We start from the raw sequence: 72,089 nt of genomic DNA, 5'->3' as shown, positions 1-72,089 counted from the left end.
CACCCACAGCTGAACCTCATTAACCTCTACCACTGAGAAAACAGGTTAGACCAAATACCACAGGTCAGACAAAGAAACAGGAATAAAAATCATTCTTCTACTTAACAAACTCATTCACCCAATGGCAGGTTTGAAAAGTCATGCTCTTCACACAGTCCGACTCATGAGGTTATTTTAAAGGAAATAAACAATTGTACACAAAAGAAACACCCCTTCCTTTGGTTTCACCCAATTGACTCGATCAGCGACATCATACCCTGTATAAACAGGAAGTGCCAGGGCGGCCCCTCCCACATACCTGCTTCACAGATAGGACCTGCACAAAGAACACACAATTGTAAGTATAACTAAACTACATTAACAAATGAAAGATTCAAATCTAATGATTAACCCTTTAAAACCAGTCAGAGCGGGCACTATTTTTAAATCCCGGTATCACTGCAACCACATAAGCTAGCGCAATAATTTTTTTTGCATATGAAACTGGAGGAGTTGTACTTACATCTTATGCCATCAGATTGTCCTAGGTCACAGTTTCCTTCCACATATAGCTTTGCAAAAACTGCATAAAAAGCACTTGCAGCAACAAAAACATAATATTCCAGAAACACGCTTTGCCGATCTGATCAGCTGTTCATAACACTTCCTACGTCCTTCAGCACGAATTATCGCATGTCCGCCATGACCTGCCCAAAACCGGAAGTGACGTCATTTTCGCGGAAATGTAGGTTTTTTTTTACCATCAAGGCCTCATAAGCTTATGCTGGTGTTTTTAAAAGTTATGTTTGACTTTATGACTTTCTGTGTCATTTCTGGGATGCTTAGGACTCATATTGCACTGCTGGAAATAGTTTATTTTGATGCATATGCTGCTTTTTGCAAATTTGCATTATAATATTTATTTTCGTTTTTCCTGCAGTGTATAGAAATTGGTGTATTTCAAAAATAAAACTATGAACACACTCAAAATTAATTTCCTGTGGTGGGAAACTATTTTGTGCAACTTTTTTGTATTTACAGTTTTGAGGGATAACCCTCTTAAATTTCTCTAACTAGAAATATATGTTAAAAAACAAAAACGATTTTCAATTCTTTTATAGTTTATTTCTCTTTTTTTGCAATTTATGTAATTACTATGCACTTAATGCATGCATATTATTAAAATTTAGGCTGTAGTGGTTGTATTGATGTATAGCAACTTGAAATGCTCCCAAAAATGGCTCTACAACATTTAACCTTCCTCTCGTGTTAGCTTTCTGTTATCATCTCTTATGTTAGCGGGTCGGTTTTGACCCGTGAATTAAATCAGCTATAAAATATACTAAAAACAATAAGTTATCATCCAATTTGTTTCTCATCTCTTGGTTACCTTGTTAGGCTTCCTTATCCATGAAAATGTTGGTTTTAATACCTTTGGCGTGGGCCTCTGGGTCTTTTTTTGTCACTATACCCCTCGATTTCAATTAAAAAAAACTGTAAAATTAACCTCAAGAGAATCATATTAATAAATAAAAGTTTTCTGTGTTACCTGAGTATTACTGAGGGGTATAGGACACATCTCTTAAATAAATCTGTTTTATTGATTTTTTTCATTTTAAGATTAATAACTAAAATGACATCTATGGTGTTACGGGTCAATTCCGACCCATAGACATTTACATCAAGAAAAGACAAAAAAAGTTTGTTTTTTTAGCAGTAGACCTTTAATATAAACTGAAAAAAAGAAAAAGTCCACTCCTCCTTTGTTTTGGTTATAGCCGTGGGTAATTGTGGGCTTTTTATCACTTCCCAATGATACAGCTTCACCTCAGTTTCCTTTGTGAAGTTCTTGTCCGAGGTCATATCTGGTAAAAAATAAAATAAAATATCACAGCTGATATTGTGATCCTGCAGTCCAGTGGTCATATGGAGGACCACACATTTTCATTGTTTCTTCTCAGGGGTGCCACTCGCAGCTTTGACTGTGAAAATCTGTACATTCCAGGCATAGTTGGTTTTTGCATCACAGGCTTCCCAGATTTTTCTGCCGTTTTTCCCTTGCTTACTGGGTATATATTGCCGGAAGGGGCATTTTCCTCAAAAAGTGGACAAGACATTCATCCACTGTCACTGGCCCCGGGATGAACATCAGTGGTAGAAGCTGCACCCATCTCTCCCAGACATCCCTGATGGGAGCAAGCTTGTCAGACCTCGGTCTGGTCTCTCTGTTGTCAAATCTGAGGACTCTTGAATCAAAATGATATCAAATGTGTGAAGTGACATCGTTGCCCAGAAAATGTTTCTGCCTGTCGATGCATCCCATAGACAATCAGTGGCCTCATTGCAGCATCTGTACACTCCAGCAAGAAGAACACCAACGAAAGCATCCAGGTATTCCTCATCATGTCGCCATGGACTTTTTTTTCCTTCAAGGTTTATCATAGTAATGATGATTCTTTCTAGTGACAATGGCATAAATATCTCAAAACATCTCTTGATGTCACTGACTTTGGTCAGAGCAAACCTTGTGATTCCAGGGGTCATTTTGATGACATTTGCAGCAGCTGCCCTGCCATGTACATCATGAGGTACTGAGCTCCAAAAGATCTTACCATTTTTGGACTTGAATCTTTCAGCAGGGGTAGCTTCAGCACCAGCGACCTCCACCTCTGATCAGATGTGTCTGTGTCTTCTGGATGATAGTCCACATTGCCTTCTTCCGTAGAAACCTGCCCATCTGAATCGCTATGCTGCTCTGTGTCCTCTCCTTCATTTTCACCAAAAATATGATCCTGAACTTAGCTCACTGTGAATCTTCTTCTCATTTTTTGTATGCTGCAAATTGTAAATGTGCACTCTGGAAGTCAAATGGCCACTCAAATAGTGAATTCACCTCACATGCCCGTGTTTATTTTGTTTTGTTTTTGTGCGGGTATACTGCAAAAAACATGCAAAATAAGAATCCCCTAAAGCTCATATGATTAGGAGAGGTGCTTGCTGTAAGCGTTTTAGCTGACAGTGCACTTATGATTTCAGTTTTGGCTTTAATTATTGCTTTATACTCATAATATTATACCTGGGTCGAAACCGACCCTAACAACACAAAGGTCATAATTTCAACTAGGGCATTTTATAATTTAGTGAAAATATTTTTTTTTGTTTTATTTTGTAGAAATAGAGGTTCCTGACAAAGTCAAAAAGCCTTGATACAATAAACAAATGTATGTGATTTTTTTATGCATTTGAAATTTAAAATGGGTCGGTGCCGACCCTAACACGAGAGGAGGGTTAAAAATATTATATAAGCTCTGGCGGACTTGGTTCTATGGTAGGTCTTAAAGGGTTAAGTGACATTTGGCTTTAAGAACACTTGCATAAATGTAATGAACGTAACCAATGCTAACTCAAACAGACCCGGGATAGTATGTAGAGCCAAGGTTACATCTGCAGCGTCTACATTAAAGCATTATGATTGATTATAAGATAACACAAGAAAAAATAACAATATATGGAAGTAACAAATGGTAAATGAATTCAGTCCTAGCCACTTTGTCACAATCTCCCAGAGCTAAAGTGCAGCGCTGTTGTTACACTTGACACATCATAGATTAGCTCAGGTCAGCTGAACTAAAGCAAACAAACTTTACATTACCGGTGCTTGAGCACACATTATCAGGGTCATGAGACAGTTTGAGCTCCCGTTCTCGTTCCCCTACCCTAACATCTCATAAAGGATAAACACATGATAGGGTAGTGCTTGTTAGTAGTGGTCCAGTGCATAGCTCCATTAAGAGTGGAAGACTTGTATAGAAGTCCAAGGCAGGAAGTGATGTTAAATATAGCAGAGGCTTAAACCTATTGTCTTGCTCCCTTTGGAGCTACAGGGGTTAAGAGCAAGTAGACCATGTCCAGTCCACGCTTTGATGGACTGCAGCAGCAGAATTTCAATTGTGGCCATTTTCCATTCCTGTCCCTCCGGCTCTGTCATTCTCAAAGTATTTCCACTCACTTCTGTTTCTCACACTCATTTTTTTCCTCTTTTTACCTCTGTACCCTTCTGTCCCATCTTTCTCTCCCTCCTCAGGCGCTTTGTGTCAATTTCAGAATATTCCAGAGAGTAGGACTGAGCTGGCATGAAATGGGATTAGCAAAAGAGACAATTTTCACTACAAAATCTCCCTCTTTGCTCCTCTGTTCTCTCAAAGCCAACATTTCCCTCAGAAAAAAGGTTAGTTGATGTTATGTTCAATTCTTTTTTCCCTCCTTTTGATTCTGCATTTTTCAGACAGCTATTTTGTAGCTACCCACAGGTTTTCCTTTACAGGTTTCAGCCTCAGAATTGCGTACAGTGCTCAGATCCGGTTCTTCTGATTCTACTCTAAACGTTTCTTCCTTCTAACAGCGCTATACAAATACAGGCCATGTAGCATTTACCATCATCTCATCAAGCGAATCAAATAGCAGATGTTACCTCTAGTAGATTCCTACCGCTGAGGTCGCTCATTGTTCGCTGCCTCAGTATACGTGGAGAACTCAGGATTAGCAGAAGTAGAAAGCAAAGTCTCGAGGGAAGCCTCAGGTGAAGCAACAGCCTTTTGGAGCCAGCAGAGAAACCATCAAGGGTTTAGAGCAACAGTCCCCAACTCCAGGCCTCGAGGGCCGGTGTCCTGCAGGTTTTAGATCTCTCCCTGGGTCTACACACCTGAATCAAATGATTAGTTCATTACCAGGCCTCTGGAGAACTTCAAGACATGTTGACGAGGTCATTTAGCCATTTGAATCAGCTGTGTTGGATCAAGGATGCATCTAAAACCTGCAGGACATCGGCCCTCGAGGCCTGGAGTTGGGGACCCCTGGTTTAGAGAAAACAGTCTCTGGGCTCGTCCCGCACACAGCCTGGGATTCAGATTCAGAGAGACTTGTTTTTTTTAACTTGAAAGTCTATAAATGAATCAGTGGGTCAAAAACCTAGAACCACTGGCTCTAACAACCAACACTGTTAGTACAGGGCAGCTAAATCGCATAAGTCTTACATTGAGTGGTGGGCTAATAACTTGGTTAAACATTGTACATACATGTTTACACTGGCCTGCTGCCTAATCTACAAAAAACAACTGGGACAGGCCAATGTCAGCAGCTGAACGTGAGTATAACGACTGTACAGTGTAAATACACAGATCTTTATTGTCACTGTTACCAGAACAATGAAACACAGTTTGGCATCTCTCCGTTTGCAGTTTGTAGGTCTTTAAATTCAACAGTCTTCGGATAAGCGAATGAGATGAATGAAGATAAACTAAGTTTACGAGGTGAGGCAGGTTATATCCAGAAACTAAATATTTAAATATATCTACAGGTACAGTGTAAGGAGTATGATCAGGGCAGTATATGGTCCGACTGTCACAGTCTTGCTTTCTAAATTAGTTGAAACACTTGTTAACGGTAAAATAACAAATGGACTTGCTAAAAGTACTTGATTATAAATTACACTGTAAAAAAAAAGATAAAATGTGCTGTATAGTTACATTGTTGCACAATTTAATGATGTAAACCATATGACACTGAAAGTAAAAACCTTATGTTGTATAATTCTCATTGCAAAATGCAAATTGCAGTGTTACTGAGTCCTGAGATCTTGCAGGCAGAACTTGTTGCTGTGAAATATAACACCCTAAAGGTGTTCTCAGCACATTTAATTAGATTTTAGAAGCACTAAAATTTGCTAAAACATTCCTTTACCAAGACGCGCTGGTTTTACAATTCTACTTTGTCTCTGAGAGTCTACATGCTGTTCAGCGTGTTGATGTATGACACAGCAGGGAGTTCTGCTGGAGTTCATTACTATGACTTATACTGTGAAAAGATCCGTTCTCTGCTCTAATGGACATTCCACTTGAATTACACCGGCATGTTGCACTGCAGTAAATACTCCCTAATACCTGAGCTGCTGAGTGTGTGTTTGTTTGTGTCTGTGTTTGTTTGTTTGAGCCTGAAAGAAATTTCTGTAGTATCTGTACTAAATTTAGTTTGACGTCCCTGTGTTTGGCTGCATGAAATATAAGCTGCCATAATGACAAATAGGTTCTTGCATGCTTGTGTGTGAATTGGTGTACCTATGCGTGTCAGTACGTGGGTGACTTTTTGTTGGTACTTTTGTGAGGCGGCAATAAATTCTGCTCCATATACAATCGAGCCTTGTTCATATGGCATGTGTGAATGTGTTACACAATTTGCATGTGTCACTCCTGTCACACATGAGGTGTGAAGGTTTCATTTTAATTACCAACAGTGCAAAACCATTTGCATTTTCTGCTACAAAGCTGAAATATTCAAGACATATGGGACACAAACAATCCTGATGATATAAAAAATGCCAACAACAACAAACTCTAACAGTAATATCAGTGTATTCTGATAATCGCTTCTGTTGGTCACTAAGGTTAAACTGTATTTCTCACGCACTGGGTGTAACGTATTGTGCCATCAATTCAATTACTTTTAAAGGGCACACTGTAAATGTCAACTGCTTCGGTCTATTAAAAGTTTACAGTAAATGATTTAGAAGAGTAAAAAAACACCTAGCATCATTCTGCAAATTCAACTTAATCTGGTAGAAGAAAATAATGATACACTGTTTTGATTGCAGCTTGTAAAAGTGATCAAATATGTTGTTCTGCCTGCAAAATTCCACGTTGCTTTCTCCTGCAACATGCTATGTGGGAGTGAAAAGTGTAAAGGTTGTACTCCAAGATCATATAAACCAGTGAAGCTCTGTAGAATGAAGCTAAATATTTGTCTAATATTTCTTTAATAGATATAATGGATATTTCCAAGATTATTTTAACTATTACTGGTTAAATGTGAAAAATAATGTATTTCTAAATATAAATTCAAGAATTAAAAGTGTTTGTGATAACATTAAAAAATGGGAAGTTAATACTGTAATATTTGCTGGTTATTATAAATACATTATGTTGTGTGTTCGTTCTCTCTCACCAGGTTCTGAGACAGATGCCTCTATGACAGCTGAATGTAGCTGTTTCTTCTTTATTGGGCACATCAGGGAGTAAAGAACTCAATTATTATTTCCGCATGTATACAGCCCATTAAAAGCAGGCTGATTGGAGTGGATACATATTTAAAAGCACATCACCAAGGAGTACAAGAAGACAAAAACGGGTTCAAGGCCTGTATTTCAACTGACACCTTTCTTCTAGTTTAACAGCTAAACAAGCCAGTTACACCAGTTACTGAGATGCCATCACTCTGGGGAAGGACCTCGCAGACCACTGAAACACTTTCAGTATCTCAGGGTTTAGACTCTTCATGATCACAGTTCTGCATAGCATGACATTGCTTGTGAAGACTTTAAATATTAGACATATACCTCTCAGGTTTGACAGTTTTAATCCAAGAGTCACTATGTTTAATAGATTCCCACGAGCTACTAGTACACTGCTTGAATAGACTTTGGAAAGTTCCACGTTTAATAGATTTGCTGCCAAAACAATTTAATGCCTTTAAACTGGTTCAGTATAAAATTGACAACAGTCTTGTAGACTTTGGTCAAAGCTGAGAATGAACTGATGGGTTGAAGCATAATGATAATTACCTGATTGATATGCTGTTGGTTGTTTTGCATGACAAGAAAACAGCTCAAAGCCTTACAGACATCCTATTGCCAGTTCATAGTTTGTCCTTCCCGTATCTCTGTTTAATAGTTAATTACCCACCACAGCTGAGTGGGGATGCCAAACAAGCCTCAGCATTTGTGAGAGTCCTTGACCAAGTCGTTTGGCTATAGGATTCTAGCTTTTGGCAGAGCTGGAGTTGGAGTCTTTACACCTTCTCATCTTCCTACATCCAACACCAACTGTTCAGTTCAATGAACCAAATGTTAACTTGTTATGTTCCAGTTTGAGTGTTCTTTATACGTTTGCTCAGTGGTGTGCATGACGACTGAAATACTCTGTATACCACAATGTATGGCTCAATGTAAAGCCAAGGGCACCCTGTACTCTGTAGGTTATTTAATAACAAAAAAACATACTCTGCTCATAGGGATACATAGATTAGTGTGTAATTACATCTTCCAACAAACTGTGGCTGGGAAGGACACTCACTTCTGACTAATAGTGTTTTATTTATGTGGATAGAGTCACAGTAGAAGAGAAGTCTTATCCATCCACTTTCCATGGACCTTCAGATTCAAGATATGAAACATAAAGACAGTTTCACTAATGGAGGATAAAAGCAACTAACACAGGCTAACAGTAGCTAACTTCAGCTGAGCTTACAGAAAGAAAACTTTAATATATCATCTATAACTCACCTCAGTCTCACTGACATCGGTGATAAATGACCTGCACCGACCCATCAACTCCTTCACAAAATTTGGGGTGGGTGGGGGTGGAGCTACTATAGGATAAGAGGCAGGGCACACCCTGGACAGATCGCCTGCTGCAGGACTAACACTAGGAGACAGACAACCATTCACACTCACATTCACACCTATGGGTAACTCCACTAACTACATTTCTTTGGACTGTGGTAGTAAGCCAGAGTACCCGGGGAGAAACCAGGCAAACATGTAGACAAACTCCATACAAAGTCCACATATTAGAGTCAAACTCAGGACCTTCATTGCACCAAACTAAAGTTAAACCTTTCGAAAGAGAAAATGTTTTTTCTTCTTTATTTGATTTTTTTGTATTTTTTTTCTATGGAATACATCTTTGGAGGATGTGAACTGATACGTTTCCATCTGATGCCAAGTAGCACATATGTAACCTTCCTTAAAACAGCAGCGACACAGAGAGACCCACATCCTTCATTGTCGTACCCTCTGACAGCAGTTTGACAGCACAGTGCCCTCTGACCTCTGAGTATAAACTCGAAGTATAAATGCTGAGTGTTGAAGGTGGTGTGTAAACAAGTTTCTACCACTAAACAAACAGAAACATTTTTACTTTTCATTTCATTGCAACTGTGCATAAAAAAATCAATACTTAAAAATAAACCCTTCACTAACCGCCTAACCAAATAAGCTCGTCAGCACGAGGGCTGCCAGCTGCTGTCAGTACACCTGCTGGAGAAGAATAGGTCCTGTCAGGTGAGTAGATGGGAGATTACATCATTGCTGCTACAGAGCAAAAAGTTGGACCATGGTATGAGCTAACTGCACCTTTTTATGGAATTTATCTTTCTGTCTGACTTTTCTTGGTCTGCAGTTAATAACATCTATTCTAAAACTCGAACTGTTTATCAAAAAAAATGTATAGACAGATTTAATGTCCAGCAATGGGTGAGTCCTCTGGAAGCAAAAAGAAATGTGATTTCATACAAGCCTTGGAGAAACATGGCTCACTTTATTTAGCACCTAAATATTTATCTTATAACTTGTGGGACCTTGTAGAAAATAAAGGGTATGCTTTAGGTTATGGCTACTTACATTACTGTCTGTTTCTCAATCAGATCACTTGTAAAATGTATTTATGGTGTTTACAAAAATGCTCATGTTTTAGAAATAAATAATATCATGGTGGTTACATCTACAGTTTATAAAATCGACGCTTTATGCACCTGCTGGCACATCGGATGGTATTACTATACTGCCTTAGTTGTCCTTTTAACACTTTGTCTCTCTTCCTGAAACAACAACATTGAGTATATTTTTAAATGGCATATTTTATGGCACTGGAGCAAAATGTGTTACAAGCACACCTGGTCTAAGTTAAAGCTGTAAGTCTCTGAATAAACATTTGTTGGAAAAAAACATCTATAAACTAATACTATACAGTTTTAAAAGTGTAAATACATGCCAAGTAGCTCCTTGCCTCCACCTTTCATCCTTTCTCTTTTATCAGTAGTATACACACACACACACACACACACACACACACACACACACACACACACACACACACACACACACACACACACACAGAGACTTTTGTGCCCTTTGAGAGCCAGGAGTAATTTAAAGTTGTTAAGATACTGATCTGTCTCTCAGGATGGCAAGACAGCAGGACACAAAACTCCCCAGTCTGACCCTTAAATCAGTGTGTGTGTTCCCTATATCTGTGTGAATAACAGAGATAGTATATGAAATGGAAAAACTCGATAGCATTTTGTTGTGTATTTGCTCCTGTACTTGTGTTTGTGCACGCTTGCCAGGGTGTGTTTAGGCTATTAACATGGCAGTCAGTGGGTGACAGAGATGGATGGTGGGCTTTCTCTGATCCAATCACAGAAAGGGAGAGAGAGAGGGAGAGTGAGAGAGGTATGCATTATTGCAGAATTAGTGGGAGTATAGAAGAGATGCATTAGCTTGAGAGTCCTTGGTAGCTATATTGATTTTAACCTTTTTCACAAGGGCATCTTCGGCTGGTTGTTATGACAAGGAGAAGAGCAGACGGAGTACTGCAATGACCATGCGTTCTATAGCTCGACATTTCAAGGTTTAACACTGCACGTGTGTTTGTGTGTCTGTGTGTGTGTTAAATAGCAGTTGTGGATCCTCAATCAATTTTTTTCACTAACTAAATCACTAACACTTACTCAAATCTATCTTTTCCAGTTGTTAGAAAATAAAAAATATAACTACCACATAATAAGACACAAATTAGTAAAAGACAACTGAAGCAAAAACATGTAAAGTAAAATTAAATTATTGGTGTACACTGGGCCGCTTTAGAAAAGGCCCGTGAGCTCTTCTTTTGGTAAATACAGTAATTACACAAGTTCTTTGTTGTGTTCTTTCAGTGGATTGTCAAGTTGACATTTTGACTTATTAAACAGCACCAAGCACAGCTACTGTTTTGTGCATTTAGGATCAGATTAAGCAAAGCTGAAATGTAATAGTTGGTAAGAGGACAAACTTTTGACTCTAACTTTCTCCCTGCAGTTTTACCACTCAGTGTATCGTCAGTCACATAATGGGCCATTATTGTGGTTTGTTACAGCAATGCAGTTTTTTCACACACAAAACACAAATATTTTCCAGATGTACAAACTAACAATCATTATTGTGATTTATATTATTATTAATAGGAGAAGAAGGAGGAGTAATAAAGCTTATGCATAAGTTTAATAAGGAAGGTCTGTAATCACTCATCTGCCTGCTTTCGGCTGCTTGTCTCTTCTTTACATCGCTACCACTTTCCCACACTGTCAGTCTCAATAGTGACATTATTACTCTAGTCCAGTCATCTTCTTTGTCACCTTCTCTGAGACAATCAGCCTCCACTCTGTGTGGTTTGATGGAGATTTATTCTCCCTTTCAGACTCCTGTCTGTGCGCTCCACCTCCTCCTCATGTCTGCCTCACTCAGACTCACTGAGAGCTCAAACGAAGCCTCAGTCTTCGTCCTCACCAGCATTTAGACATCGGTCCTGTCCTAAATCCCATAACCACTGGTTTCTGTCCTGCCATGATGGGACACCTTATACATTAATGAAATTCTCTATCTCAACAAAACATTTTTAGTGTTTTTCTTTCAACTCTCTTCTCACTGAAACACTAGTCGGATTTCCTCCAGGTCTTAATTTACATTTTTCTTTTACATATGAAAATGCTCAATTAAATTACATTTTTAGAAAAGAAAACTCAATAAAAAAGTGAAGGCTTTCTATTTTCTTATTTTTCTAGTTTGTTTTTCCCTTTTCTCATTATTCATATTGACCCTAACCATCTAACCCGAAATGACAAAGTGTTCGCATCATGACCATGCTGCATGTGATGATGATGAAGATGTTTTTTGGTATTGATGTCTTGGCACATCGGCCTTGGCAGTGTTGGCTACCTAGAGATACCACCTACATTATAGAAACCTGCTAACCCTGTGACAGTTTAGAGAGGTGATACACACACACACACACACACACACACACACACACACACACACACACACACACACACACACACACACACACTTTTTTCTTTTAATTTTTACTCTATATTAAGTAACCAAGCCTACTTGGTTGGATATAGAAAATAAAACTATTAATGGAGATGAGTTGGGAGTGACAGACACACTGGAGTAGTGTTGTAACCTAATGTATCACACAGCAGTAGCAAAGGAGGACTTGCGTGTAACAGATACACCAGCAATTTTATCAAAATGGAACGAAATGACATGTGAAAAAAATAATCCATGGTGTTTGTATTATTAATCCACTGTATGAGTACCCTAACTGTCCTCTGACTTTCATGAATCCATCCTATTAAGTGCAGAGTAATATGCAGTGCAGCTTAAAGCATTAGCCTTTCTAGCCTGTTGCTGCTTTAGTAGGATGACGGACAAAGTTTCACCAGTTTCACAATAGGCCTGCTATTTGTGTGCCTCTTCTTAAAGTCCATTTGCTGGTATTCACACCTGATCTAAGAGGAAGGGCAGATTGTGATGCAGAGAGAAAAAGATTAAAAGAGAAAATCAGAGAGAGCAACAGAGAGAAACCCATATTGCAGAAATAGTCTGTTCCTCATGACAAGACCAAAGTGCCTCTATTGATCCATTACTCCAAAATGTCACTTATCTCTTACTCTATAGTCAGCAGTAAAGGAAAAAGTTAGAAAGGAAAATGGAATGAATTTGGGTGCAAAAGGTGTAACTGAATTCTTTTTCCTCAGTGTTCCCTGTTGTTTAGTGTTAGTGTTAAACCAGAGGATTGAAATAGTGACTTCCAGGTGCACAAACTACAATAGTGTGATTTATATTTCAAGGTACAGAGCAAACTGTCAAAGCTGTCACAGAGATGTTACCATATGGTTGTCTCTGGAAAACAATCATTTTAATACATTTACAAAAGTCGATTAGACACAAATATTTACCAAATACTTTTTAAGTATTTGTAAAATTTGTAACTTAATAGTGGTTCATATCCACCATCTAGCCAGGGCCTTCCTGTGTGGCGTTTTCATGTTCTTCTCGTGTCTGCGTGGGTTCTCACCAGCTACCCCAGCTCTCTCCACAATCCAAAAACATGCAGTTAGTTGGGTTAGGTTAATTGGTGATTCTAAACTGGCCATACGCGTGATTGGTTGTTTGTGTCGCTGTGTTGACCCTGCAACAGACTGGTGACCTGTCCAGGGCATACCTCGCCTCCCGCTCCGTGTCATCTGGATTGGTTCAAGCTGCAGCACATTTGACCCTGGATTGGATAAGTGGCAGAAGATGGATGGATGGACACTCTTCATTCATCCAGTGTCGCTGGCTGCCATCCTTATGTGACCGATGTGACATGTTACACACTAAATTAACTAACCCAAGTGCAGACATCCCACCACTCAAAAATACCAACAAAAGAAGACTTGATAGCAGTTGTCACAAGGACTCCTTGAACTCTAAAAATAGGCATTAGTTAGAACTTGAAAGTGATCACTCTTCAAACACATAATAGTTCCTGCCTGTTCACACCATCTTTTAATTACTGCCATCCTGTGGCCACAGTTGGCTATTGTCTGTGGAAACAGGCTTAACACCACTTGTCTCTGATTACATTTGAACCTGTAGCACATCTCGATTTCAAGGCATGTCCAAGTCATATTGAAAATATCTTGAGCTTGTCAGGCTGAGTTTCCAGCAGCAAAGCTTTTATGGGAAACTGATGGAGGCCAGCATACAAGACAACCAGCCACTGGTTCTGTTTTGACTACCATAAGATCAGTTACCATCTGCCAATATGTGGAAACACAGAAAATCAATTAAAGTTAAAACAAAACAGTTAGTCTTTTATTTAGGGGATGGCGATAGAGGGAAGGGTTCATCATCATTAATGTGGGCCTTTATGTAAAAGTCAGAGCAAATTATTGACCTATAGGATGTCAGATATAGGCTATTTTAAGATGATGTGAAGACAAAGTATTAGAATTTAGACGGTTAACTCTTCACATACTCATAAAATCTATGAGTGAAATTTGTGAGTGTTAAAGCAGAACTTTTTAAAGGCAGGCATTCTTTCTCCCAGAAGACTTTTTCAAGTTCAACATACAAAAACTGAACAAGACTTCATGAATTTCAACTAAGTCTTTGAATGATTGGATATGACACCAACTGAATCACCATAAAATGGATCCGTGTGGCTCTTTTTCTATGGTCACAGAAAGTGTGTCTGGTGTCTTGGGGCTTTGTTTCCAACCATCCACCAGCCTCCCCCTGCCAGAAGCTTCAGAAACACGACTTCCTGTTTAAATTATCCTGCAGAGAAAACAAACACTGTGTTTCCCGCATGAGCGTCTGATATCTGGGCCTTTTTCTGTGTGTGTGTGTGTGTGTGTGTGTGTGTGTGTGTGTGTGTGTGTGTGTGTGTGTGTGTGTGGAAGTGCGACTCCTACCATCGGGTCTGCCAGATGTTTAGCTGCTGGTAAAGATGACAATCACCCAGCATGATAATAAGGTCACATCAAGGAGCGTTTGGATGCAGATGTCTACAAGCTGTGTGTGTTATAGTGCTGGTGTCAACCTGAGCTTTGACACGTGGAACAACATTCATGCATGCCAATTTGCAGAGCAGGGCCACAGACGCACCTTGAAAAAGGAAAAGAAATCACTCAGTGATGTAGCAATACCCTTTAAAGCTGTAAATCCATATGGTGGTGACAGTAGGGGACAGTTGTAACATTTGTACTTGAGTCTCACTTTGCTGCTCTTTGCAACACACAGACATGAAACGATAAACACATCCCACAACTTTTTCAGTGAAGCTAAGATTTTAAAGTAAAATATCAGTGAATGTAGCGTGCCGCTTCATTTTCCAATCCAACCGCAGAGAAAAATCATTTCTACATTATTTGCATACAGTGAATTGCTCTTTCGCAACTTATTGCATGCCAAAGACCAGGTTGTCTCACATCGCTCATGGCATGGCTCCCCATAGCAGTACCTCAGACATAATTGACTCTCTGCTAACTTGCAGAAATCCTCCGGCTTGGATAAACTCTTCTCTGTCATCTTCTCTATTTTACTTGTTTCTTTTTTCAATAATCAGTCTCCTGTTTTTGTAGGTATTGTGACTCACAGTATGCAGCATTTGGGAGCAGATTCCATTAACCGTGTCTTAAATCTTGGTCGTGTTAATAGATAAATGTAACATTGAAATGTGAACCACATGTTTGTGGCCCCTACTCTTCATGTGAATGACTCGTTTGCAATGAAACAGCATTGCAGTGAAGATTAATGATGGAAGAAGTGACTGTCAGCTGTTTTCAATTAGGATATTTTCAGTTTCAAATAGTTCCATATTTCAAACAGATTTACGCGGTAACCATATCAATTGATTAATCCTGATAGCACAGATGTTCTTTCGGTATGTATCTTGCCCAAGATACATATTATGTATCTTTTTATTTTAATGATCTTTTATTTAGAATTTTAGAATAAAATGACGGCCAATTAGATGCAACTAAGCTACATGTGATGTGTTTTCTCCACAAATCGCATTAATTACTCTTTGAGTGCTACTGAAGCTTTGTTAAAGCTCCCATTGCAAGTCATCAATTAATATAACACGCATACACACACATGCATTCACACATATCAGAGCAACCATACATGTACACACTTGAGTGAATCCTACCAAGATATCAATTAGTAACAAAACCGTCACTGCACTGTATGCAGTTTGCCAATTATCACTTAACACACTTCAGTGAGCCTCCACATGGAGACATCAATTAACCTTAAACACATTGTGGTTATGACTGTCAATGATAGTTAGTGAAAAGCTGATCTGAAATGCACGTGACGAGTCCAGAGAGAAGCTACTTTAGCGTAATAAAATGTGCCCTTTCTTTAGAATTACAGACATTCCACATATAAGAATATACCCCTGCTAAAATAACTGGTGTGGCTATGTGGAGGCAGGTTTGATTATACTTAATTGGTAGCGTATATAGTGCGTCAATACATGTTATTTAAAGGATGATTATGAAGTTAAAGTTGATGTTTATTAAAGATACTTCAGCTTTTCTTGGCTGAATCCAATTTCTGATTTTTTCTGACCTGCCAAAAACTGACATAACAGCCAACGACCCTTTTTTCTTTCTCTTGCCTCCATAATCTTGTCACGGCTGGCGGAGTGAGCAGTGTGGTGTGGAGGAAAAGGAGGACCCAAAATGCAGGCAGCCGACTGATGATATGAGTGATGTTTATTTACAAAGGTGGCAGTGGCAAAGACAGGCAACGAAGCGTGAATAATTACAAACGGAAACCTAAACTGGGAGAAACTAAAGAGCAAACCTGAAATCTTAACGAAACGGAGAGCAGAGAGACGCAGACTAAGGAACAGGAACACCATTGACCGCAGAGATACACGGATGAATGCAGACGAGCCGACAACGAACACAGACCGACACCCACTAAATATACACACACAAGGTAATCAGGTAATCACACACAGGAGGGAAGAACAGCTGAACCTAATACACATGAGGCCCCGGAGGAGACAAGCTGACCACAATGACAACAGACACAGACTTTCAGAACAAAACAGGAAATCTAGGACCCGAACCGGACACAAGAGGGGAGGACACATAATAACTAGAACAGAGGAAAATAATCAAAACACAAAACGCTGGGTCAACGACCCAGGACCATGACAAATCTTCCTCTTAACTGCTTTGATTATTTGCTCATACCGACGCTGCTACCTTGTGGCTTTTTCACTCACTGTTAGCTTCAATTTTCATGTGCTGTGTAGTTTTCTTTTCATTGCTCTTTGGTTAGGTTTAGGCATCAAAACCTAAAAGTATAAAAAATTTAGCCAGATTGGAGCATTTTTCAAGCATGAATGTTAAAAAAAAATTGTGCCACAACTGGCCAGAAAAGACATCTTAAATCTGCTTTCTTGTCTCTCTTGACTCTGTTGTCTAATAAAGCCCATAAAAGGCCAAAAGTAAAATAGCAAGAAGAAAACATGTCGACTTTCATCTTTTCCATCACTATGGTTAAGAATGAAATTACAAATCTAAATAAAATATTGATCAAACCCTGTAAGTCTTCTGACACTTGAATAAGACAGATTCATACAGCTGACAGCTGACAGCTGTATGAATCTTACAACCTTACAGCTGACAGCTGTAAGGTTGTAAAGTCCCGTTGTTATAGCAGACTGGGAGATGGTATTTAAAAATCTTAGATTTATGCCCGGGGCCTTTCTGTGTGGAGTTTGCATGAGGATAAGCAGAAGAGAATGAATGTATGGATTTATAGTTGACAATGCGGTGTTAGATGACATTACTGCAGTGCAGCAGCATTTACTGATTTTGTACCTTAATTCTGTGAAATGTGTTTTTGAACCAATTCTGTTTCATGTATGTGCAGTGAGACATACTAACACATCCACAGAAGGGCCCAAACACAAGAGTGAGATTTCTATACTGGATCAGAGTCCAGGTTAACAACAGCGCCCTTGTGCTATTGGGCAAAACTGTTGTCTGCTGGTATAAGTGGAACATGTGCGAAGACAGTGTGTCTAATATCCCCGTGTTTGTGCTCCTGGATTATCATAATTAATGTTGGTCCAGGTTCAGAAACAGGAAGAGGAAAGAGTGACACTGATAACAAACTGCTGATTATCGTTATGTTATTTTGTTAAAAGTTGAATTTTGTTAACTAGCTGACTTTGTAGATGGAAAAATGCTACATATGGTATCCTATCAGCTGTTTTTAGCTTATACTTGACTGACTGGCTAGCTGAAAATGTGACTGCTTGATGCGTTGGTGTTTCCAGTTAATCTTTTCTGACCTCTCTCTGACAGAGTGAAGAGTAACGATAATTGTTATAATAAAAATATCAGAAAAACAGTAAAACTTTGGCAGCAATAGACAGATGATTGTGTGTGTGCCTAAGAAAGGGAAATCTGTGAGGCTGTTACAGTATTGACTTGTCCAGAAACCTGCGAGTATCTTCAGTCAGTTTCAAGACTCCACACCTGCACATGGGCAGTGTTAGACTTTCAAAACGTTAAAATGGCCTTTTCTGTGTACTTCTGCAATGATTCTCTGCTGCTTAATGAAAGTTTTATGCAATTTCTCTGCTGGTGTCCATACTTATTCTGTCTCATTTGCAAAAAGCAGTTGTTGAAAGTGCTGAATGTACAGTATAACAACTTGTACGGCATGCTGTTCTATGCCATAATCTAACCCACTGAGTAAATGATTCCTCTACATGTGGAATTCCATTAATGTGTCATCCTAATGGTTATACTTGGATGTGTCCATGCACGCTTTCTATAGTCGATATGATTTGCTCCCCATTTGCATTTTCCATTATTTCTCCTGTCTGATGTTCTTAAAGTGTTACTTACTCCTTCACCATGTAAATTGCTTATGCGCCACAGATGAAAGCCTGAAGCAGATGCATACTACTGTTGCTACCCTGATACTCATGTTTTTGCCTGCATTAAAATGTAGCCAGACATTGGTGCTGATTGGAAAATGAAAAGCATCACAGGTATTTTCAGCGGGAGGGGCTTACTATGGCTCTAATATTACTCAACACAGTGAAATGCCTCGGCTTTTGAAATCACTTTTTCTGTCTCTGTTAAATTTATTTTCTGAAGTGTTAAGATTTCTAAATCACATATGATGAGAATATTCCCACATACTCAATACTAAAAATTAAAAATGAGGTTTCATGAATGGGCCATGGGTCATTGTACCTCTTTCTGCCAGTGCAGTGAGGTTGCTTAACACAAAATCTATTAGTCGAACAGTGAGAATGAGTCCTGTTTAACAGTGTTTAATGATTTTCAAAAGTTTTCATTTCATTAGAGTTTATTTGTAGTGTGAAGCAAAGGAAAGCTTAGCAGGTCAAACTACCATTAAAGGTAACCTTCAGAGATTTCTTTCACCAAGACTTGTGGGGCAGTGCTTTGATGATTGGTCGCCTGTTTATAGACTGTGTGTCAGGCATGCACACGAGGACAAGTTCACTCATATATCTCCAGTTTGATAAATCTCAGTTTTTGCTGAGACTCTTGATAGTAGATCAGAACAGCGTGTGATGGTGTGAGGAGGGATTTTGCCTACTGACAACTCGAGTAGTGTTGATGACCAACAAGAAACACACCTTTCATCTATACAGTATTCCAAAACCTTGTATGTGTGTCAGTGTGCAAAAATGATTTTCAGCAAGATGTGTCACCTTTTAAATATTTTGGAGGTCAAGTATCGGAATTTCAGGAGCAGGACCACGCCTCCGAATGCACTCCTTCCGGCTCTTATCTATATGTGTTCCCCCAGTTCTACAAGCTGTTTATTCTCGTTTAGGTGCCCCACCCTGTTCAATTCTTTAACTTCTTCACTTCGATTCAGTGCGTGGGGATCTGCCAGGCCCGGGAGCCACTGCCAGTCCCCTTCGAGGCCTTCCCCAAACTGAAGCTCAGTTCATGTCCAAGCCATTCACGTTTACCCATTAAAATGCTGTCAACCCTAAAATGAGGACGTGGGCCCAGTATTTTGTTATTTTAAACTAGCAGCATCCACATGGTAACATCTCCCCATCACTGAAGTATGCACACAAAGCAAACAGCCCAAGACAGTTCAGTGGTATTTAAGAGACATGCAGACATAGACAGGCATGTAATATCCTCACCACAAAAGAAATCAGATGTTTGTCAGCTTCTAAGTTGTATAGTTGGTCTCTCCAGATCTGCAGACTCTGGAATAAAATCCTATGTCAGTCATTTGGATTCTGACAATTGCAAAGAAGCTTATTTTGCATTTTTCCAGGGCACTGCAGATATATAGTGTACTTACATGATTTTTATTGCCAAATAAATTCTGGAAGGGTGGGATTACATCCAACAGAGTCAGTGATTCAGCTCAGTGAGAGCATTGCTTTGAGCTCCTTTACAGCCATATTGACTTGGTCATAAAGTGGCCATAAATCCATAGGCTTTTAATAATGAGTCTATGTCATCAGTTGACGGAAGCATATGTCTTTTTCTACAGCTCCAGAAAACCAATGGGCCTGGTAATAGTAAATACAATTACTAGCTTTAGGCTTTAGGATAGTGATCTTAAGTCATTCTCCTCTAATGCAGTTAGCGATAAATTTGACTTTAAATTGTGAATGTGACGCAGAAGAACTGGCATCAGCATTTAATCACAGGTCAAAGCAGTGTAGCCCAGCAGCACCATCACCACTGTCCTCAAACTGAACTTTACTGTATGAAGACGATTTAACATACTTATGGAGTGCAGCACCGGCACAAGAAGCACTAATGAAATCCTTCCCTTGTTTCAGCTCACTGTATTCCATTCCCGGAAAACCTTTTTTAATAAATATATAAAAGTTCACAGAGCTAATGCACTTACTATATGCCTTGCGCAGAACACAAGCGTTTTAATGAAAGCGCTAAATTGTAAAAGGAAATTTAAAGCCATAACCATTGAGAGGCAATTTCATAACACTTGGCATAGGGCATTGTCAGGCAACACAGCACAGCTTGTTGATTGAAAAGTCCCATCAGCAATATGGAAAGTGTCATTTCATTTTCAAGGGAGCCAAAAAATAGTCTCCTTGGTAGCTTATTTTAAAGCTTTTTTTTTTTTTTTTTAGCTTGGTCACAGCTTCTGCACTAAACTAGGACAAAACTAGTCATATAGTTAGAACTTTAATAGAAATAAAGAAAGAAGGTAAACACGCACCAAAGACCTTTTTAGATACACAATGCTAATACTGGATTGGACCGCTTTTTCCTTCAGAACTGCCTTAATTTTTCATGGCATAGATTCAATAATGTGCCAATAACGTGCATTATTGGTAATTATTGGAATGATTTGGGAAATTACTAACAAAATATACAGTCTGCAATGATTTTTTTTGCCAAATAAGTTCTGGAAGATCTGGTGCCAACAACCGTACTATAATATTATAGTATATATTATATATAATACTGTAATAAAAGTCACTTAAATCTCTTTTTCCCATTTTGATGCTCAGTTTGAACTTCAACAGGTCATCTTGACCACATCTACATGCCTAAAGACATTGGGTTGGTGCTATGTGATGTGAAGTGTCCACTGTGTGTGTATGTAGGCCCGCCGAATGTAAATTTGTATTAAAAACTGCAACCCTTGTCTAGAATTACATTTATGTTGTCGGAAGTAAAAAAGTGGAATGGCGTGAAATGACCTCAGCCATGGACTGTTCCCCCGCAGGATCATGTTGGCCACATACGACGTGCTAAAGCAACAAAATGCTTCAGTCAAACAGTTCACCAGCAGATCTGAAAGTATAATAAAGGTGTACACTCGTCACTGTGACACCTCCAGCTGCTTATCCTGTTCTGCTTCACTGTGCTGCTTGATCCCAAACATCAGTCAGGTAAGAAGAGCCTCAAACAGAAGGCAGGGTGGATGTGTAGCTTGGATGTGCGAGGTTCTGAGGGAGCAAATTATGAACGTGACAGCTCATGCGATTTTCAGGGATTTATAAAAAAAATGAATCCTTCAAGGAATCAACCTGCATATTGAACGGTGTTTTGTCGTATGACAACACAATTAATGTGAAATTAACTGTTTCGTGTGAGCCTCTTTCTTTTATAAGCCAATACTCAGCAGCTTCCCTTACAGGCTGTATACCAACCATATAACTTCATCAGCCAGGCTTTATTTTCTTTTGACAATGAAGGTCATCTGATGCTTAACAAAGGCAGGCATTTATTTCATGAGACAGCTCGCTGTGTATGTGTACGGTAGATCTATGACAAGCAGACAAAATAACATTTGACTCGGGTTTTTTTTTTTTTTTGAGCTCAAGCACTTGCTTTAGCTGCCAAAACATGACATTTCTCTTGTGATTAGAAGAGACACGCTTCTATTTGAGACTCCACGTTTAATGGGAGCTTAATGGTACATCATTTCTTACTTGTATCATATCACAACACAACAAAAACAGAATGATGCTGGCAGGCTGGTTGTCAAAATAAGCTGGTGGACTACTGGTTCGAGTTAAGGCAAACTGACAGGTAGACAAATAGAACACTGGCGCTGTAAAGCTCCAGTGTTAATGGTAAATTATTCAGGCATGTTCATTGTAAAGATGAATTATCAGTAAACCTGAAACTAGTTTATTTCCAGTTAGCTTCACAGTTCAAGCAGAAAGAAAACAAGTGTTTGAAGGTTTTTGTTTTTTTTCAAAGACTCCATCTACATTCACGGATGGATTGCAGCAACTCTTGACTCCTCTTTTGTGTTTCTATCCAACAAAAGCACAACCTGTTCTGCTTATGAAGGGAACATGGGGATAATCTGACATTGTGAATGGGCGTGAAAACAAACCATCATTCAATTCAGTCATTGTTTAATCATGTCAACATTACCTCAACACCTACAATGAACACTGGAACAGTTTACCAACCAGCATACAGAGTTCAAACTGCACAGGATAACAGGTATTATTGCCAACGCAAAAGAGATTTGTGGGAATGTAATTTCTGGTAGCAGTTAATCAATTAGTCCTCAATTGAACAATCAATGCAAACATTTTAAAAAACAAGGTACCATGCAGAGGTTAGCGTGTCCTAGGTAAGTGGCTCAACGTATTCATCAACAGGTGACCCCACAAATAGAAGTGTAAGGGTATACTTAGTTTTAACATTTATTTATGTATTTAATATGTATTTAATAATGCAGTTTATCTGATGTCATTTTTAGCCAGTTTTAAGACCTGATGAGAACAACATTATTTTTTATGGCTCAATATGTATAATCTTAGAAGTAAGAACTTGTGTACTTTTGTATTACCATGACTGGAGATTAAAACTTGGATGCCACAGTTATGAGCACTGCAACATGAGGCTCAATGGCACATCTGGAAATAAAATCTGACTCACTTAAATTCATATCAGTGGGTATTTATTGCTAAAAATTCGATCACATCAGGGTCTTGATAAATTAAATGAAAGATGTGAATATGTATTTATTCCGGGTTTTTTTTTTTTGCACTACTTTTAATCATTGCTACGTGTGGGAGCCAAGTTAAGATAGTTCATATGTTTTAGTATTTATATTTTGCTGTTGTTAAGATTGTTTGTGTAATTAATAATTTAGGAAGTAAATGCATGTTTATGGTGGAACTAAAATTATTTTATTGCTGTGTTGGTTTGGTTACGTAGTACCATGAATACATGTGCCTTAAAGACTCGTGTTTATAGTAAAATCCGGGCATCACGGATGTATGCAAATTAGCGCATGCGGTGCGGGAGGGGGGAGAGAGAAAAAGAGTTAACACGGCATAAGCTATACGCGGCAGCAGGGTAGAACAGAGCCACACGGTTTTCCTACTGTAGTAGGTTATTTTGTTGAGGATAAGTTAAACCTGACCACTCCTGTAAGATGCAAACTGTGGAATAAATTTTTTGTTACATCTTTTCACATCGGAGTCCCGTGGAGTTCTTTTTCCTCTTCAAACTGACGTACGCGAGTGAAGCACGGGAAATCTGGTCTCACGGCTTATACACTACACACTGTGCCATTCATGGCCCGTCAAGCTTCTGTGAGTCTCACTGTGAGTGCACCTCCTTACACTCACGTTACATATGAAGTATCACTGACAGGTGCCTAAGACAGGTGAAGCAAAGTAATCAATACTTATGTTCCCGTTAGTGCAATACAGGCTTCCCAACACATGTGAAGCCAAACAATAATTGGGCACTCATAACAAATGATACAAAGTGAAGCCCGCATGGACATGATCACTGTGTCAACTTGAACGGTGGTTTGTGGTTAGAGTAACAAACTATTACAAACAAAAGTTGCTGCCACACCAGGTCAAATCCCTCTATACCGCTGTCAGCTTCTTCCATGCTGCTACCTGTATGTTACTACTGCTAAAAACTGGTGCAGTAAATAAGAAACAACACAGAAGAACATTGACTCATCAGCCCAATAGATTCACATATTCACAGATACACAGCTGAGTTTTTCCATCAGCATTAAACTGCTGTTCATCCCAAATGTCAAATCAGTATCTTCCTAATATGAAATTTGCTTATAAAATAAAAAGCATGCCGTAGAGTGAGTACCCTGTGAGCATCTATGCACTGATGAATCACTAGAAAATTCCATTAAAATGTGTCAATGGTCAAAAACACAGCTGCAGGACACCCACTGATGGAGTCTGTGCATGGTTTATTTAGTGAGTGGCGAATACAGTGGTAGTACAGATGAAAGGTTTTACAGTTTTACTATTGTTTGCGTGCACTGACGCCATCCTTGATTATTAACTTGGAGTTGGTGGGGCTGATCCAATTTTCAGTTTGGAAATCTGATTTGAGGGAATGTTCCAAATGAAACTTTTGACTTGGGACTCGGGCATTCCAATTTAATCTGTAATGCACAGTAAACCTATAGAGCTTAGAAGTTGCAATGCATTCTGGGTAGTTGCTCCCATGTTGTTTTCCACACAAAACTGAACAAACAGAAGCTAACAAGTAATAAAGAGGAAAACACGTTAATAAACCTTGAAAAACACTTGGCTCTGTATCCACTGTATTACCAAAAGAAGTATATTCCATTATCAACTTGGACTTGCATGAAACAGTCCCATAATGCACTGCACTTGACATGATGTCATGATCCCAAGCTCTATATGCAATGGAGGAAATGCTCATTTGACTTGTCAGCGCTAACCATAAAATATCAGCTAACAATGAACGTCCTAATTGACCAAGATAGGAAAGTAATGCAGGGAGAAAATAAAGGAGCTGAAATGAGATTCCAATGATACCCAGAAGTATTTAGTCTGAAAGCAGGTTTATGAACAAAGGCTTGATACAGAAAAATGAAACTCAAGAACAAACACAGAGTCGGTCATGAATCAGCAACCTTCTTATTTGAAGCTCTTCGTGAACAGATCTGCCAAACAGATTTTCATATTTGTGAACAGGTGCACAAGACAAAAAGTCTTTTGTGTTCTCCACATCCTTCTGCTGCCTCGTTCATGTACAAACGTTAACGAGGCCCCGTTGGCAATTATGAAAAATGACAATTTAGGCAGCATTTTTTTCATATAATTAGAAACTAATTTAAATACATCCAAAAAGCAAAATCTAGAAGGACGATGAGATGGATGACATTCGTGTTGTCTCTCAATGGACTTTATGCTTATTGCATGGCAACACATTAATATTAATGTTGAGCCTGTAGCTGGTGGCCACAGATGTTGGTAAATTTGTGTAAAACACAGGGTCTCCTTGTCCCGTGTGAATGTGACACATAAAACACAGCAGGAGGGTAATTCCTAAATCGCATGAGATGGCAATACTAATGATGTGCAAACAGGCTTTAGTTCTACTCACATGTGCATGTGTGGTTGCAGCGTGGTCTGTCTGTACATGTTAATGAACAACATGGACAAAAAGAGGCAGACAGATGTAATTATGAGCAGTGTGGTAGGGCAGGACCATTCCAAGTAGGACCACTGCAAACAAGTACAAGAACACACGCACACACACAGACACACACACAAAACATGTGACAGTGTCCTTGGCTGAAAATTGGGCTTTCTGGCCAATTGCCTCAGTCCACAGAGTCGGGAGATTAGCCTAGTTTTCTCTAAACCAAAAGAAAAAGGGAGAAACAAGAGCAAATCTGAAGCATTAATGAGCAGAAAGATTGAAATTTGAGGGATAATTTAGGCTGCCTTGTTTAATTCAGCTAATTTTATTCAAATGCTTGTTATGTCGGTTAACATTCTGATTTTGTGACTTTAAAGTACCCAGCAGATTAGCCTGGTTTCCCTTTCTGAAAGTAAAAACATCAGTGGGTAAGAAGATGAGGGAAGAGGATTTGGTTAAAGAAGTGCACTTATGAGATCAACTGTTTGTTTTTTATTTTTTTATCCTGAATATAGCGACATACACAAAACTGTCCTCAAACTGTCATTTTTAATTAAGTATACATGCATGGATCAAAAATACAGTAATGTGACTTTGCTCCAACTTTACTGAAAGACGAGTCAAAAGGTTTTTGAGATCAGTTGAAGCCTTTGGTGCAGCTTGTGTTTTAAAAAGAATACCCAGTCTTTGACGGTTTTTTGTCCACATGAGGAATTTGGATTAATGAAGTTGAATTGTTCTTGTAGTCTGCAGAAATCTATGGGATCAGTCATCAAGTACTTGGTTGTGCTTGAAGTGATCATTGTTTCCTTAAATTCATCTTTTGAAGATCATAAAAAATGACAAATGAAATTTTCTATGTCTCCGGCTCAGTCAGTGCATCTCAACCTGGGCAGATGTTGTTGTTTCAACTGGTCTTGAGACATAATGCAACATAAGGTGATTGTGGTATATGTGTGGCAAATCATGCATTTTAATAGACTGCTTGGTTTGTCAGTTATACGGTACATGCTAAGATTTTGTATGTATGTTAGTCAGCAAGTACTGAGTTAATATTAGAAATCTAACCAGAAACGTCCAACGTTTTATCCATTTGGAGTTTGTGAAGGCTTAAAGTTAGAGGTCGATCAACTTAGTTGGCTGGGATGTCAAGGATCTGTGGCTGATTACTGTCAGCTAACAGATGGACTGTTATAAGCCTCGAGATGAGCATTTTTGCCATCACCACCTTTGTACTCTAAAGCTGGATGTGACCAGTGAGGGATGGATTTGAGCAATGAGTATACCATTAAAAATATACAAAATGTCTAGTTAGTGATTTGGGGACACACAGATATGTCAAACCACTAACTGAGCCCATAAACTCTGAAGGGAATGTTTTACTGAGGTGAGGGTCAAAGGCAATTTTCTAAGAGTTTTATAAAAGTTTTATACAGGCTTTGTTCCAGTCAAACCAGTTTCACCACTGATTTGATTTGTTACCTAACACTAATAAGCTAATAGAATCGAATAGAATCGAATAGAAGAACTCTATTTGTCATCATACAGGTATACCATGAAATTCAGAGAAGCTCCCTGAGCACTGCACACAATTTAGACACATAAAGTAAAACCTTAATGTAAGTTCTTATTTCTGTACACGGACAGCAATTACAAGAAATACACACATATGCACTGCACAGAGTGGCAGTAGTGTGCAATATTATGACACGCCGTTTAGCACTTTAATGTATTCTGGATGTATGAGGCTTTGTGGCTCTGTAGCACCTTCCAGAGTGTGAAAAGGTGGTAGGCAGCATTAGAAGTGTCCTTAATGGTGTTTGTGGCCCGACGTAACCACCATTCTCTGTACATCTGTAAAGGTAGCTGAGTGTTGGTGGGGACTCTCTCAAGAGCCTTCTTGTCAGTCCCAGTGCAGCTGGCAAACCACACTAAAATTCTGAGTATACATGTCACTGAGCTACTATTGAAAGATACGAGCAGCTGTGAGGACAGGCTGGCTTCCCTCAGTTTCTTTGAGAAGCAGTGTGTTCTTCACTAAAGAGGTTGTGTTTAGAGTTCATGTCAGGTCCTGGGGGATGAGGAATTAAAAGTCAGACAGTCTTCACAGGGTCTCCACGTATTTCTAGTGCTGTGAAAAAGTATTTGCCTCCTTCTCGATTGATGATTTGGATGGAAGATGCAGTTTTCTGCAAACACTGCTCAACTACTCAGCGGTTGTGAATCTGTGAGAAATGAGATACAAACCCTGTGGCAACCCTCTTTGTGACCGATTTCAGACAGTGATAGTCAGAAGTTAGCACTCATCAACTGGCTGAGGAATAAACATTTCTCCAGAGTGATCAGAGGTTGGCCGGGGTTTGCCAACCGGTCTCTAGGCCAGAATAACTGAGGCCTTAGCATTCCACCTCTCATCTTGATTTGGTCATTTCTACTTTTTTCTCAAAATGCTAATTCTGAGGCATCAAAACAAAGCACGAACCAATTGGTGATCTCATCCATCATTTGTATCTGTGATTAAATTACTAATGTACTCACCATGCAAACTAATTCACATTATGGATACAGTATGCCAGTAAAAACAATGCTAAGGTCTCAGTCACATAACGAAGAACATTCCTGTGTCATGAATAAGTAGTAGATTACACAGCTGAAAAAAATGCACACTCTTGTTGGCATAATAGCAAACATGATTGGCATAGCCTTCTTTACATTTATCTTACAGACTGATGAATGATACGTAGAGGTACCTACAACATTTACCAAGTTGTTTTTGTCAGTTACTGGGACGGCAAAAGCACTCACAAAACCATCAATATCTTCTTGATAGCAGTAACAACCTTGTTACCCTTTAATATCAGCAGTATATCAGTTTAACTGTTTTTTCTCCCTTAAAAAATTAAGGTAAAGGTAATACAATTTGTGGTACAGTAGTAATTGTTGAATGATTACACACACCTTATGTTTAGTATATATGAGAGACAGAGATATAAAGCCACAGGGTGTGAGGCAGACTTTGTCACTTCTTTATTAAGTTCATGTGGTTTTAGATAATTGCTTTTTACGTCAGGAGGCATGTGTTCTAATTTACCTGAGGTGAGGAGCTCAGAGGGGAGGTGTTTTCACTGTCAAAGCCATTAAAAAGGTAAAAATAAAGACAATTACTGCCATGAAGGACATTTATGAGTTTGACATACAGATGTACTTGGATTAAGGTTGTACTACGGAGACTCTTTTGGTTTGGTTAATGTTATTCGTAAGGAGGTGCAAAGTTTTTCAGTTTATTGAATTGATAGGCATAAAGTAATTAGAGCTCATAGAATCAGCATCTTTGTTTTAAATCTACAGTATTTCTATTGTCTACATGACAGTACTTCTTTAAAATGAGCCGAATGTACTTTTACAGGTACTGTTGGACCACTTCTCTTTTGGTTGAGCTGTTCTCTACAGCACTGACAAATTAACTCACCTTGACTCAACCGATTATATTTAGCATTATACTTGAATAAGGCTTCTAAATGATGAAATATTTCCCTTATCTCTAACACTGGACTGAAAGGCGCTTGTGCCATATCTGCTTTGTAAGAATATCATTATAAATCTATATTTCTTTTGAAGACCAAGGCCCAGTAAACTAAGCTGACATGCTATGTATGTATGTGGGCCTCCAATCCAAGATGTTGTTTTATGGTCTATTTCTCAGTGTATGAAAATCACTATATCACTATAAAGCCACATCCCAACATTAGTACTGAAGTATAAACATGTTTAAGTTTTTTCGGGATTTAAAGAAAACTACTTTCTAAAAGCACTGCATGATATCATGTCATGCAAAATTTCCTGAATACCAGGACAAGAAAATATTGTCCAAGTGTCAGTTAAAAGAAACTATAATATGGTGGAGGGGGCTTGGATGGAGGGCTCAGAATATAAAGAAACAAAAAAAAAACAGGACCACAGGAGTCCAAAACAGGCCGACGTTAGAGATGGTGCCCTCAGGGGAAGTAAGACCAAAGCAGGATGGAGAAGCCCATACCTCTGGCTCAAGTGGAGCGGGATCAGACGGCAGAGCACAAACCACTGGCTCAGGTAGAATGAGACCAGATCGCACAGAGACCTTTGGCAGGTCAGGACCAGATGACGCAGAGACCTCAGGTGCAAAAGGACCAGATGGTGCAGAGACCTCTGGCTGAGAAGGAGCAGACTGGCACTGTACAGGGCACACAACAGGCTCAGAACCCCATGCCAGAACCCTGCAGACTCCATGTCAATCAGCAGTGTGGGTCCGTGGCACGTGGCGTCAGGAAACTAGCAGATGCAGGAGGCTTGGACGGCTCGGCTGAGTCTGCATTAAGGATGGGTACCGGTGTCCACCGGTTCTGACATAAACGGTAGTAACCAGACCGAAAAGCAGCGCACATTTCGGTGCTTTTTTTTCCTGCCTTGGGCATTTTTAATGCGGTCAAAGTCTGGCTGTACTTCACAGCAAAATATGCAAACTCAGCAGCCTGCAACAAGTGCTTTAAGCTGTTACTGTGATACTGTCAAAGGAGGTAACACCTCAAATCCGATGAAACACCTGGCGACGCATAGCGGGCTTTTTTTTAAAAGCCGAGAAATGCGCCGTATTTGATAGCTTGCTGCCAGACCTCACACCGAGCGCATCTACTGCGGGTGTGGTGCCTGTTATCAGACCCAGAGTTAGCAACATCCCCAAAAACACGAAGAGGAGAGTCCTGGCCCCTAGCCCTGCCAGTGTAGCAGAAATGATGACGGATGATGATGGCAGCAGCAGCCGTTCTTCTCTGAGTGAGTAGCTTAATGTTGTTCGTGTGTAATTTACGTTGAGTAGGCTAACCACGTTATTAAATTAATGCATGTAAGGTGAACTAGCAAACATCATCATGGCTACATGCAGCTGTCTTCTTGTTTGATGGCAGATACTCCCTTCACTCTGGCCAAAAAGGCTAAAATGACCAAAGAAAAAGTGGGAAACAGTTAAACATGAGAGGTTTTTGGACAAAGTTTGTGTTTTTTCCATTCTTTAAGCACTGCTTCCAGCCAAGAGTGATACCATATATGCCCCATACCTGCAGAAAAGGCTAACATTGTTATCTTTTTACAAAAACCAGCTGAACATGAGAGGTTTTTGGACCAATTTTGTGTTCTCCATTCTTTAAGCACTGGTTTGAGCACCGTTTGAGCACCGGCACCGTTTCAAAAGTACCGATTTGGCACCGGTATCGGATAAAACCTAAACGATACCCATCCCTAGTCTGCATTGGTTTTAGAGCCTCTGAGGGTCCAGAGTTGGCTGAGGCCACAAAGTCAGTCTCTAGGTCTGAGTTTCTGTCTCTGGGGAAACCAGTTAAGTAGCGCTACAAACTGTCTCAGAGGGAACTGGCCAGGTGGCAAAGCATCATGAAGAGTCTCTAAATATACAGTTTCCAGATTTGCAAGTTTAGTAACTCTTTGAAAGAGCAGGGACTCAATGTACAGTGTTGTATTGAGCTCACTGGTAACAGTTGAACCCTTGAATTTAGCAGGTAAGAAAGTAGGGCTGGGTATCGTCACTGATTTCTAGAATCGATTCAATTCCGATTCACAAGGTCCCGAATCGATTCGATCCACGATTCGATTTAATTCGATTCGATTCGAATTAAATCTGGGAAATTTTGACAGTCAGAAATATAATTCAGATCAGTACATTTACATATTTTTGTATCAATAAAAAGGAAGCTGACAAGACTATCACAGGTGTGAGCGTCACAGCAGATGCCTTTGTGTCAAAGTAGCTGAGGATAAAACACAGAAAAACATGAAGGTGATTTTCCTGGCCTGGGATTTTATAAAAATATTCTGCAGTACATCAAAAACGAAAGAAAACCATTAATTAATGAACATTACCTCTGACGTTACAGCGGTTTTATTAGAGACACGGCTAAGCATTTTGCATTTTGAATAATTTTAAAAAGTTTAAATTTGTTCAGTATTGAACAGCAGAAATGAGGTTTTCTTTTCGGAAGAATGTAAAAGGGAAAAAAACAGCGGCCGACAGCGCTGTAAGCAACAGTAGACTTGTGCGTAACAAGCAAGCGAATAATGAAGAAAGGGAAACTGTTCTTGAAGTACAGAGAGAGAGGGAGAGAGAGGGGGGGAGAGAGAGGGAGAGAGAGAGAGAGAGAGAGCTGCGCATCGCGATGGAAGCAAAACAGTAAAAGTCAGAGTGAATTCATGACAATGTTTATGTGAAGCGTTTGGATCTTCTTTTGCTGCTGGTTCGGTCAATATTGTTTGGAGAGAGATCAAACTAACAGCTTTAGAATCAGTGCATAAAGGGCGTAAACACAAAGCGCGGACCCGCCGACAGATCAGAATCAGCAGCTGTCGGCTTTCAGCCCCAACCGTGAGAAAGGCGACATCTAACTGATTCTGATCCGCAGGTTGGGCTGTGTGTTTAAGTCTATGTGCAGAATCCCTGTACCTGCTCTCATTTACTGTCTTAACTGTTTGGTGGTTGTTGAAATTTTGTGAGATGTCACCAGAGATTCTGGCATTTCGGGCAAAATAAATTTATATTAAAAAATCGATTCAGGATTTTAATGAATCGATTTTACGTTATCCAAGCCAGAATTGATTTTAATCGATGAATCGATTATAAAAACCCACCCCTATAAGAAAGCACTGAAAGTCTCTTGAGCTGCTAACTTGGAAACAAAGCTGTAGCTTGAAAGCTCAACAAAAAACAAAGACACAAAAAAACATAAACTCACGCAATGTGGAAACCAAAACAGAGAGACTAAAGAACTCACAGATAACTTGGGAACACATAGCATGAGGGCACGACACAACAACAAGCAGAGGAAGATAGAGGACACCAGAAAATGAAAGGATGAGAAACATATCAGGCATAACCAGACAGGGGAAGCAAAACTGAACACAGTGCAGGTAAGATAATGGACTGTCAAGGAAATGCAGGAAATATACTGAGACCCAGACGAAATAATAATAATTATAAATTTTATTAATAAAGCACCTTTCAAGACACCCAAGGACACTTTACAATAGGATTTTTTTTTATTATTGAAAGTTTTGTAATTATGACAGTCATCCATATGAAAAAAACAAAAACAGCAAAAAAACAAAAACAAACAAACAAATATAATATGCACTGACAATAACATAATGGCACAGGGAAACCCTCAGATCTGCCCAGTCTGGGGGAGCTCCCCTCCACCTCTTTTCAGGTCCCATGTCGTCAGGTTTTTGCTACTGTCCACGCAGCACCAAGTAAATTGATTCGACCACTTCACTCCAGTATGGTTGGATTATTGGGCATTTCCAAAATATATGATCTGCCATGTTTTCTCCACAGTTTCTCCAGCAGTATCCATCTGTAAGTTGACCTTTTTGTTTGTATTTTATTTTGGGTGTTACAAAAAACCTAATAAAAATTTTCCACGTGAATTCCCTCCAATAACCCAAACTAGTAGTTTCCATCTGTGTCCTACATATATTTAGCCAACTGTCCTCTGATATGTTGATTTTAGCCTCCGTCTCCCATTTAATAGGATAAAACACATAATAGAACAATGACATTATGAAGAACAATAAAAACAAAAGCACAAGATAAAATGAACAAACAGTGGGTTCACAGTGAATATGAAGATTTGAACAGATACGTTTTGAGTTGAGATTCAAACTGGGGGAGAGAACCAGTGTTTCTTATATCTGGGGGTAGAGAGCTCCACAGCCTGGAAGCAGAGCAGCTAAAAGCTCTGCTTCCCATGGTGCTGAGGCGGAAAGAAGGCACAGCAAGCTGGATAGAAGAAGAAGATCGAAGTGAGCGGGCAGAAGAGATAGTGCTTAACAGGTCAGACAGCTAAGCAGAAGCAAGGTTATGAATGGCCTTGAAGGTGAGCAGAAGAAGTTTGTATATTATCCGGAATTTCACTGGGAGCCAGTGAAGTGGTTGGATTCCGTGCCAATAAGGAGGATTTCAGTTTTATTCTCATTGAGCTTGAGAAAATTAGAGCTAAACCAGGATATTAATTTGGATAGTAAGGGAAGAAGGAGGGAGGGAGGACTCAGGCCGGCAGGAGAGATATAACTGGGTGTCATCAGCAAAACAGTGAAAGTCAAAATCAAATTTGCAGAAAATGGTACCTAGAGGGAGGATGTATATTATGCAGAGAAGAGGGCCTAAGACTGAACCTTGGGGTGCACCAGAGGTGACCGGGAATAGATGAGAGCAGAATGATTTCAGTTGAATAAACTGGGAGCGGTCAAGGAGATATGATTGAAACCAAGCTGGGTGTGTCAGAGATATGAAGAGAGGAAAGTCTGCTTAGAAGGACGGAGTGAGAGATGGTGCTGAAGGCTGAGCTCAGATCCAAAAGGACGAGAATGTTGAGAAGACCATAGTCAGCTCCAATTAGACATGAGCAAAAACTAGATTGAAATCCCTCATAGATGTTGTTATTAACCAGGTGTGAATCAAGTTGAGCTGCAACTACATTTTCGAGTATTTTAGAGATGAAGGGTAGATTAGACATTGGACAGAGGTTGTTAAAGTTGTTAGGATCTAAGGACTAAGACATGCAACTTGGGAAGAGAGCAAACAATGGAGCGAGAGCAAGGGACACAAATTGAGATAAGTAAACATGGAGACAAGACATTGTGATCATGACAGAGATGAGGGCAAACCCTTAAAAAAACTAAATGACCTCACGTAGTTTTCAGGCCCAAGAGATGCATAATATGACTGATCCAGTGTTTTCGTGCTCATACGTTTTCTAAGACCCAGAACCATGACAAATATTTTACATTTACTGATTTGCAGTACTGCCTTGGCAGCTCCTCATCTGAAAGGATACTGGGACAGACACAAATACTTCTGTGTATTGAGTTTTGCTTGCCAGAGATCCTAACTATCTTAATCCATAGTAACCCTAAACCTTTAGTAGGAAATTGTGTTTTAAAATCCGAGACTGAAGTGATGACGTTGACAGCTAGCCTAACTATAAGCTAACTAGTAAATAACAAAAAAGGAAAAATTGTTCATGGAGGGGTGAATGTGTGGTATTGTCTGTGGATGGTCTGGTCTGTGGATTCCAGTAAAATAGCCTGGACTGCATGTACAGGGAGGTAACTGAACTACTTAATGTTAGGTTGAAATTTTTAAATGTTGCCATTATTGTACTTAAATTTGTAAGCCTTTCCTTAAACTGCATGATCAAAGACATTCTTTGTTTCTATTGTCTTCCCCAGCCTGTTGAATGGTGAGGGGGGCTATAGTGTAACTGTAGGCACATCATATGTGAAGGTTCTGCTTTCTTATTTAGTGAGGATGTTTTACTTCCTGCTCTTTATCTCCTCACCTGTGTTTGTATATGGTAAACCGTTAGAGGAAACTAAGCGTTATAGAGATTGACAGACCACATGACTTTCGTGCATTGCATGCCGGGAACTCGTGGCAAAACAATCCAAGTACCGCATCAAACGCAAGCATTTGCAGCACCGCAAAACGTTCATTCTCCGGTTCAAATTGTCATGAATCGCTGTGTGGCAGGCAAGCAGGAGTGGTGGACCCAAAATGCAGAACTCGAACACGGACGTGAAACTTAAAGTGCAGCTTTATTGCTGGGAAAAACCTCGTACAAACTAAACTCACCAAAAATCGGAACAGCGGAACCAAGGACTGAAACACTGGAAAAGAAATACTAAACTGGGGCAGGAGACTAAACACTAGAAACATAGACGCAGAACACACAGCTAATTGAGGGTACGACGCGACAGGGAGCACAGGAAAACACAGGGCTTAAATACACAGGGGAGTAATTAGGAAATGGGCAACAGAAGGGAGACACAGCTGGGAGAAATTAGGCTAACAAAACAGGAGAAAGGGAAAACTGAACACATTGACATATGACACAGACCTTCACAATAAAACAGGAAACTGAGACACAGGGAACCAGACAAGACGTTGAACTAAACAGACAGATTCACAAACAGACGGGGTGACACCATAGACAGACAGAGATACAGATGCAGACCGACTATAACACGTAGAACTCAAACAACAATCATCATAATAAACTGGAAAATGATAATAATAAACTTAAAGCGCTGGGTCACCGACCCAGGACCATGACACAAATACCTTCTTGCTTTTTCTTTGCCCCCCCCCCCCAAAAAAAGGTATGTACAAAACAAAGGAGAACAATGCTGGTCCGTACAAAGACAGACTTGATGAAAAGTCAAAGAAAAGATACGAGGAAAAAATTAAAGGAGTGAAAGGGTTAGACCCTTACGAGCACACAGAGTGGACAAAATACATTAGCGTGCTGCCCAACTTTCACCACGCTCATATTTATAATTATACGGTTCTTGGAGTGAGTGCATACACTCATGAAGTTTAGTAACTTTAGGTCACTGAAACAAGCCCAGGTACAGTTTACCGACAGATGGGTACAGGACCTTGAAATGCACCGTGTAGAACGAAAGACCATCGTACGTATCATAAGTTTACCAGTCTCACAAATCGTCTTCATAAATACACATTCGTTAACTGTTTATTAATAGGACCTTTGAGCTCAACGGTAATTAATTAGCAGTGGAAATAATTTCTGGTATGCGTTACAGAAATGTAGCAGTGACAATAATATTGTATGCTGTAATCGTACTGGGCAATTAGTGATACAAAAAAACTGTTTTATCCTGTGAATAAAACTACATGTTTTTGTCAATGTACCATGGTAATAACAGAAGCGAAACGCAATATTGTGTCAGGACAATTCACTATTTATGCACAATAAACAAAGGAGCATACCGCGACAATTTCTGTTCAGCACCAGACTTGCTTGTAACCTATATCACCAATTATGTTATGAAAAATGACGCATTAACTACAACAGAAGACTGACCTTTGTGGAAATGCTTGGAGCAGACTAACCTGTGAGCTGGAGTGTTCTAGAACGTTATATTTGGTCTTTGAATGGCTGCAATCCAGGCCATCCGTCGCCTCTTTGTTACTTCGGAAACATGGCTCGAACAATTTCTCTTCAACGATGTAATCCGATAACAACTGATCTCTTTACCCGTCGGCTTCCCGTGGCTGACATGCAACCGGCTATTGCAGTTAATAATACAACAGCTCCTTGCCATTTATTTGTTTCTTTTTATCGCTGTGTAACTGATTTCAATTGAAAGCCTGCGTGCGCTAGTACCTCTTGCCACGAGTTCTCAGAATCCTTTGCGGTTTTACCCCTGAATGACGTCACATTTTCAATCTCTATACAGGGTGAGGAGAGATGACCCTTTCTCAGTAGGAAGTCACACAAATGCACCCGCATCCACACACACTCACGTGCACATACACACACACACATGCTCGCACATGCATACACACACACTCAGTGCCTGAGTTTTATGACGCACCATAAAACTTAAAACTTGGGGGGTTTTACAATAGGTGTTTCTGTAAACTGTGTGTCACACAATAAAAGGCTGCAGGGGGGTGCTGGTTCTTTGGAGCGGGTTTTGACACCGAGGGCAGAGGTGCTGCCGGGCGGGCTCCCCTTGCTAGCAAGTAAAACTGGTTGAACTGTTCTGTGTTGCTTTGTTCACGGGAATAAGTCTGAACCAGCGGGCCTGCTGTTAACCTCAAAGGCTGCTTTTGCCCAGTCTAACAAACGACAAAGGCTACCCAGACACAAAACCAGTATGATATTAGCCAGTTAGATTTATAGAGATAATCTGGTATTTATTATACCCAGTTGGCATATATAACATTATAATAACATTAAGACAATGGTTCTTTTTGGTGCATTCTTTCACTCTGTGGCACTAAAACTAGATATTAAAAGCTCTAGCACCGATTAGGTTTGTCACTACTGGATCATTGAACATAATTTTTAGTGTTTTAATATAATTTATTAATTAAACATTTTTTAATCTTACTGCAATAAAAGTCCTGAGCCAAAAGATAACATTTTATCAATACACCTTTTAAACAAGCACACCCATCTATATTTGGCTTTTGGTTTACCATTGAAACGCCAACATAACACATTTACACTGAAGCTGAAACCAGTGGAATTGGTTGCGTTCTCTTCTGAAATCCGTTCTTAAAATAGTTACCCATTAATTTTAGTCAATCAGCTAATTGCATGTAGTAATCATAGCAGTAACAATTAGTATATTAATCAAATTCAAAACAGTTATGGACCAAGTTATTTCTGTTGGAACTCTTGTTATTTAATTTATTTAATGTGTTTTTATGTTCATACAATCATCTCATATTTTAATGCAGCGTTACTTTTCACCTAGTATATCCCAGCTTGCCTAACCGTAACCCTAAAAGTGAAGGTATACAGGTATGGCAAAATTAAAATAATAATTAATTTTATTCTGCCCCTCGGTTGTTACTTTGTTGGGTTTCTTTGGCTGGCGCATTTCTCGGGTTTCCCAATAGTGGGCAGTATTACCCCTTCAGTTTGTGGCTTCTTCTTTGGTTATTTGGTGTGCACTACACTGCCCCCTTTGGTGATGTGTTGAAAACAGCAGGAAAAGTTCACACAGGCAGTGTGAGAAAATGCATGGAGCAGAAAACAAGCTGCACAACTTTAAGCTCAGTTTACATCGTTGGGGAGTTTGTTGAGCCATAATCTGTAAGTAAGCAATGTCTAACTTCACTTTCTGTAAGATTTGTTACTTTCATGTTACTTAAAAGGTTATTTGAACGTATAAGGAAAGATGTTAGTGATGAATGTAAAGCATAAGGAAAGCTATGTTGCTAACTTCTGTTTTGTTTACAAAATATGTTGATACTGATGCTTATGTATTATTTTACTGTATGTTCACAGTCTTACAAATTAAAAGAGGAAAAAACGGTCCGTTAAAGACACAAAGACAAAGCGATGTGTCCTGTCGTTCCTGGAACCATCTCCTCTTATGTTAAGCTCGCTGCATAGGGTGAATAGCCATACATTCACCTGAGGGCAGCAGAGTAAGAAGATTATCTACCTATCAAGCACCCAAGATGTCTCAGCCTGAAGCGTCACCGCCTCTCTCCCAGATGGTGGTCCGGTCAGAGTGCCACTCACGCTCTTCACGCTCTTCACGTCGTTCATCGGCCAGTCAAGCTGCAGCCCGAGCCAGAGCAGAAGCAGAAGCCGCCCGCACTAGAGCACAGTACGCCAAACGCCAGATCGACATGGAGGTTGAGAAGGCACGCATCGAGGCAACACTAAACGCTCTAAAGAAGGAGGGTGAGGCTGAAGCAGCGCTCGCCGCAGCTCATGTCCTGGAAGCGGCAGCCGATGAGGAGCATGACGCTGTTGACCTCACAGAACAAGGAGTCTCCTCTAAAACACCTCCTTCCATCAGACGCGCTCAAGATTATGTGAACGCTCACTTCGCTAACCGCAGCTTGGTAGTTAATGAAGACGGAAAGCCTGATACAGGACAACTGGTTGGTAATAACAACGCTCAGCATCTACGTCAGAGTCAACCACCAGTTGCCTCCTCTCCAGGTGAACATCTCACTGATTTTGTAGATCAGGAGCAACCAAATTCCCCTCCTATAAACAGAAAAACTGACATTGCAACCCAGCCTAAACCTTCATTGCCTCCAAAGACTGAACTCTCAGATTTCACAGCCTATCTAGCACGCCGTGATCTGCTGACAGCGGGATTCAAGGTTTTTGACAACCGTCCTGAGTCTTACTTGTCCTGGAAGTCCATTTTCCGCAACGCCATAGAAGGCCTCAACCTCAAGTTCAGCGAAGAGCTTGACCTTCTCACCAAGTGGCTCAGCAGGGAGTCACTACAACATGCGCTGAGGATCAGGGCGGTCCATGTGAACAACCCACACGCAGGTCTTCAACGTTTGTGGCAACGTCTGGACAAAAGTTTTGGTTCTCCAGAGGTAGTCGAAGCAGCACTTTTCCAACGCTTACAGTCTTTTCCAAAAATATCTAATAAGGACACTCACTTATTGCAGGAGCTTGCAGATCTCCTGTTGGAGTTAGAATATGCACAAAGTGAAAATTATCTACCCGGCCTTAGCTTTCTGGACACCCCAAGGGGGATAAACCCGATAGTGGAAAAGCTCCCCTACGGACTCCAGGAGTCCTGGGTGAAACAGGGGACAAAATACAAAAGGGACAACGGTGCAGTTTACCCACCTTTCTCATATTTTGTTCAGTTTATAAATGATTATGCAGAAATGAAAACAGATCCTAGCTTTATGTTACAAAGTTCAAACATAGTAGCTCCAAAACCTGATAAGCCATTGTTGAAACCAACTAAATACAGAGGTGCGGTTGCAGTGAACAGAACAGATATTAGTCAAACAAATGTCACAGCTCGAACGTCAGTTCTCAACCCAGACAGACAATGTCCTATTCACCACAAGCCCCATTCACTTGCTAAATGCAGGGGTTTTAGGTCAAAAACACTAGATGAAAGGAAAAGCATCCTCAAAGAACATGCTATTTGTCATAAGTGTTGTTCTTCCACAGGTCACCGAGCTAACGATTGCAAAGCCATTATCCAATGCTCAGAATGTAATAGTGACGCTCATGTGTCTGCCATGCATGCTGGTCCACCTCTGTGGGCAACCAAGGACTCTAACCTCCTGCCTCAAAGCCACGGCGGGGAGTCTGATCCTTCAAGCCCTGTAACCACAACTGCTTGCACAGAGGTGTGTGGCCCAGGTCTAAAAGGCAAATCCTGCTCTAAGATTTGTTTAGTCGACGTGTATCCCCGCACAAATCCTGAAGAGAAAAAGAGGATGTACGCCATGTTGGATGATCAAAGCAACTCATCCTTAGCCAGGTCTGCTTTCTTCGACATGTTTAATGTAAAAGGCGCTATGCTCCCATACACCATGAAAACATGTGCAGGTTTGTCAGAGGCTGGAGGACGCAGAGCAACTAATTTCATTATTCAGGATGTAAATGGGGAAGTGTCCATGGTGCTGCCCACACTAACAGAATGTGATCACATTCCAGATAATAGAGATGAGATACCCACCAAGGAGGCTGTGTCGGCTCACCCTCATCTACACGCACTCGCTTCACAGATCCCTCCTCTGGACCCAGCCGCGGACATTCTCCTCCTCTTGGGCCGGGACATCATCCAAGCTCACAAGGTTCGCAGTCAGGTAAATGGTCCAAACAGTGCACCTTATGCCCAACACCTCGATCTGGGATGGGTGGTTGTAGGCGATGTCTGCCTCTCAGGTGCCCACAAACCCACAGTAAACTCTTTCAAGACAGACATTCTGAATAACGGGCGCCCTACCTCCCTTAGCCCCTGTGCAAGCAAAATCTATATAAAAGACAAATACACAGAAAGCTGTCCTAAATTCGAGAAGACACAAGCAGAAGTAGGCAGACACATTTTCCAGCAAACAGCAGATGATGACAAAACGGCTCTTTCAGTAGAAGATGCATTATTCCTGGAAATTATGCACAGAGACTTTACTAAAGATGAGGCGAACAATTGGGTAGCTCCACTCCCATTCCGCTCCCCCAGACAGCGTTTACCCAACAATAGGGACCAAGCCCTCAGTCGCTTAATGACGCTCCGCAAAACACTGAAAAAGAAACCTGAAATGAAAGAACATTACATTGAGTTTTTAGACAAAACTTTCAGTAAGGACCACGCTGAACCAGCTCCAGCTTTAGCTCCAGAACAAGAATGCTGGTATCTCCCTAGTTTTGGCATTTATCACCCTCAGAAGCCAGGAAAAATTAGGGTGGTTTTTGATTCAAGTGCGCAATACAACAATGTTTCTCTCAATGAGGTGCTACTAAAAGGGCCAGATCTCAATAATACTCTTGTGGGAGTTCTGATGCGTTTCAGGTCTGACCCATACGCAGTCATGGCCGACGTGGAGCAAATGTTTTACAATTTTGTTGTCAGAGAAGACCACCGCAACTACCTTCGCTTGTTGTGGTTCAAAAACCATGATCTGGATGGAGAAGTACAGGAATTCAGGATGAGAGTCCACGTGTTCGGGAACTGCCCCTCCCCATCAGTGGCCATTTATGGACTGAAACGAACAGCGATGGAGGGAGAAAAAGAACACGGCAATGATGTAAGAGAGTTCATTGAACGCCACTTTTATGTGGATGATGGACTGAAATCATTTCCTTCCACTGATGAGGCCATCAACATTCTCTGTGGGGCTCAGAAGATGCTGGCTCAGTGTAACATACGCCTACATAAAATCTCATCCAACTGTCCTACCATCACAAACGCTTTTCCAAGTGAGGACCTTGCAGCTGACATGCAGGGCCTTGACCTTGGGCAGACACCCATGCAGAGAAGCTTGGGCGTGGGCTGGGACCTGTCTACAGACTTGTTCAGGTTCCAAATAACCGTCAATGAGAAGCCCTTTACCAAGCATGGAGTATTGTCAGTCGTTAATAGTGTGTATGACCCACTCGGCTTTGCTGTCCCTGTCATTGTAGAGGGCAGGGTCATACTCAGAGACATTTCCACTGACATTTGTGAATGGGACACTGAACTCCCTAAAGACAAATTACAACAGTGGCAACAGTGGAAACACTCCCTCAAACATCTACAACAACTTGAGATTCCCAGAATGTTCACCTCAATACCACTCTCTGCAGCAGTAACTAAGGAAATCCATGTTTTCTGCGATGCCTCTACCAAGGCAGTGGCCGCTGTTGCCTACCTTAAACTCACAGACAGAGATGGTCATAATGAGGTGGGCTTCCTTCTCGGCAAGGCACGGCTTGCCCCAAGACCAGACATCACCATACCCAGACTTGAGCTCTGTGCAGCGGTCCTGGCTGTCGAGGTGGCAGAGTTGGTCGTGGACGAGCTGGACGTCGCAGTTGATCAGGTGAGCTTCTATTCAGACTCCAAAGTAGTCCTTGGTTACATCTTCAACACAAAGAGGCGTTTTTACATCTACGTGCACAACAGAGTGGAACGCATCAGGCGATCCACACAAGCTCACCAGTGGCATTATGTGCCCACTCACTTAAATCCGGCTGATCATGCCACGCGCGCATTACCTGCTGAGCAGCTTTCTACCTCCACATGGCTCAGTGGACCTGCTTTTCTTACCAAGTCAGAAATAGGTCAATCTCAGGCAGAGTCGTTTGATCTTGTAGACCCAGAGACTGACAACGAACTGCGTCATGAGGTAACTACTTGTGTTACCACTCTTGCAAAGGATGTTCTCAGTAGTGCCAGATTCGAAAGGTTTTCTAGTTGGAATGTACTACTGAAGGCTATATCTAGACTCTGACACATTGTTCAGTCCTTTAAGCAGAACATAGAAGGCACCTGTCAGGGCTGGCACAGCTGTAGTGAGCATTTAACCGAAAAGCAGCTCGATCAAGCTAAGATCATTATCATTCGCACTGTCCAAAGAGAAATCTATGCAGAAGACATAAGACAGCTTGAAAAGAGTATGCCCCTCAAAAGTTCAAGCCCACTTAGCAAACTGAACCCATTTCTTGACACAAATGGAATCCTCAGAGTGGGTGGGAGACTAAGACGAGCACAGTTGACTTCGGATGAAACAAATCCTATCCTCATCCCTGCCAAACACCACCTTGCCCAGCTCATTATAAGACACTTCCATGTGAAAGTATGCCATCAGGGCAGACATTTTACTGAAGGAGCAGTCAGAGCTGCAGGCTTTTGGATTGTGGGAGGAAAAAGAGCAATAAGCAAAATGATATTCAGCTGCGTGACATGTCGAAAACTAAGAGGCAGACAGCAGGAACAGATTATGGCTGAGCTACCAGAGGATAGGCTGTCCACTGACCCTCCGTTCACACATGTAGGGCTTGATGTGTTCGGGCCCTGGTCTGTCACTGTCAGAAAAACGCGTGGTGGGCAAGCGGATGCAAAGCGATGGGCAGTCATATTTACGTGCATGAGTACACGGGCCATTCACATTGAAGTTATAGAATCAATGGACACGTCATCATTCATCAATGCCCTGCGTCGTTTTTTTGCCATCAGAGGTGCAGTCAAACTTCTTAGGTCCGATTGTGGGACAAATTTTGTGGGTGCCTGCAAAGAGCTGCAAATAGACAAACAGGGCTGCTACAACAGCAAACTAAACAGCTTTCTTGAAGACTCTGGCTGCAAATGGCTATTCAACCCCCCACATGCGTCGCATATGGCTGGCTCCTGGGAGCGAATGATTGGGGTCACGCGCAAAATCCTTGATGCAATGCTCCTAGAACACAGGAATGCAAAGCTTACCCATGAAATACTAGTGACCTTAATGGCTGAAGTCACTGCAATAGTGAATGCTCGTCCGTTAACAGCAGTTTCTGCAGATCCAGATAACCCAGTCATCCTTACCCCAGCCATGCTGCTCACGCAAAAGGTTACGACCCCACCAATCCCACCAGGTCAGTTTGGAAACAGTGATCTGTTCAAAGCTCAATGGAGGCGCGTACAATACCTCGCTGATGTCTTCTGGAGACGATGGAAAAAAGAATACATCTCAGGACTTCAGGACCGCCGCAAATGGAAAACAGTAAAGCCTAACCTACAAACAGGAGATGTTGTTCTTTTAAGAGAGACACTCGAACATAGGAACAACTGGCCACTTGGACTTATCACCAAAACCTTTCCCAGTGAGGATGGGCTTGTAAGGAAGATAGAGGTGAGGATTTTCCGCAAGGGTGAAAACAAGTGCTACATAAGGCCTATAAGTGAGGTTGTGCTATTGGTGTCTAAGGATTGTACTTAGAAGCAGAAGCTTTGTTTCATTGTATGTCACTTGCCTTTTACATGTTAGTTGAGGGTGACATTCCATGGATGTCAGGCGGGGAGTATTCTGCCCCTCGGTTGTTACTTTGTTGGGTTTCTTTGGCTGGCGCATTTCTCGGGTTTCCCAATAGTGGGCAGTATTACCCCTTCAGTTTGTGGCTTCTTCTTTGGTTATTTGGTGTGCACTACACTGCCCCCTTTGGTGATGTGTTGAAAACAGCAGGAAAAGTTCACACAGGCAGTGTGAGAAAATGCATGGAGCAGAAAACAAGCTGCACAACTTTAAGCTCAGTTTACATCGTTGGGGAGTTTGTTGAGCCATAATCTGTAAGTAAGCAATGTCTAACTTCACTTTCTGTAAGATTTGTTACTTTCATGTTACTTAAAAGGTTATTTGAACGTATAAGGAAAGATGTTAGTGATGAATGTAAAGCATAAGGAAAGCTATGTTGCTAACTTCTGTTTTGTTTACAAAATATGTTGATACTGATGCTTACGTATTATTTTACTGTATGTTCACAGTCTTACAAATTAAAAGAGGAAAAAACGGTCCGTTAAAGACACAAAGACAAAGCGATGTGTCCTGTCGTTCCTGGAACCATCTCCTCTTATGTTAAGCTCGCTGCATAGGGTGAATAGCCATACATTCACCTGAGGGCAGCAGAAATTTCATGAATATCTGGTGTGTGCTGATTTTAGGGTGTCAAAGGTTCATTTAGAATGCAAAGCGGTATCTGACATATTACTTTGGTACCTCATTTTATTGCATTATCTCTAAACTGGATACATCAAAGACAAACTTACTGTGTGAAAAGACCCAGGAGAAGGTGTTTAGTGGATGAAATTCCATGATATTAAAGTCATATTAGATGTTTATTCCACTGACTTTAAAACAGGTAATGAAAGCACAAATTATTCTTGAACCACAGAATCGCAACATAAAAGGTGAAAAAAACCCCAATGTAATTGCTTCCTTTTTTATGATTCAGAGTGAAGAGGTTATTAGTGCTTTGGCAATTGAGGGAAATACATTTGTCTTGTCTTTTTGATAGGTGCACAAGCAACCACTGCCAGTCACCCATGTTCATAATGGATTTCATTTATGGACAGCAAATGTCTCTCCCTTAGCAACAAAAAGACATTCACTTTGCAGTTACATTTGACAAGTTTACCAGGAAGCCTTCTGTCAAGGTCCAATGAAAATAAATATTTCAATAGTTGGTCACACAATGGTTGAGTTAACAATATAAAACCTTTCGGTCATCACATTTAATTAAATTGGTATCTACAGTAGACACTGCTTCTCATAACACTTCAGATATTTTCTTTCATATTGGAACGAGATTTCTTCTTAAACGTAAATTTCTGAATGCTTTTTTGTTGTTGCAGGGCTGTAGGTCACATTTTCGTTGAGAAAATTATTTCAAGTAAACCAAGGAGTGTATATCCTGCTGCCATGCATGGTGTACTATGTATGGCTACTTTAACACTAGTCATTTTACCTCCTGGCATTTTATCATGTTCAGAATCAGAATCAGAATCAGAATACTTTATTGATCCCTGGGGGAAATTATTTTTTGTTACAGTGCTCCATTTTAAACCAACATTAAGACAAGACAGACAATACGCTAACTAAGAATAGTACAATATATACATATATATACATACATACATACATAAGTCACTTATAAATAAATATTTCCTATGTACATCTATCACTATGGCCGTCTTCTTCTGTTTGTCTACCACCATTTTGTCCGTCTGTATCTGGAAGTCCCACAGGATCTTAGCTCTGTCATTCTTGACCACCCTTGGGGGCGTCTCCCATTTTGACCTCAGGACTTCCAGCCCATACTCGGCACAGATGTTCCTGTAAACTATGCCAGCCACTTGGTTATGGCGTTCCATGTATGCCCTCCCTGCTAGCATCTTGCCCCCTGCTGTTATGTGCTGGATTGTCTCAGGGGCATGTTTACACAGCCTGGGGTCTTGCCTGGTGTGATAGACCCCAGCCTCTTTGGATCTTGTGCTCAGAGTTTGTTCCTGTGCTGCCATGATTAGTGCCTCTGTGCTGTCATTCCAGCTTTGTTCAGCCATTTGAAGAATTTCTCTATATCACCCACTACTTCTGCCTGACGGTGGTACATGCCGTGCCTGGACCTGTCTTTGAATGATGGTTCCTCCTCTTGCTTCTCTTCCTTTTTCTTGTTTCTGCTGGCCAAGTTATTCACTAAGCACATGGTCAGTTGTGGCCATCTTCCTGATGTACTCATGGATGTTCATCGTCTCATCCTAATTATTGGTTCTGACACAGACTAGTCTTCGGCCTCCCTCCTTCTGCTTCGTGTAAAGTCTCATTTGAGATGAAACCCTCCATGCATGCTTAAGAGCTTCCTCGTCTTGATGTCTGTGGCTTCTCCTCGTTTGGCCAGCTAGCAGCGAATCTGACAACCAGCATGGCATACGTGTGAATTTCCCAAAACTTGTTCTTAGAATTCAACTGACTCCTCAGGACTTGCACCACTAGCTGCAGGTATTTTGTGGATTCAGCTTTCCTACTGGTCTCTTCATGGTTCCCATTTGCCTTTTGGGTTCTCAGGTACTTGTAGCTGTCCTCTATGTCTGCAATCTTGCTTCCTGGTATTCCAATCTCTTCAGTTCTGACCAACTTTTACATGCTCAGTTGTTGTAAAAGCATGTAAGTGTTTTAGTAGTTTTACAGTTGAAGAAAGTAAACTTTATATTTTGAGGATTTTGTCTAAACTGGCCAAACTCGGCTAAAAATGCAAATCCCTGCCTCAAAGGAGTTCAGAAGAACAAATGTTAGGTCATTTGTAAGATTGTTATGAAATGGAAAAACTGCTCTTATTACATGAAAATCCCATACATTGTCACTTTAGAACTACTTTAGATTAAATTGATTAAAACAGTAGTTTTTAGTGGAGCATGCTGCCATTTAACTCGGTTCAAGAACAGCCTCGCCCTGCAGCTCACTGTGTTTGTCTCAGTCACTTTATGAGCACATTCGTTTGAGGACTAAATAGATTTTTGCAGAGAATGTTTTCTCTGTAGGTAATTATGGAAATGGTGGTGTTTCCTGCACATCTGCTCAAGCAGTCTGTTCTCTTTGGGTACTGACAATTTACTTTACAGGAAATGCGGAAATAACTGCAGAGAAGCACACAGAAATGCAAATGCACCGTACATGCTCACTAGTTTACATGGGAACACGTGCACGTCTGCCATGCAAATGCAGCTGAGTTTTCACATTGTACTTAATGCATCCTGTTATAAATGACAACATAAATTCAGCACAACCCACGCATACAGCCACATTCATAAATGCAAAATACCCGCTCACTTCAGCTGAAGGACCTTTATGAGTGTAGGCACAGATGAAAACATAATGAAGAACACACATACTCACTCAGTTTATCAGTGTAATAACGTCTACTGAGATCTGTTCCTCCCTGTCCACACACACACACACACACACACACACACACACACACACACACATTAGCACAAAAGCACTCTTGCAAACATGTGGAGTGAGAGAAAATCACCACTAATAATCTAAAACCCAGCGGCTCGAATTTTTGAGGATATAATGAGTTTTAGACTGAAGAGCCCTTTTAATCACAGCCGAACACACAAGGACAAAGATAAGCACAGCTGTTTGTGCGTGGCAAGGAGAAGCCCTGACAATGTGCGAAGTTTTTAGAACTGATACCACCTTTGTTGACATGGTATACATGCACCCACAAAGTTCTGCAATTAATATTCAAAATAATATGATATCTAGTTTTTCATTATTCAGTGTTTATTCGTATTGCCAGTACTTGTTTTTAATAATTAAATGATTTAGAGGGGTATTTCTCACTATCAAATATAATAATAAGGTTCGTCATAAGGTCACAAAGTTGGCTTACTCTAAACCAAACCATGTTTTATGATCATTGTGGAAATTAATGGGATATCACAGTGTTCTCTTGATCAGAGACACTTGAATACTGGGAATCGAGACTTGTCAAGAAGGTGATTGCTGAGCCGCATCTCTGCAGACGTCTGTAACAACCAGAAATTGTTCAGTCCCCAGGATCCCTTGCATAAATAGATATGGTGTAGTTAAGCCCATCCTGGGCCGACTGGTTTGAGTGGTGGAACATCAAAGCCATTTATGTAAAAATGAAATGACCATCGCTGAATGGTGGAGGGGCCTAAGAGTACATCTTTCACCATCTTACAATGCTGTGATTGCAGCCATTCTCTAATTCTCTGTGAGAATAAATGGTCATGGCAATTATATCTGCGATCATGAAACTGACCTCACGGCTCATTGCTATGCAGCGGTGCTACACAGCAAATTCAAAAGTGTTAAATGTTTTGGTGTTAATAGTCTTCTTGCAAAAGTAGAGTTAATTTTACTCTAAGCAGAGTAACATTCTTTTAATGTAACTCTGAGGTGTAAAATGATAGTAGTTAAAATCGAGTGTTAAAAATGAATGTTTCTATGTCAAATCTGGAGGTGTTACAATGGAAACATTAACTCTTGACCTCTTAACTCTGAACTCCGACAGGGGCTATGACACCAATAGAGTAAATTCACAGACTCCGCCCCCAGCACGGCTCCAATCGAAGCTGAAGCGAAGCCGTTTCAGAACATTTTGCTCTACATATTTGAGTTGTTTGCCATGCTTGGTAAGTCATTTTTTCAAAGATTGTTTCAATTATTATTATGAGCTTTTACTTCTGTGGCTCTTTGGAGTTGAGACAAAGCTGTGTGAAAGGCATTAGCCATGTTGCTCGGTGATAGCATAATATTCTGTTTTAGCTAGCTGAAAGGTATTGTTTGCGGGCAAATACCACAGCCTTGGAAAAAAGCTTGCATGTGAATTTTCAGTCAAACCTTTGGTCAAATACACCTAAAACAATGTCTAGAATGTGAAATGTTGGTATAATGGTGCTACTTGAAGCCTGAAAACGATCGCCCATAAAAAAAAAACAAAAACGAGCAAACAGCAGTAGCAGACGTCCTGACTGGATTCTACGTTAGCATAGATCCCTCCAGAGTTTTGTGCACACGGTTTAGGTAAAAATGAAAAAGGTTGAGGTTTTACATTTAGTTCAGTATTACCTGTTGCCCGTGTCCTTGTCTTTTGGGAAAATACTTTACACAAGTAATGGCTCAAAAAGGATTCCTTTTTCTTTTTTTTTTACTGTGCTGCAATTGTTTACTGGATTATTTGTGCCATTAATTAGTGTCAACTAATTTTTATTCAATCTCCGCACAGGATATGCTTGTGAAGATGGAATATGGGGGAGAGCAGAAGTGCGTTGAAGTTCCACAAAGGGATGAATGAAGGACATGCATATTGTATTGAAGAAATAAGTGTTGAGAATGCTGTTATTTGCATTTACCATGTCAGACCTTTTGATAAACAAAATTCTAATGAAAGTGAGAACATGTATACTGTTACATCTTTCAGAAAATGTTTTGAAATTGTGGTGCACAGTTCAGAATAAATGTTTTTCAAAAACCATTGCATCTTTTTAGTAAATGTTTATTTCCAAAAGAAATTTCTAGAAGTTCAGAACAGTAAAATTCCTGCTTTTTAGAATGAATTAGAAGATAACTCTTACGTAGTTAAACTAAAATCCTCTTTGAGAGTTAATATATAAACTCTTAACACCAAGTGTTAAATTATCAACTCCAGACAGATTTGGTGTTTAACACTAAATCAGAGTTAACGTACCAACTCTCCAAAAAGAGTTAAATTAACACTCTCTGGTGTGGACCTCTATAGACACTTTAATAGTGTTGAAATCAAATCCAACAGTGTTAATTTGGACATGCTGGATTTGCTGTGTAGTTTTGATCATTATGCAGCTGCTTTGTTTATAAGGCTGGGGAAAGCTTCAGTCAGCTGAGACTGAAGAAATCATTTGGATGAGTGATGAAACACTTCTCCCACTGAAAATGCTACGTCCTGATGAACTGAACCAACGTTCTGGTCTTTACCTGAATTACTGAGCATGCATCAACTAGACTTTATTTGTAGCCAAGGGATTCTCCTACTGCCTGCCTTTGGAAAGAATGCAGGTTGAAGCCACTTCCTCACTGGCTTGTTTCATGTTTCAGACCTGGATGATCCAGCAACTTTTACATAGTTTTGGTGTTCCTGTTAGATTCTACGGCCATCAATGAGACACCTTTCAATTCAATTCAATTTTATTCAAACCCAGGCTCCTAACCTTCTGCATAGGGGTTGCCTGCATGATGAGATGAGTTATAGTGTGTCCCAGATAACCCTACCCATTTTTGGGGGTTTATAATTACCATAAATGAAGGTTTGTTATTAGCTCATTTGATCCACACATAAAATCTTCCAGCAGAACCAGGCAGCTATCTGGCCTGATCTTTTTGGGGTGAGAGGAGAGTAAAGATGAGCATCTGAGAAACAACAAGCAGGTTAGTGGGGTCAGTGACTGGATGTCAGACACATGCAGCTCTGCAGGAGAAAGCAAAAGAGAGGGCAGAGAAGAAAATGTACAAAATATGAGAGAAGAGTCACATCTTTCTAGGATGGGTAAAGGATGGACAGATGGTTGTGGGATTGGTGAATTAGAATGGTGAACAGAGGAAGATGGGGGGAGACAGGATGCTTTTTCTTCCTTTAGGATTCTTTACATCTGAATTCCAGCCACCTACTGTCTAACAAACCATTGGCTTCTACATCTGGATCCACTTCTCCCAAATCTCCCCAGTTCCATTGTTCTCCTCTTTCCAGAATTTATGTCCCTATAGTTTGGTTTAAGGACCCAGTATACAGACACAGCACAGATAGGGAGTCAGCAGGCAGACGGGTACTAATTGTCTAATTTAATCAAAACAAGGAGAGGAAACAAGAGCAAAGGTGGGAAGTAGAAATACAGTCCTTCAGAATTCCTGCCTATTGGCTGCTGACTTTAGTTTCTTCTTCTCTTCATGTCTTTGCTTGGTCTTGTTGCCGATGATCATCCAATCAATTGGCTGATGTATTAGGAAGAAGACAAATAAGAACAGTGAGTGGTTTAAGCTCAGTTAGATGACAGGTTGGGTGGTCTTACACTAATAAATAATAATGTCCTTGAGCTTTATTGTGTAGTTTGTGTTTTTAGAGACTAAATTATTCCAGGCTGTCTTTATTGTCCACTATCACTGCTTAAAACACGACCTTTCTTTGGCTGCTGAAGAACAGATAAAGGTACAAGTCTGTTTATATTGTGTCTATGTACTCATGCCAAAATTAGCTGTCCATGTGCACCAGCCCACACGCTTATTGTGGGCTTATTGGCTAAAGTCTTTATTTCTGTTCTCCAAATACATTCTGTTATTCCTTTGACAAACTTAAAAAAATGGTATAACTGACAGGATTTCTATCTGACAAAGAGAATGACGAATTGTGAACTCAGTGAAATATCAGATTGATAAGTATTAAAATTGATAATTTGATGCTGATAAACCCGTATCTCAATTTCTTTTGTATGATTAAGTCAGAGAACAAGTCAGCTTCAACAGTGCTTAACGAATTCCCCATATCTCATAATTCTGATAAAGGTCATGTTGACAACGTCTGTGTTAATGTCTACATACATATTCAGATGAAGTTATAATCACTGAAATTGTGTGCATGCACAAATCTGGGTGATATATAGTTAGTTATGAAAATATTCTGAATGAAAGCCCATTTTGCCAAATTTATTCACAAGGAAAAAACTAAAATCTCCCATTTGAAGAATTTAAGGGGTGGTTTTCATTCCCGGGGTGTTTTGTGAAAACCTGTCAGACATTTCAGATGGGATACTCACAAAGGTATATCACTGCATTACGGCAGCAGAGGGACGCAATCTCGAACTACTATATATGAACACTTGTTAAGGAACTCTCAACGTCACCTTTAAATAGACTGTGTCAGCACCACTTTTCAACATGCAGGATTTATTCTGGGACTATTACCTTTCCTGAACCTTATGCCTAAGCCAGTGAGTACAATACCCAAAGGTGCCAGGTCTGATATAAACCTCGCTGTGCTTGCTGGGTTACTTCACCACCAGACCACCAACATCATAATGCAGACTTTGTATATATTTAAAAACAGGCTGTTATCGCTTGGTTTCCAAGAGTCCTGAGACACAATACAACACGCCACCCTGTCTGCATGTCTGTGATCCCACTGGCGTCTGACAAAATAGCAGCATTTCATGCCTCGGGAACAGCATGAGTAATTCTCACAGCATGTGAAGTCAAAAACCATGAAATGAAGTTTAAGGAACTCTCTGAGAAACAACAAGCAGGTTAGTGGGGTCAGTGACTGGAATCTCTCTCAACCTCTGATTATAATGAAACATAGATCTGGGTGAAGGTGGAAAATTATTACCAAAGCTTTGAGTTTACCCAGAAGCACATTGACACAAAGACTCGTGAAATGGAAGAAGGTTGGACCCATTAAGACCCTTTCAAGAATTGGATGTCTTTCCAAACCGACAGAGCAAGAAGGACCTTGGTCAGGGTGCTGACCGAGAACTCAACTACTAGACCAAACGGAAAAGCTTACAAAAAAAGAAATGTAAGTCCAAAATGCATATATGAGATTAATTCATCAGGTTCTGCTGTGCTTTCTCAGAAAACCCACTGGAAACCTGGTGAAATTTAGTGAAAACAACCATGAGAAATACTCCATAATGAGAACCGCAATGATGTGTGACGCGTGAAAGCATTTGAATACTCGTTAAAGTGACTATAGATGTGTCTGTGTTTCACTCAGCCAACAATTGTTCCTACAATACACCCATGATTGACTTGCATTGCATGCATAACTAACACATGCATGCATTGTCTCGCCGAGTCCTTACCTGCCTTGGATACAAAAAAAAGAAAATGCATATAAAAAGCCAAAAGCATTCGTCACTTCAAAGCATTTCTGTTAATCCAGCTGACCTAAGCTGATGATGATGTTTTCAGACACACTGTCAAGTACAATATTCGCTCAATGAAGGCACAGCAGCGATGTGTGTTGATAAGACCTGAAATAGACCTAATCAATGGGTGAGTGCCACACTATCAGGCCAATCTACAGAGATAGCAACACAGGTAGCTTACAGATTCATACTGATGGAAGTCAAAACCTGTGAAATCACAACATAAATGCTACTGGGGATTTCAAGGACTCATTAACTCACTTATTCACACAAATGAATCCCTTCTACTCAGACAGTCAGTGACCCAGCTCTGCGCCTTCCCTCCATATATTCATGCATGCAGCAAAGTTTGTTGATTGAAATGGGCTTGTGCAGCGTGCACAAAATCACAATCACAGCTTAAACCTGAGTTAATAATCCTTGACATTTTCCCATGAATAAATGCCAGTTGTGTCAGTCAATCAAAGCCTGATAGCAGAGCAGTGATTCGACCCAAGCGCACTTTTTGACAGCTTTTGAAACACTGGGCTGCTCTGATTGGTTTTTGTTTAAATGTGAGTCAAGTTTCACATGAGTATGGTTGGGGCTGCCATACAAACACTATTTCATTTTTTAATTTTATCTTTGCAAACTGCATTATATTTGCTGATTGCAAGGTATCCGCCACTTCTCATCACCTGCACTACCTACCTGTTTCTGATCCGCAACTAATCAACAGATGGTATTTAAGATTTGCGTCGTCATCTCTCTTTCGCCAGTTTGTCCTCTAACCACATGGAAACCGACTACCTAGCCTCATGTTTGTTGTTTAAAGACCTGTACTTACCTGTTGTTCTCTGTGCTTCTAGTTGCATTGTTTCCCATAATACCTCATCAGCTCAGGATTCTGGACGCTAGTTTCTGCGTAGCCATCACAATACGATACAGTTTTATTTATTTAGCACATTTAAAAACCCGTAGGCACACCAAAGTGGTTCACAGTAATACAGAGAAACAACATAAGTCAATAACAGGGTACAGATCGGGCATTAACACAGACAGAATGGAGGCACTAATAGACCAGAAGAGTTAAATAAAATAGGCATCAAACCTCAATACAGAAGGAAGGTCAGATCGTGAATATAAAATATCTACTAAGAAGATAAAAACAGCAGTAAAATTAATAATAACATAATAAATTTAATAAAAAGTTTAAAAAGGGTATTAACTGGTCAGGAAAGCCAGGTCAAATAAGTATGATTTCAATCTTGATTTAAAGGATTGGATAGAGTCCAAGGCACGAATAGAAGCATGGAGGCTGTTCCAAAGGTTGTGTGCAGCTGAAGCAAAGGGTCGCCTCTGGTCTTCAGTCTAAACTTAGGTTGGGCCAGGAGTAACTGACCTGATGATCTTAATGCACGACAAGGAGTGTACAGATTGAGGAGGTCAAGTGAGCAGCAAGATTTTAAACTCAATGCGATATTTGATAGGTAACCAGTGTAGATCAACAAGAGCCAGAGTTAGAGGGTCAAATTTCCCAGTTTTCCTAGTAAGAAGGCGAGCCGCAGCATTCTGAACGAGTTGCAGCCTTCAAAGAGAGAAGGCTTGGAGACCACAGCAGAGAGAATTGCAATAGTCTAACCTGGAGGTCACAAAAGCGTGGATAAGTTTTTACAGGTCCCTGCGTGGTATATAATGCTTAGCTTTTGAAATCTGGCGCATTTGAAAGAAGCCATATTTAACTACAGATGACACTTGCTTATCGAGCATAAATGAGCTGTCCAAATAGACACCCAGGTTACGTACAGAATCAGAGAGAGAGAGTTAGCAAGGGGCCCCAGCAGGACAACAAGCTGGTCTCGAGGTATATGGCTATCGAACACCATAACTTCAGTTTTTCTCATTTAAAATTAGGGAATTATCTGACAGCCAATCTTTGACCTCTCTCAGGCAATCGAACAGGGAGTGCCATCACTTCACGCTTCTTCAGGCAAACGCTTCTCGCCTTCTCCACCTGCCACCTTCTCCCGCGGATCACTGAAAGGATAAGGTTGGAAACAGTTCTCTTATTTCTGACTCAGGAGCTCACCTGGCCATCTACCTCCCCGGAGCAGTCTCACCTCATCCACCAAGTAAGATCTCCTCATCTCAGTCCTCACATCATCCATCCAGTTACCTCTGCAAATCACCTTTCCCTCTTCCTCTGCCCACAGTCAGGAAAAACCACCTTTGTGTAGCCACCAAGAAAACCTTCCCTTGTGTACTAACCAACTTCCCCGTGCCTGTTATAAAATAAAACACTTAAAACATATTATTATTTTTCATGTTGCTCTTCTCACACCAGCCTCCCGTGACAACTGTATTGTATTGGTCACAATGTTAACGTCACCAAAAGAGAGCACAGTGCTGTACATCTGTGTGAAAGGGAAAAAAACAGTCATGAACAATGCAAAATGATAAAACACATGTCCAGGGTGTAGTCCAGGTGTAGTCCACTTCTTTGCCTACATCACCTGGAATAGGCTCCATTCTTCCCACCTTAAACTGGATAAACAGTTAAGAGAACATAATGAATAATACACAAATTATACAACAAAAAAACAATCACCTGGAAAAATATTTTTAAGAGAAGAAGAAATCCAACAGAATTTTCCATGTTTGTGCCTTTATTGAATAAGAAAGACAGATGTTCTCAGTCTTATGTCTGGCAATTAAAAATGAGTCAGAGGTCTCAGCCAGTATAAGATCACTGTAGTTTGTTCTCACTAAAGTAGGAATAATCAGCAGGTATGTGATGGTAAATAAAACTATAGGTACTCTATGACCTTAACTGCATTGCCATTATATTGCAAACTGCTGATTTGAACATTAATGACTAAATTTGTCCGTTTGTGTTTTGTTTTTTTTCTCTCTCTCGGTTGTCTATGCCACATCATATCACAGGAATCTTGAGAGATGTTCCATATCTATGTTGTTCTTTCATTACCGCAGGCTTATGGAGACTTACATGGATATTGATGTTGGTTGGGGCTTTAAACCATAAGGACTTAGGCAATAACACAGCTGACCGTGTGTGCCTGTACGAGAGAGAGAGACAGACAGATGGAGAGCAGGGTTGGAAGATGATCGTTCACTTGATGAAAAAAGTATATGACACGAGTGCCTGTCAGCTCAAATAAGCTCTTTCCATCTCGCCATCTCCCCCGGTCTCCTGTGTGACACGCTACATTTACATTGCCAACTTAGATTAAGTTTATTTCACCCAGGTGACACAGAAGACAGCAAGTCAATCATGTGTTTGGCACTTTACGTGAGCAGGAGGGGGTCGGTGGCAATTACAAGGTGAAAAGATAAGATTTAAATCTTAGCACGTGGGTCTTAAAAGAGGCTCGGAAGAAAAGGAGAAAACTGATCTGCAGATACTTCACTTGTGAATCTCTGCGATGGCTGTAGTCTGTTCATTCTCGAGAGGGTTGTTCAGGTCTTAAATCTGCAGGAAGGCAAAGAAAGATGTGCTGAAGTAGGGACACAACCTTTTGTTCCAAGACACCTGTGGCACACGTTCTTCATAGTTTTTCTTATTCTGCAGGTCTTATGTTTAGTGGCAATATGCTGCTGCTTGAATGTGGCTACTCGAATGTAACACAGTGACTGCAACAGGATGAAAACAGCTGCCTAGTGTTCGCAAACATGCCAACCCACCCCTCTACAGCAATTTGTGGTTCAGGAGATATGCACTGGAAATACATTTTGGTGGTAACAGCTGGGCACAGTCACTGTGCACAGATTCCCAGTGTCTTGTTGTCACAGCGAGTTTGCCAGGTTCTCCATTTTGCCAGCAGAGAGACAGAGATGTGGCCAAATGTATTGGTACCTTTAGAAAATCAAACACACACACAAAATAATGTTAGTCATAGTGGCCTGAGTTTCAGGTATTGAGGTCAGTGTATGTACGAATAATTCCTAATTCTAACATGGTCATCCGAGGCATACAACTCTTACTGTGAGCACACCTACTGGCCAGACAGAAGGAATGCTATTTATTTAGCAGAATTAAAATGGCTTATTTCAGACAGCAGATATGCTGCTGTCTGAAATAATAAGGATTATTTTAGTCACGTCTTTTATTCCAGTGGGACCTCCCTGTAACCAGGGTAATTTAAATCAGTGGGTAAATGTTTTAAATATAATAACTGCATTCACTGATGTAGAGGAACAGAGGGCACATGCCCCTCTCCTGTTTTTATAAAACATAAATGATGTTGATAACATTACATGTGGGCAGTCCTTTTAACTAAAAATAACACAAACGAAACTCTCCATCATCATTTGTTGGGTTGATGATACCAACCCTTGCTCAATTGATACTATCGATATGGCACCAAGTAAATCAATAGAAAATAAGCCAAAACAAAAATTAAATTTCTATATATTGCTAGTATTGATCCAATACTGATACCAGTGTTGGTGTTGATACCATTGAGCTTTGTGGGGTCTTTCATAAACTGTTCATGATGATCCTAAATGTCTGCAGAGATTCCACATCCCAGCAACCTTCAGGATTACAGACCCGTGACACTGATTTCCCACTTCAAGAAAGACTTATCCGCTTTCCTGTTCACCTCTACACCACAGACTTCAGCCACTGCACAGAGATCTGCCATCAAGTTTTCTGATGACTCTGAGGGAGAGAGGGGTCTTTCAACATCTGTCAGTCAATGCTCGGGATTTTCACAGCAAGAGACTGAGATTACCCATAATGCATCACTGAACGACACAGGAAATCATTCCTGCCTGTGGCCATCTTCCTGTACAGCTCCTCCACATAATGCACAGTACACACTGCTGTGCACATGCTCTACAGTAAAATAACAAAGTTTTACAGGAGAGTTAAATGAGTAAAATGTTAGAGTAAAATGTCAATCATAGATATGTAATCTCCGTAATATTCTGGATATTTATAATTGAGCTATTTGCATATATTAGAGCCATTTCTTTTATTTTGTAACTATGTATTTCTTTCTATTATTTCATTTAGTTCAGTCTGATACTGTCTTATTGTTTTTTGGAGCAACTGTAACCACACGGTTTCCTCAGGGATTAATAAAGAGTTCTGAATCTGAACATGTTAATAATACACTTTCAGAGCAAATAGTTATTGAGGTGAGAGTATGGATCATGTTGCCCCATGTGTGGATGTGGAATCATAATCAAAGATATAAATTCTCAGGTGATAGTTTGTCACAATTTCCTAAAAAACAAAAAAAAAAAAACAATATTTATTTAGATTTTAGGTCATTGTTAGAAAAACTGCTGGCTACATGTAATGGGTCATTAATCAGGACACAGTTCATGGTGGTAACCAGACACTGTTGATATCAGTATTGTTATCTTTCCACTATTTAAAGCATCCTTCTGGTTCATCTAGTATCTGTTTTCCTTCTGTGTCCACATCCAGGGATTTTGGCCTGGTCCCCTGGAGTTCCTTTTAATATCTGCAGCTGTTCTTTGGTTCTTTGGTGTCAATGAGACACATAACTGAAAGTCTAAACGGCTTAATGATGACACCGATACCACAGCTGCTCACTGCATGTTCTTTGCTGGTCATCTCTTAAGCCTATACTGCTCTGTGACATACATATGACAATGTTACTGCAGCTGTGTGTATTGACACATTTAGAAGTCCATAGTCCAATAATTACCTTTTGGCTCTGATGGGATAAGTGAATTTTGTGAATGCTATTATGGAGCTTTGCCATATGATAAATTGATTCTGATGTATAATGGAATTTTCTTTATTATGGAGTTTTCACCTGTGCATTGTTGGTGAGTTACAGCAGTATGGTCTCATTCATTACTGTCAGCCAGCAGGTCTGAAGCTCCTGTAATCGCATCAGAGTGGCACATATGTTAGGTCCCCAGGGTCACATTCGATCTCCGTCTCCTCCCCTCAGTATGGCTGTGTGGCAGATCTCTAACTCCAATATCTTTAGAAAACTTGGAGGAACGCTTCGATTTGGAACTTTTAACTGTTGCCCCTCCCTTCCTTCCCTCCCCATCTCCAGCTGCCTCCCTCTTCCCGCTTCACCACAACCACCCACACATGCAGGACCTTGGAGTAGGGGTATGTCACCAGGGTGCAGAGGAGGCTACCCCCCCGTCCCCGTCCCCGTCCCCTTCTGGCTGCCTCTGCCTCAATTTTATCCCACAACTTAGACATTCACATTACTCACACTCTCATTACACATACATATAGGATCTTGGGGGTGGGCACGATACACGGAATCCAAAGTAACATCAGGGTGTACACCTCACCCCTGGCGTCGTTGCCCACCTCTCAATGTTAAATACACGTAGACATTGAGGGCTAGCAGGAGGGACCATGCGCTTACCTGCTGCTCTCTGACAGGTAGCTCCATGCCCTCCTGGGTTTTAAATGCACCTTAGAACACACATGCATCAACACTACAATAAGCGGGTGGAGGGAGGTTTGGAGTCTTCTCTCACCCCCATTCTCTGCGACCTGCTGGAGCGGGGGGGCTAGGAGGAGGAGTTGGCCGTCCGACTGCGGTCTGGAGTGTGGGGCCTCCCTGCTGCTGCGGAGTCGGGGCGGTCTGCCTCCCCCCACCGCAGGGAAAAGGGTAACACCACCTGAGTCTGGGTGCAGTTCCCCCCTCCAGGGGCAAGGGTACCTAGACCCGGTTTGTAGAGTACGCTTGGGGAGTGTGATCATGTGTACAGCATCTCTTTATGTCTGTCTCCACGTTGGTTGAGTGTGGAGTAAGTGTATATGAGAGCATGAGGGTGGGAATGGATGTTTGTATATGTGTGTGCCTGTATGTCTGTGTCTATATGTCAGGTTGGGTGTCAGGCGCCACCTCTCTGGAGACATCTCAGGCCCTCCAAGGTTTGGAGGCCTATCTCCCCCTACCACCACTTCCCCTGCCAGTGGCGGACTCCCTCAGACATCGGTGCGTTGGTGGTTCTTTGTGTCCGGGGATGGGCGTCCAGGTACACACTGGCTCACTCCTTGGCGGCCGCTTATCGGGGCCTGGAGCCTGGGGCTCGGTCACTCAGGCACGGCTGGCTGCCGGCGGAGCTCACGGGCGCGTCACTGCAACTCCCCCTGGCTTCTGCTCCGCGGCTGCTGAGTGAGCCCTCATCTGGGACTCTCCTCAGCTCTTTCTGGGACAGTGGCGCGGCTGCCCCTCTGTTGGTCTTCCTTGGTCTCTTGTGTTCTGGGGGCCTCTGGATGTCTGGAGGTTTGATCTCCTCCATACCTGCTTCATGCCCCCACACCCTCTAGCAGATCATTACATGAAGGAACCTTTTAAAAAAAACAAACGCGTCCATGCTCACAGGTGTACACACGGGTGATCACACCCACAAACTACACCCTTTTTGGCTCCTACCTCAAAGCACACTGTGTTCTGTTGATCTTATGTGCTGCACAATAATGTTTAATATTTAGTATTTACTGTCATATTCCCATATATCATTGTGATGTTGTTTATTCTATTACTCTTGTTCTCTTCTGCTTGTTTTCTTTTTTCTTTCTCAGCAGGTGATCCAGGTGATTGATATATGCATTTTTAAAAAAAAAAAAATTTCTGCTCATTCTGTTGGTTTTTGTCTTTTGCCCTTCTCCCCCGTCCCTCTTCTCAGCTGTTTCTCTTTCCCTCTTTCTTTCTCCCCTTCTTTCCCCCAGTCAAGTCTGTCCCGTACTCAGTAAGTGAAAATAAAATAAACAATAAAAGGTGAATCAAATGGACCATTACGGCAAGGCTGGGATGGTCAATTTGGTAAAGTAAATCCGTTGGGCATCTTTCTTTGCCTTTAGACAACAATTCTGATGGCAAAAGAGCCAAAGAGGACAGGCAAAAAAAAAAAAAAAAAAAAAAAAGGAACTTTTAACTGTTTTTTATATACGTTTAACATCTTTTCTATCCATACACCACATGCACATTTTCTGTGAAGTAATGCAAAGTTTAGAATCTAAATTTATAATTACAGGACAGTCTGAGCGATTAACGCCCAGAATATTTTCTCTGGCTTCACACGTTTATCACCTCTCTCCTCACTTCTACAACTCCCAGCAAAAGGCCAATATTGGGTTCAGTTAGGACCACCGTTTTAAAAAGATTGTTTCCGTCTTCAGTATTTTAGGTCTGGTGGCCAAAACTCCAGCACAGAACAGGCAGCTGTGAGGGCCTGTGGCTCAGGAGATTAAGCCGGTTGTCCACCAACTGGAAGGTCTGCGATTTGATCCATGGCTCCCTCTAAGTTGCTCTCAATGCATCCATCATTGTGAGAGTCTGTGTGTGACAGAAACTGCTTAAAGGCGTGGAATAAAGTGCTGTATGAATGTGTGTATAAAGGGGTGAATACAGCTTCTACAAAACGTACTTTGAGGGCTCAGAGTAGAGAAGTGCTATAAAAAGCAGTCCATAACAGATCAGTGACAACAGATTTAACATTCGTTAAAGTCAAACAAAGCTTGAAAGTAGGAGCAGGGTGGATGGAGTTTGCAGAGCGGCTCGCTGGAACAACTGTGGGCAGGCTTAAGCAGCTTAAATAGTGCATCCTTTCTGAGATGTGCCAATTACCAGCCATGAGCTGATGTGGTGCAGCCTTGAAATGAGTCAATCAGCTGTGGTCATGGCTTAGCTTCACTTTCTACAGAGTCCTGATTATTATTATAATGAACGTTCAGGCTTGACTGTTGAACTTTGTAGTTATTTTGATGGTATTGCTCGTGTGATGTTGCATGCTTACAGCAGCTGAAAAACATAAATTAAAGAAAGTCCTTTTTGTTGCCTTATCAAAACGACTGTTAATGTCTAAACCTAATGCAAGCTGCTTTTTTTGTATTTTCAGATATATTATAAGGTAATTTTCTGGTTGATGGTGACTTCCTATCATGACTCATTTGTTTTTCTTGGATTTGGTGAGACATTTCACTGATGTTCTGTGTTTTGAAACAGCAGGAAGTGACAGTTTATGACTGTTTCATTAGTGATTGTGTATATGTGAGGCATAGGGCTCTGAAAGAGTAGTCTACACACAATTTGAGGAGCACTTTGTGGTTGTTAACAATTTATTTGGCTTATTTGTAGATGTTTTTAGATCATTTCCAATATAAGGAAGAACTCCCACTCTTTGTATTTTTGATTTTGCAAGAGATCCTCAGCGGAAGGATGAATGAATGGGGCTCTATTAAGCCACACTTTGAAGTGTTTTTTTTTTTCTTTTTTCAAAATGATTCATCATCCCTTTGACAGAAAGGGTTCAGACATTATGTAACATATATTTTCTGCTGGGTTGAATTGTTGTAAAATGCATTTCTGTAAGTATTCAGGATGAACCATGAAATCCACTATTTTTATTTCAGCCATGAAGCGAGCTGCAGAGGAGAATTCCTGACAGTATCCTTCTGAAAGCTTCAGCCATCACAACCAGCTTCTAACATTTCCTTTTATGATTTATCAATGTTTCAAATCTCATCATGTTTTTAAAACGTGTACGTCATCAAGGGACTAAATCAGCATGCAAACTGTACCAGTGCCAGTTTGGGTACCTACAGCAGGTTTAAACCCCAAATGTAAGTTAATTCATGAAATTATTGTATCACTCAGTACATTTAAAAAAAACACATTAAACATTTCAAATCAGTCAAAATGTGCCAACAGAAATTGTTTAGGTTTTTTGTGACTCTGTGTAGAGCTGCAATCTGCCGAGTAACTAATAAACTCATGCTGAAGCCTTCAACAAACAGATTATTGATAAACGCCTTATTATTATTATTAGTATTATTATTATTATTAGTATTATTATTATTGATTGATTGATTTTGTAAATGAACAAGCTGTTATGGTACTGCACAGCATTTTTATTTTAACAATACATGATTTCTCGTTGATTGACTTGCTGTATTCCCCTGATCCTGACACTGACACTAATAGAATTCACACCTCTTCTGTAGACCCTTCATTTCCATACTAATACACTGCTGTGTCTCTCACTGATTCAAGGTATTCCCTTGGTGATACTGAAATTACAAAACTACCCTGACAGCCCACTTGACAGTGGGAAAAAAAAACGCATACACATTGTTGTTATTCAAATGAGGTGTGAGTCACTTTAAGGCATTCACTCGCTACTTGTTAGAAACCCTTTTTCAAGAACTTGGGGAAATTTTAATTGGTTCAACACTGACATTCACTAGTGTTTTTGCCATTTTGAAGCCTAAACCAATCCTGTGTAAGTTCTGCTCCAACAGGCTGTTATACAGATATTGTAGTGGGCTATCTGCTAGAGGGCTTTCTCCTCATCCACGTACTAAGATGATGTGAGTAGATGTCTTACGCTGTGCTGCGAGTGATGTTCTTTATGTGTAAAAAACAGAAAAGAATGAAGGTGACAGATTAGTGCAGTCATTTTGTTCCTGCACTTGGTCCTAGGAGACTCAACGCATAAAAAGTAAGACAGGAGTAAGAGAGGAGTTCAGAGGAGGAATAGAGGGAGTGAAAGGAAGAGGCAGAATACATGATTCTGACAGATTCCAGTTTAGACCCAGATCCTTTTCATCTTGAGAAGACGATAAGGTATTTCAGTCTCAGGCATCAGGAGCAGCTACAAGATGGCTGGTGGAAATGCTGCAGAACAAGCAGGACTACCTTAAGGAGTTAAACTGAGCGATAAAACAAGAAAAGCCTTTGTCAGGATCCAGGATCCTGACTGGTACTCAAACATCAACATGTCATGGACTTAGAAACACTTTATCACTCAGGTTTTTATGCCAGACAGAATTTGAGTAAAAGACACTGCCCACTTGATCTTTAGCTAAAGGCACTTAAATGATCCTGACAGCACCAAGAAAAACAAAGATTTTCTCCTCAGATTAGACAAAAACACAACTGTTTGGAGAGATCCCCAAGCACTTAGTCAGGCAAATACCAAACAATACTCCTGATATCATCCCTGTGGTGAAGCATGGGGGAAGCAGCATCACACTGTGGCATCACTTCTCTGGTGTAGGAAGGCTGGTTTGAACTGACAGAAGAAAGAATGCCATCAAATACAAGAACGTGATTCACAGTGCAGTTGGCCGGATACTGGGCACCGTCCCTCTGAGCATGTCAGTGAGCTGAGAGATGGAGCGAAGACTATTCTTTAATGACCCAAACAAAGCCCGTACCTAACCCCCAAAATCTCTTGTTTCATGATCTTTTACACACACACACGCGCACGCACGCACGCACGCACGCACGCACGCACGCACACACACACACACACACGTGGCATAAAAGTTGATTCTGAAGACCAAACCGCTGTCCAACATTTCTGTCAACATTTGACAAACCTTAAAGCTACTAACAGGAAAACTAAAGTGGAAAATGATCAGTGATAAGAAATGTTACAGAAACAGCTTTAACCACAGTTTGCATGATTAACTTTAAACATTATAAGTCAGCTTGATAATTATTACTGTCTCAGTCTTTTAAAATGCTACGGTAAGAAAGGATTGCAAAGAAATTCAAGAAGAATTCAACTAAAAATAAAAGTACAAACACATTTAAAAAACTGCATTAACTTTGTAATAAAACAGGTGTGGTATCTGCAATGGAAAACAACCCTACCACATTTTATCTTTTGGAGAAAACATATATTAGTATTGTTAAAGCACAGCTATAATTTGCTGTATAATTTCCTACATTCCATATTTATGTCTAAGTTCCCGTTTACTGCTTCACATTCCACTTTTTTACGACTTAGTACACGAAATAGAAACTGCATGCTATAAATGCATCTGATGAATCCGACATAAGTCTGAAGGCTAACTGTGCAGTAGTCTAAAAGGCCTCGGGGTAACAGAGATCAAGCCGTAACATATGAAAGCAGGTTAATGAGGTGGATGCAGCGTATAAAAATGTAGACAAGGAGAGAAGGCAAGCATCTTCTAAAGTACCGACAAATAGACAAAGTCAGATAACTGCTAACTGCTTTTTCCTCCAGCAAAAGGCAAACAGGTTCATTTGAGTTTTACACTTGTTCTTATTTAGTTGATCAGATTTGAAGCGCAAGTAAACTTTAACCGGACCAGACAGCCTCTGGCTTCACTCTTGAGTTTATCAATTCATTTTTACGACTGCCATTTGTTACAGTTTCAGATTATTCTTTGATTTCTTCCACTAAAGACAGACACCAGGTTTGCATACACACACAATAGATTATATTGCTTCCCATTAGCTATATTTATAATAATCAGCTTGTGTTTTAGAAAACACTAATGCACATCAATAATTTGTCATCACTTCTCCCATAATGTGAAAGCAAAATGATTAACCTTGATGGTGGAAATCTGTGCTTCACAAATGTTAAGACTGAAAACTGTGTTCAAGAAAGCCATTACAGTGTTTACTTTTTAGCTTTGTTGCTCTTTGCATAATGTTGCTAATGGTATTACTCAAGCAATGCCACACGATGAGTCATTTATGAAGGTTGGCCAATGTAACCCATTCAGTTTTATTTGGATTCATCCTTGTTTGGCATTTATCTCTATTTCTCAGAAGGTATATTATTATTAAGGTATATTATGGTTTCATAACTTTTACATAACTATGTTTTTAGTTTGCATTAATGGGATTTGTTTTTTGTTTACAGTTTTTCTACATCAGACATCAGATCCATGTCAGACAGCGCTCGGGTTTTTTTTTTACTTCTACTTGCACAAATGCATCTAAATAAAGCAAATATACAATGCAAGCTTTTATAAAATTGGTCAAATAAAATTTAGATTAGCCTATTTCCATACAATGCTGTCTCATTACTATTTAGGTCCAAACTCTGAAAGTGTAAAAATCCTATTGCTCCATTTATTTATGTAAATATTTGCACATTTTTGATGGACCAGATATGATTGAAAACCCCAAAAAATTATACATCAAGAGAAATGTTGAAATGTCCATATTTTGGGATGTTTGGCTTTTCTCTAATATCTTAAATTTCTTAATAATGTTCAACTAGTTGTTTTACTTTTACCATGAAATGTTTACTAATTATCAGATTGTTGGGTCTGTGTTTCGACAAGCCCCGCTAATTCTAGAGACTTATTCATCATGAAGAAAACAAGACAGTCGATCGATCAAACACTTGCGCAAGGGAGGCCTGTGTCCACCACGAAAATGACCTCAACCACGACCTCCCTTGCTGCCCTTTTTATTGAGACACAGTTCACACAAAACACGCCAGAACCACGCCCACATGGTCCTAAGACAAGGCATTTGTATGTATATGTGTGAACTTCTGTAAGAATGTGTTATGTGAGAATGTGTGTGTGTGTGTGTGTTATGCGAGAGTGTGTGTGTATGTGTGTGTGTGTGTGTATGTGTGTGTGTGTGTTATGTGAGAGTGTGTGTGTGTGTGTGTGTTATGTGAGAGTGTGTGTGTGTGATCCTGTTGATCAAAGGGTCATATAACATAAAAGCACAAGAGGAACATCCTTGGTCATAAAGAGGGTCTCCCCCACACCCTAGATGGTTCACCCTAGATAATACAGTGAAGCCATACAAAGGGGAGGAAGTTTGCCAACATCAAACAAGGGTGTTCCTGTGATAAAAACACTACCGCCTCCCCTCCCAGAATCTTAAGGATCTGGGGAGGGGAGGACAGAAATAATTTTTTAAAACTATGTACAAATGGTAAACATAAAAATGACAAACATTTAATATTTGAACTTAACACAGATATATCCTAATTTTATTTTTTACAGTTTTGTCTAATATAAATATAAAGATTTCATAAACTTAATATCTATAAATGATTTCATAGCTGATAAGGATGTGAAACATGTTTAACCCAACGCATTTTGACAAAGCCAGGTTGCATTTCATATTTATAGCAACTACCACTGTATCTGTGTACATTTATTTATTATGTGCTTTTAAAATATACTAAACTATTGACCATCACATGACATATTTATCTAACAGTACCGGTTCCAATGCAACATTTAAGCACTCTCGTGTTGCCATGAGCAGTAGTGCATGAGTAACTGTGTAACTGCATTGCGTTTGTAATTCTTGTGAATACTGTATCTCAGTGGTACAACAGTGGTCTACAATGTAACAAGCTCCAGACTTGAGGGACCAGAGTTTGTTAAGAACATGTAGAATTTATGTTTGGCTGTAAGACAAGAAAAAATACATGTGACAAACTCATAGCAGTGCACCGATAGATTATGTAGCTGTGATATATTAGCCAGTGTAGCAGAACATTACATAAGAGGGCTTTAAGTGGAAGGAGCAAAGGGAAGTGGGTGGGGTGAGCACTGTTAATGTAACACAGGTGTCACTGACATCAATTCTGTTGCGTTGAGAACAGCACGCTCCTGCCCTGCACTGATGCTCTGAGGTAGTAAATATTTTTATGTCCTTTCAGTCCAACAAATGTTTTTCTAGACAGAAGTCTGTGAATTAATTTGATTACACAAGATGTTGACTTGTGCTGAATAACAGAAGCCAATTATGTTTTTATCAGCCACAAGTGTGCTCCCTGTATTGTTTCAGTGTTATGAGAATGTAAGTGGGAAGTACCACAGAGCCAGTTTTGACTATTTTGGGTTGAGTTTAATAATGTGGACAGATTTTATCAGTGTGATTGCTTACATTTACCCCGGTCAACAGTTTACTGAATAACCACAAGATTAGGCATTTTTGGTAAAGTCACTTTTTAAATATTACACCATATAAATACTATTAATAGAAAATGTAATAATTGTGTAATTTACTGGATATAGACTTTTAACAGCTGGTAATCAAGCATCCTTCTTTTTGAAAGGCCCACAAACATGGCCACCCACCTTGGTGCTGCTGGCTGGTCCCAGACATGACAGACTAAGGCAGCTCAGAGCAATGTTAGTGATACGACTGGCAAACGAGAGCAAAGTCAAACACAAAAGATTCCAATTTAAATAAATGGGAGCTTATTTGACACGAAGACAAATCTTTTTTAATCCGTTCGACCGTCGATGCTGCTGCACTCACATGTGTGCCAACGGTTTATTGTTCCTGTGTATATGTTAGTCCACAAATATGCCAAAAGAAGACCTGCAAGGTAAAAACAGAACAAATGTCATATTTTACATATAGTGAATATACCCAGCTTTAATCAGCAGCAGTAACTTGCTGTTTCATAAACTGTGATGAGTTCCAGTTTCCTCACATGGAACACTTAGATCCAGATGTGAGCTTAACAAGTATCTGCTGTAAACTTAGTATCAAGAACCAGGTCAGCCACAAATCTATACAGGCTGTATAGATGTAAATATATACAAATATTGTGTTCATCTCTTTATTCCAGTAAGAGTCTTCATAACCTGCAGACAGATGCCAGTAACAGGCTTTGTGGCCACCAACAGAATCCACTCTCGCTGTTGCAGAGCACAGTCCCGAGGCTTAACCCTTTGGGACCTTTCCAGAAGGAGTGACTTTCTAACGCTCTGTGTTTCAGCGTTTCAGTCATCTGTTTTAAGTTTGAGTGCTAGTGAGACCCAGCCACTACCCATAATGCTAGCTATTTTAAAAGCTGAATACTATCAGATAACAGCAAAGCCTTATTTAGAAATGGTCTCCCTGAAGTCTCTATACTGGCACAAAATATTTATTCTGCTTTTTGCTAATTCCAACCCAGAAACGCAGCGTGTTATCTAATAAAAAACAAACAAACCACTATTTCCCACAGAAATTATCGACCGGCACTATTTCAGTCGCTGGCACAAGGGTGCCAGACTACTGAGTACAAGCAGCTAAATATGGACTCCATAGGGAGTCCAGCAATCAAGGACAAGACAGTCATTTCCCAGTCTAAAATGCCAATGTCTGGAATTATTTTAATGCTGAGAGTTAAAACTGAACTTTATTTTATTTATTATGTTTGTTTCCACAAGAGTCTCATTTAGTGCATAGGAAAAAATACCCAAATATCCAAACAACAAGACGAATGACAGTACATGAGTGACGATGAATAAGAACTGAACTCTGCTATTGTTTTCTCTGCTTTTGTTTTGTTTGTTTTTGTTTGTCTGTTTGGTTACGGGGCGGGGGGGAGAGGGGGGGAGTTGTGGTTGCTGTTGTTTTTTGGGGGTTATGCTTGTTATGTGTATGGGTCCTGAGGTGTTGTTGTTGTTGTTGGTTTTCACAAATGGCTGATCAAATATGATCCTTCACTGCTAAAGGGTCAACATGGCCTTAGTCTTAATTTGAATATGACAAGAAAATGTCAGCAGCCATTCTGTAGTTGATCTATGGCAGAGGTCCCCAACCTTTTTTGTGCCACGGACCGGTTTATGGCCGAGCATATTTTCACAGATAAATAAGGTGTCACGGATAAATACAACTAAATAAAACCAGTATTATTCATAACACACGGGAAAAGACCCAGGGAAACCAAGTTAACAATAAAAACGATAAAACAAATAACGCTAAAAACCCTGAAAACCATAAATTTCACACCTGAACCTCAACTCTTGCAGCCCAGTACCAACCGACTCATGGACCGGTACCAGTCCGTAGCCCGGTGGTTGGGGACCACTGGTCTATGGTACATACCGTTGACCTAACATCCTATCATAACAATATGATAAAAGTATTTTAAGAGGGGTACAAATCCATAGTATCTCCAAAAATAACAGACTTTTAGTTGCTTTTCTTTTTGCTGCTGTTTTTGTATCACTGAGAATAAAATCACAGATACTGTTTTTTCTCTTCACTTTAGCTTCACCTAGCTATCATCGATACTTTCCATCATTGATGTTGGCTTACAAAATGCATCAGTGTTGGCACTCTGTCAAATTCAACACATTACATGGTTACAGAGAGCCACAGATAAGGAGTAATTAGCAATGGAGTGTGCATATTTACCATCAATCACAATATATATATTATTATTTTTAAAAGCAGTCTCCTTACATATGATCAAATCAAAGAGTGCAGAGAAAAATGAAGACTAATGAAAAGGCAACCCTTTGTTTGACACCAAAAATGCTTATTACAACTGAAAAAAGCATCACCAGATACTTTTATTGTAATCTTAAAGTAAATCTGTGGCTCGCATGTATGAAGACTGTGTGGGTACAGTGCAGTGTTGCAGGAGCCAAGCTGAGACAAGCTGAGAGTTCTTTTCTTGGCTTATTTTGCAGTGAGCGTGCTATGACCCTGGGCTCATGGCCAGAACGCTATAGCTGAAATGCCTCTGGAGTGCTAATGCTGTTCTCCAATGTAGTTATTATTTGTTATCGGTTTTATCTTTCCCAGGAAATGGGTAAGAATCCAAAAAGCTCCAAGCACACTATGCTGTGACCGTGGACTGTATAATGCAACGACTGTGTCACCCTTTTGCTTTTGCCACATTTTTAAGCCTTTCCTTTAACTTTTGGTCCATGAGCACGTTGGATTTTTTCAAGACCAAATGGATCATTTCTGAAGAAGGTAAGATGGTAGATATGATTTTTGTAACAGCAATAACTAAATAAATAAATAATAAAGTCCTCCCCTCCTGTCAGCCTGTATACTTAGAGGTGAAGTGGGATAACATCAAAGTTGCAAGAGTAAAGTGCTTCTTCTAATTGAGCAGCTTCCTGCTGCAGATCACAGTGGTGAATGGGTCTGGGAGTTTTATTTCGTGCACTTTTTACTTTGTTTCTTGAACAGAAAATAATTGAATTACAGTGGGGGACTAAACGCCGATATATGGCGTTGCGTTGATTGAGCTCTGATATCAAGTTTGTGCCTCTTGCACCCTGTTGTGTGTTTTCTGGCACTTTTAGTTATAACTTTCAAACCTCGGTGAACAAATGCAAGAACACTGCAGTAACTAATGACTTATTTCATAGACAGCAGGAAACACAAGTCACACATATTTGAATGTGCAGCACAAAGAGAGCGTACATATGTTACAAGTGAAGTTAGTTTTTAATGATTTATTTGAATGAGATATACAGTCATCAAAGTAGGAATCCATCCAGGTCCCGGATTAAATCCCACGCTTGGTGAAAGATTTCAGTGTACACATTTCTCTTGCAGACTAAAACATGCATTTCAGCAAATATAACAGCCTGAACTGCCAATCTGAATGGGTTTTCTGACATTGTTATTGTTGGCCCATGTTTTGTGTTGTAGTTACTGTTAAAGGGGGTCTGTTCTGCTTTTTCCTAACTTTTCCTGGTAGAGAAGTTAAAAGCTTAGACTTCACACATGACCCTCATTATGTCTCTGAATAAGGGCTAGGGGATGAGGGGAGTAACAGCTGAAGGGTAAAACTGTAAAAATACAGTTCTGCTGAAAAGGACTCGCCTCAAAAAGACGGCTACACCACTATAAAGGACGGCGCAGACATCCTAAGAAGAAGCAGAGGTGATTATACAAATCAAAGGAAAATCCCTGTGCTGCCAGTAGACACTAGCTGATCAGTAGCTCCCAAAACAACACTAATCTCACAGTCAAACCACTTAAACAAGACACACCGCTACAGCTCGCTACTCTCAGGGCTGGCTCACACACTGACCGAGCAGCTCTCCTCCAGCTTTTAAACTGTTGGGTGGCTGATTGCTGAGTGGAGCCAGCTGCACACTGACTCCTCATGGATACACAGGGCAGCCGAGGAAAGAGAAACAGGACACACCCACACAAATCACACGGGCCTGCTAAGAGCCGTAACAGTCCTGTATGATGTCACTGAGAGCAAATATGCCAACGTGGGCAGAGCATAGACACACGGGTAGCCAATCACAAGAAAGCTTAGAAAAAAAAGACATCAGTTAAAACAGCTTCCTTCATGCAGGGGATGAACTGAGAAGCAGCGCAGCTCTGTGCTGTTCATTGGCATTTACTGTTTTCATTCTCATAAAGCAATTGAAATAGAAAATACCACGTATTATTGCATCCAGCAGTTTAACCAATGTTTGAATTTTTGGGTGAATAACCAATTTCCCCCAAAACAAGCACTTTAAAGATGTTGAATTTATTATTATTTGTTTGTTTTGGTCT

At 40.3% G+C, this 72,089-nt stretch overlaps 1 protein-coding gene and 1 long non-coding RNA gene across 2 annotated transcripts; both read left to right on the top strand.

Annotated features, from left to right (window-relative positions):
* Window positions 1–37,892: 37,892 nt before the first annotated feature.
* On the top strand, window positions 37,893–41,844 carry LOC146677174 (uncharacterized). The gene is made up of 5 exons (XM_085379442.1): window positions 37,893–37,997; window positions 38,193–39,256; window positions 40,344–40,495; window positions 41,200–41,754; window positions 41,811–41,844. Exons 2-5 carry the CDS (start codon window positions 38,369–38,371, stop codon window positions 41,842–41,844), a joined length of 1,629 nt encoding a protein of 542 aa, XP_085235568.1. The 5' UTR covers window positions 37,893–37,997; window positions 38,193–38,368.
* Window positions 41,845–41,874: 30 nt separating this feature from the next.
* On the top strand, window positions 41,875–57,775 carry LOC146677173 (uncharacterized). Its single transcript, XR_014907495.1, has 3 exons — window positions 41,875–44,433; window positions 54,997–55,178; window positions 57,581–57,775. It is a non-coding gene; the product is annotated as an uncharacterized LOC146677173 (long non-coding RNA).
* The last annotated feature ends 14,314 nt before the right edge of the window (window positions 57,776–72,089 follow it).

This window comes from Rhamphochromis longiceps, linkage group LG2 (genome assembly GCF_057381845.1).
Source record: "Rhamphochromis longiceps isolate RC_006_pf linkage group LG2, R_longiceps_female_GT1.1, whole genome shotgun sequence".
In the NCBI taxonomy this organism is placed as follows: Eukaryota; Metazoa; Chordata; class Actinopteri; order Cichliformes; family Cichlidae; genus Rhamphochromis; species Rhamphochromis longiceps.
This window is presented reverse-complemented; position numbering and strand designations above follow the sequence as displayed.

Coding starts and splice junctions, on each gene's coding strand:
- LOC146677174 (XM_085379442.1), top strand. CDS start 38,369: ATGTCTCAGCCTGAAGCGTCACCGCCTCTCTCCCAGATGGTGGTCCGG. Junction 40,496..41,199: donor CTCACAAGGTTCGCAGTCAG/GTAAATGGTCCA, acceptor GATGCGTTTCAG/GTCTGACCCATACGCAGTCA. Junction 41,755..41,810: donor TTTACCAAGCATGGAGTATT/GTCAGTCGTTAA, acceptor CTGTCATTGTAG/AGGGCAGGGTCATACTCAGA.